The sequence below is a fragment of the Vicia villosa genome, linkage group LG7 (genome assembly GCF_029867415.1).
Source record: "Vicia villosa cultivar HV-30 ecotype Madison, WI linkage group LG7, Vvil1.0, whole genome shotgun sequence".
In the NCBI taxonomy this organism is placed as follows: Eukaryota; Viridiplantae; Streptophyta; class Magnoliopsida; order Fabales; family Fabaceae; genus Vicia; species Vicia villosa.
The window spans coordinates 46,354,733-46,426,821 of NC_081186.1; the positions used below are offsets into that span (position 1 = coordinate 46,354,733).

Sequence of the window (72,089 nt, forward strand, 5' to 3'; positions counted from 1 at the left end):
ATCCTTCCCTAAAGACTACCTGCCCTCTTTATGGTAGGGATAGTCTTATGGCGAACAATAATCCTCGATGACCCTTTTTCAAATCCAATGAAAGGACTACCTACCCTCTTTATGGTATGGATAGCCCTTTCAAATAAAAGTCATAAAGAACAGAAAAATTAAACTTAGGGTAGTTGCTTTTAATTGCTTGCTCTATTCAAAACTTAAATTTCAAAATTACTTTTCACACCTCTTTACAAAAACTTTCAAAAAGGCCACGCTTATTTACAAGCTAAAGTCCTTAACAAATATTTTTCCAAACACACACACGACACTCTTTTCAAACAAACAAACAAGTGAGCTAAGCAATTAAGAGCCCATGAATAATCATGGATATAAAGGGTGCTTACACCTTCCCTTTATATAACCTACCCCCCAAACCCAAAATCTTTCAAAGGTCTTTCCTGTTCTTTTTGCCTTTCCAATTAGATAAAATAAAAGTCGGTGGCGACTCTTGCTATCCGCAACATTTCAAAAAGTCAGTTCTCCCACCGTATTACAAGTAATTATCAAACAAAACCAACATAAACACAAACAATCACGTAGCATTGAAAGAGGAAAATAAGAAATAAGGGTTTGTGCTAGCAGTCTGGAATTTGAAGGCTTGCAGTGTTAGAAGTTGCAGTTTACCGATCGAATTTTTGAGCTCCGTTCAATCCAAAGGTAAGGGGTGGGGTTCGAATTCTATGCTAGGATACATGATGGGTAGTATGTAGGATTTTGAGGTTTATAACTCTGTTTTGTTGTGTTGGAATTGTTCTATGTTGTCTTTGTTATCATGTTATTACAGAATTAATTTTTGTTATTGTCTGAGTTTACTCGAATTGGACCGTATGAAAATTAATAGTGCCAATTTATATAAGAAGTTAAGGTTGAGAAAGATGAAGATATGGGGACGGGGGCCACCAAAAGGTGGTGGGACCCCCTTGGCAAATGGGGACGGGCGTCTCCCATGGGGATTGGAGTTGGGGACGTGGGCCACTCTTTGTGGAGATGGGCTACAACTACATTTTCGTCGCAAACTAAATTCCCTAAGGATCCTTGAAAACATTGCATTTGCATTCATAACATCGCATAACAGGTTTCTTACGATGGGTTTCTCACCTCCTTGCTGTTTATTTCAGCATTATGAATCTCGAGCAGTTAGTCAAAGACCTTCAAGCCCAAAATGCCCAGTTTCAAGATCTGATCCTGAACTTGTCCAAGGGGCATGATGAGCTGAAAGCACTCCTGACCAAGAAAGAGAAAAAGCCCAGAAAATCTGTGGGTGTCCTTAACATGGGGAGAAGATTCAGAGGTCCACTTAAGAAAGTTGAGGAAGTCAAAGTTTCTCAAGAGGACGACAATGATCAAGACGATGATGCTAGTATCAAAATTGATGCGAAGAGTAACCATAATTCTGTCAAGCCCTCTGAAGAAGAAGAGGACTACTACTATGAGGACGAGCATCCTTATGACAAATACAAGTTGCTGGAAGATCGCATGAAAGCCATGGAACTTCATAAAGTACCTGGACTGGATTTTGAAGATTGCTCCCAAATTCAAGACTCCTACCTTTATGAAGTTCCCATGCCTAATCACAACAAGATTAGTAAACCGTCTCAATTCAAGACTCCTACCTTTATAAAGTTCCCATGCTTAATCACAACAAGATTAGTAAACCGTCTCAATTCAAGGGTTTCTAAGATAGAAAAATTTCAAATAAAGTGAGAAAATCGTATAGCCAATTCAAGGGAGTTTTAGTCCAGACCAACCGTCTCAATTCATTCCTGAGGGGTTAATAGGTAAGAATGGACCCAGAGCCAAGCCTCATAACGCCTGAAACATGTTTCACGTGTTCATCATTTTCATTCACGTTATGATTTTTTGTATCTTGCATATTAGCTTGTTTTAATCCAAACTAACCATGTATTTAAGGTCCTGGTATAGATTAAAGAAGCTTTGAATTGTTAGGTTGGAGCTTTAACGCATATATGGTGATTCACCATTATTAGGGCATAGAGCTTGTACATCTTCGTTGTCACCGTTACAGGCACTATTACTGAAAACTAACCATGCCATTGAGATCGCAGCACCCGATTTAGGGGGGTTGGGTTTTATTTTGTTAGTTTGGTGGCTCCGTTTGCAGGTTCAGAAATTCTCCCATCGGAGAAGAAGGGAGAAGCCACTGTCGACGGTGGTTTAAAAAAACCAGGGGGCGGTCAATGCAAGCGTGGAATTTCCAAGGAGATCGATTGGCCAGTCAACGCATAAGTGGGCCTGCTTGTGGAAAATTCTTGTTTAAATATATTATCCATTATGTTTTTTATATAATATTTTGCCCATGTTTCATTGACAACAAAATTGAATGGTGCAGTTGGTGAAGCGATATGCAAGCATGGCCTCAAAGACCTGGGTTCGAACCCAGGCATTTTACAATTTTTCTTTGATTTTCCTAGTTTGTAGATCCAGCGCTTCCTTCCATCCTATGCCCACGATACACCCTCCTTCCAATGCCACAGGATTCACCTGAAGACAGATCCAATGCTCCCAGGCACGCGAGTACACCATACACCCTCAAGGGCGTACCGTATAGAATCCAGCGCCCAGGTTTTTCTAAATTTTTTTATGTTTATTTATATAACTTGTTTTACTCCTTTTTTTTTTTAAAAAAAAACAATTACATATCTTTTTTAACCAAAACCAAAACCCTTTTTTTTAAAAAAATAATTTAGTTTTTAGGTTTTATTAGTAAATTGATATAGTTTTATATTTAGGGTTTAATTAATAATAATATTTAGAATTAGTTTAATTTAATCAAATTAGGATTTTTAGGCTAATAATTTAATATGAGGCAAACTTTTAACCACTGGCTTTAGGCTAATTATTTTTAGGTTTTATTTATAATTTTGACTAGTAGTTTTTATTTTTAGGTTTATTTACTAACCTTTAAGATTTAGGGTTTTTCACCATGAATACCTCAATTGTTGTTAAACGTTTTGGTTCTGTGCCATTTTGTCTTATCTTGGTTAGTAATTAATATTGGCATATTCATTAGTGTAATGCACTAGAAAAATGTTTATACATACAGTTAGGTGCCTTTCCAATTAATCAGTAGAAAAATAATGGAAATTCGTATTAGGAAACTACATTTAATAGATAGCAGTATTTAATATTTGACAGAAGATTATACTAATAACAATTGGGTTCTGATTTGTGTTAGGACACTAATATAAACTAATATAAAATTGTTAAATTAGTTTAAATTAGTAGCACTATAATGATATAGCAGCAGTATATGACAGAAACTGTACCAAATAGGTAGCATTCGTAGTTTAAGCGGTATTCTAGTTGCCCGAAATTGAGTGAAATTTGTCGGAGTGGTTCGTGTATGCGAGTAGATAATTGTTGTTGGTTATTTTTGTTGATTTCCTTGAATTGCAGGTACTGTTGAAATAAGTTGTTTTGTTCCGAATGCGGACAATTATAAGTTGAAGGCTTGTTAGCCAACGTTGAAAGTTGTTATGTTGTTCTAAGTTGATTATGTTGTTCTAAGTTGATTATACTGATGTTATGTTGATGTTCATACTGAGTCGCATACTTGCATTTATTAAGTTGGAGCTGTATGCTCACCGCGTTGGCCTAGATTGAAAAAATTTAAAAGTTGAAGGCTTATGCCTTGTTGATGCCTCGATAACCTGGCATGTTTTAAGTTGGGAGTTCTGCTCCAATGGATCCACATGCATGTGCATTGTCCGAGTTGCATTTGAGTCGTATTTTATAAGTTGTATGCTGTGAATTGAAGTTGTGTAATTGTGTTGCTTTGAAGTAGTATTTATATAGTCCTTAGATCTAATATATTACTTATCATGCATTAGTTTATGTGATTTGATATCCCACCCTTTATTTGTTCGTTGTTGCCTTTATACTGGTAACGTGCAGGTAACGAGGAGTAAAGACTTAGTCGCTTATTGGTGTCTCGCTCTGATACGTAGCACTCGGGGGGATTGAACGCTTATTTGATTTTACGTTGTTTCCAGTTGAACTAAAGTTGTTATTTTGAAAAGTTGTTGTTTGATTAAGTTGTTTAAAGGATGCTATGTTTCTTTGAAGTATTAACGTTGTGAATCCGCTACAGTTATTTTATTAAAGTTGAATTATTTGAAGACTTAATAATTGTTTAAAGTTCTTCTAATTATTATGTGCTATGTATCCGTTATAATTGAGTTATGTTGCCGTTGGTTTTCAAGTTGAAATGTAATACCTCAAGTTTAAGTTGAAATTTTGGCACTCTGATTTTCCTTATAAACATTGGGTAGATTTGGGGTGTTACATTTAGGCTTTGAACTAATACCATTATAGTGGATTTTCTTCTTGGCTTGGTAGCCCCCATATCAGGTGACGTTGCACCAAACTAGGTTAACAATTGATTGTGTTGTTTATCTTTCTGCAATTTATTTTTCTGCACAATTTGTTTTTTGTCAGCACTCAGCAGGTGATGTTATAACATCTGTCCTAACATTGTGTGTGTTGAAACATCTGTCTTAACATTTGTGTTCCAAGTTCCGAAATTTCAGTAATTACTCGTACCCATAGACATTTTGGGTGTTTTTACCCTACCTGTTGTTGGTATTTTTGAGGGTACCTACTGGGTATGTGTACGATTGCCATCCCTAGTTAACAAGCTAATAAATCGTTTATTAGTATTTTCCTTTCTAAGAAGAAGACCAATCATCCTATTTATAAATGTAATTATTGTCATAAGCTTGGTCATTTAGAACCTTTAAATTTTTCTTGAAAGTATTGACCGTTGATCGAGTCAAATTCTTGACCACTAACCAGACAATTCATTGATCGATGATTAGTTAACCCGTTAATAATTCACTTGTCAATCTGTTGAATATTGATAAAGTCAATCTTTGACAAAGCATTGAAATTTTACTAAAGTAAATTGTGCCAAAAAATTTCTCCCCTCATCACTTGAGTGTTTGAGACACACTTCCATAAATCTCCAATTTGACTAAAAACCGATGGTAATCTTGATGCTTTCTCTAAATTTAAATCATTATTCAACAACCTTGATCAAGTCCAAGTCACGCTTAAAACTTGATCTTCGATAACCTTGATCAAGTCTAATTCACGCTTAAAACTTGATCTTACGACTTGCATAAACCCTCACTCGACCACCTTTTCATGTTTAGGCAGTCTAAGAAAACCATAAGTGTGGTTTTTCAATTATCTATGATTCCATTAGCTTTTGAATACCTCCCTAAATATTCATATTTTTTAGTCTTTCAAACTTTCATTCAAATTCAAAAGATAACAACCAAGGCCATCATAACGCTATCCTTGAGATGGTACAATTTCTTTCATTACCTTATCATGAGTTAAATGATAATTAGAGATCACCATAAAATTTCCCTCATTAGAATTAGGATTAGGATCCTTAACTTCCTACTCATTCTTAATCTTATTACTAAAAAACCCGACCCAAAATTATGTCTTATCCACCATATTTTTGAATACCTTCATCTCCATGTTTGTACTCTTCCTCCATTTCCAAACACAATGAAAGTAATACATTTTCTTATGTTGAGCTTTGATCCTCGATATTCAACTTCCCATAGCTCGTAACCAGTTCAATGGTTTTTAAACATGTTTTTGCAGTTGATTTTAGTTGCCTTTGAAGTATTTTAATTAACTTTTTAATTCATTATTCGTCATTTTATGCTTTGGTTGTGTGTTTGAGTGTTTGTAGGCTCAGATGAATAGAATGGGAGAAATCAGTACGAAAAAGCCAAAATTGAAGAAAAGTTCATAAAACTGGCCAAACGCGTCCCTTGACGCGTGTGACAGTTGGAAAAGCATCTCCTGCTGCTGAAACGCGTCTCTAGACGCATGTGGGAGTGAAAAAATGTTGTCTGCTGAGCAAACGCGTCCCATGACATGCAAGAAGCCAGAAAACGTCCCTCTGCCCACACACGTCCCCAGACGCATGTCAGACCCCCACACGCGTCCCAGCACGCGTGCCAGAAGTCAAGAAATACACTGAAATTGCCTCCCTCTGCCAGGACGCGTCCCTGGATGCGTGCCACTGCACCAGACGCATCTCTACACACGTGTACACGTGATTTATTGGGCCTTTTTGCCAGAAAAGCCCAGAAACGCTGAAATAAAAGGAGGCTGGAGAATTCAGATTTTATGCAAGGATTGAAGATTTCCATGAGCCTTGGCCATTGAAGACTTGCTTTCCTTCATTTATCTATAATGTCTACAATTAACAATATGTTTTCTGTTATTATTATGAGTAGCTAAACCCCCCATTGCTAGGGGATGACCCTGATTCGGATTGTAATGAATTTGTTTAATTGATGCATTGACAATTTGGTTTTTATTAGTGTTAATTTATTCTATATTGTTCTTAATGCTTTAAGCATCGAACAAACAGATTCAAAATGATGATAAATAATTTGAGCTGGACAGCAGCTGTTTATTGATCTGTGTAGAAGCATAGGATAATAAATATCACCTAGGACTAGGATACTTTATCTTAACCGGAAATTCTCGATATTGGAATGCTTGATCATAACCAGAATTACCGATGGACATAGTAATTAGGATATGATGTCAAAGATCTCTTCACTAAGGCCTTAGGATTAGATATTCTTTAGAACCGGTAATTAACGAATAAACATTATGTTGTTGCATTGGGAATACAAGTGGTTACAGGAAGAATCATTCGCCGAGCCCTAGCAATCTACTCATATTTGTTCATCGTTTCAATACTTTATTTTTCTTTAATTGAAATTTCACTATAAACCAATCAAAACCCCTTTGAACTTTTGTCTAATTGAAATATTGATAAAACATTTATTCGTCAAGCAGTCCTTGAGATTCGATACCTAGGATTTTCCCATTACTACTACATAGGCAAAATAATACACTTGCTATTTCCTTATCATAACCCTTCTCACCATCTAGATAACCATTGAAGACATATTCCACAACCTTACCATCAAGCTCATCTAGATTGATTTACGCAAACACAAAATATTTGAAGACCTCCAAATTAGAGTAACCTATTGTACATGTCAAAATAAAAGGTGTGCATGTTCCCCCTGTAGAGGCAAGGAGACTCAGCTGCCTTAGTAGGTGTATAACACGTTTTGATGGTGAAAACTTTCTCACAGCAGCGAGAAGCCTTGTATGGTGGTATTTAAGGCTATTTATGGACCAACTCACATGATATGGGAGGTCATGTTGGTGGCTGACGCTACATGGTTGCAGGAAAGCAGTTAGGTTAGTCGTATGTTATGGTTATAATGAGCATGGTGCTCTTTGAGTTAGGGAGAGTGTGTCATTTTTCCCTTTGAGGAGTGAGATATTTATGGAGTTCACCTTTGAACCTATATATTTTACCATTTTTTGTGGTCTTAACCACTTCCCTCTTATTAGGAGGGATTATTGACCACCTATCTTTTAGGAGTCAGAGGAGACTCTCTCTTCCTATACTCCTGCATTTACAGAGGCCCTAGGGCGAGTCCCTTGGATTCAACCTGAGCGACAAAGTTGGGGGCGAGGGCGCCCTAGTCTAAGATTTTTACAAATATAACATTGCACAGTCCCTCAAACACGAGGATTTTTCTTTAAGGGTGAAGTGTTTAAAACTACCCTCCTCTCTTCGAAGTGTGTCCCTCGCCCTATTGACGATTCCCTTGACTTAGAAAAATGTCTCGTTTGGTGGAGGCGTTCCTCTATTAGGGGCGAGTCCTTCAGCGAAGGGTGAGTCCCTCAGTTGAAGGCGTTTGAATTAGAAGGCGAGTCCCTCATTGAAAGGTGTTTGTGTGGCGTGGGTATAAAAAGGCATGGAGAGATGTTTCCGTTTGAGGTGATGTTTCGAGACATCTAAACATCAATCACCTTGATCAGATTGAGTGTTGAAATGGAAGAGGCATGGCTAGTAGTTAATGCACCTTATAATGGCGTTTCTTGGGAAAATAAATCAATTTATTGTTTTCATACCTGGCTTCCAGACGTGAAAACTTTCTCGTTTTGGTGGTCATATTGTTAGAACAAGATTTGTTCTGATCAATATTCTTAGTTTTGATGATAACAAGGATATGAATTTTGGATGACATAATGTGGTACTCTAATACACTGCAATTTCCCTTTCAGGAAATATATAAAGAGTATGCACAAATCAGCGCTCAGAAGCTTTGACTCAGAAGGTTCAGCATGCAACATCAAAACATGGTCTGGCAAGACATCAGAAGATGGTCAAAGCAGAATCAGAACATGGGTCTATGGAAGCATCAGAAGAACTTAAGTTCAGAAGCAGAAGCACTGGAGTTCTCATGGTATCACGCTCAGAAGCTCTTCAAGGTCAGAAGACAAGAAGATGCTCTGCACCAAGCTGTTTGACTCTGATGATATTCAAACATTGTATACACAAACATCAGATCAGAAGCAAGTACAAGATGGCAGGCTACGCTGACTGACAAAAGGAACGTTAGAAGCTATTAAAGGCAACGTCAATAGACACAGTGTAAACAAGGCTCGAGGTAGTTGACAAAAGAGTGAAACATTAAATGCAATGCTGTACGGAATACGCAAAGCATTAAATGCTCCCAACGGTCATCTTCTCAAGTGCCTATAAATATGAAGTTCTGATGAGAAGCAAGGTTACCGATTCTGACGAATTCTGTGAATACAAACTTGCTGAAACGCTGTTCAAATCAAAGCTCACAAACTTCATCTTCATCAAAGCTCACTACATTGTTGTTGTAATATATTAGTGAGATTAAGCTTAAACTTTAAGAGAAATATCACTGTTGTGATTATAGCTTTTCAGAAGCATTGTAATACTCTTAGAATTTATTACATTAATTTGTAAGTAACTAGAGTGATCAAGTGTGATCAGGATACTCTAGGAAGTCTTAGCTTGTGTCTAAGCAGTTGTAACTAGAGTGATCACGTGGTGGTCAGGATACTCTAGAAAGTCTTAGCTTGTGTCTAAGAAATTGTTCCTAGAGTGATCAGGTTGTGATCAGGATTGTCGCACGCTCGCGAAAAAGGAACAGAGTCGCCACCAATATATTTATCCCATAAGGGAAAGGAATATCAAGAAACCTAACAAAGGAAGGAACAGGGTCTTGCGACCAGAGAATCAAGGTACGGGAGTCGGTTACGCAAGGGGAAGGTGTTAGCACCCCTCACGCCCATCGTACTCGATGGTATCCACCTATGTTTGTTTCTATCTAAAGGGCGTGTACTATGTCTATGTCTACATGCGAATGAATGCAAAAAGAAATACGGGGAAAAGAAGGAATATTTACAAATGTGCTCGTTCAAGCCCCGCGACTTGATGCCTACGTATCCTTTTCAGGAATCAGAGCGTCGTAGTTTGGCTCACGATTTTCTGTTTGTTTTTGTGTTTTTTAGTTGGGCGGAGTTAACGCTCGCGCTCTTGCATAAGGGATCGACCTAGGATGCAATAGAGCGGAGATAACAATGCCCTTAAGAAAGGAGAGAAGAGAGAGAGTTTGAGTGTTTCGAGGAAATCCCTAAGGCAAGGGAAACTCGAGTTACTCTTTGGTTTGTGTCTTTTAGAACTTGGGAACTTACGCCCAAATGGTTCCCTAAAGCAAGGGAGATCCAAGCACTCGAATGATTCCCTAAAGCAAGGGAGATTCAAGCTTCCATCCCCTTTTTAATGATTTTCACTTTTTTATTAATGTTTTTTAGTGTTTTCTTTGTATTTTTTCGAGGGATTTTATTTTGATAGTTATTAGATGTTTTAGTGTTGTAAAAGAAAAAAGAAACTAGCCTAAGTATGAAGGGAATTTCTACCTAATGTTGTCATGGTTTCTACCTAAAGGTTAGGAATGAGGGAACATGGAAATTAGAGTCACATCATGAGCAAAATTGAGTAAGGATACAATGGTACAAAATTATACACAAGCATGAAGTAGCAAGTCAAAAACATAGTGCAAAAATGAATTAAAAATAATACTATTTTTATTTATTTTTTATTGTTAACAAATCCTAAAAATCTAACAAGTTTAAAGGTTTTATTGATTTTAGAACTATGTGAAAAATCTAACAAGTTTAATGGGAAAACTATGTGAAAAAGAACCTAAATCTAATGTGAAACTATGTGGATCAGGGGGGTGAATTGTTGAAAGTGGTGGTAAGGTTAGCAATGTGGCGCAGGGCCCATCAGCAAGGGCCCAAGGTTATTTCTTGTTGCTAACAGATAAAAGGAAAAAGAGTGTATGGGCCTACGGGGGGTATGAATAGTGATTCGGCCTGGCCCTAGGTTGATTTGTATTCAGATTTTTTTTATACAATTAAACAATTTGAATTAAAAGAAAATTAACAAAAAAGGGACAAAACGGTGCGTTTTGGTATGGTTATGACTATTGAACTTCAGAATCAGAAACTCTCCCTCACTTCGCTCGTTCTCTTCCCTCTCGTACTCAACTCGCCGGAAATTGCTCCGCCACGCCGGAGGCGGCGGAGCACGGCCACATCCTAAGCTTCTTCTCTCATACTTCTTGCCTTGACCTCACAATCGTGAATCTTCTCTTAGTTTTCTTCAAATCCTCTTCCATCTCCCTAAATCTAACCTACTAGCAAAACCCTAAAAGTTTCCAGAGACGAATCAACTGATGAAGATGAAGACGTAGGCCATAAAACCTTAGGGGAATCGCTCAAGACGCATCAAAGAACACGATAGCACCAGAAGATAGAGATAAAGAGCATTTCGTACTTACCTGAGTGCAGAAGGAGATCAAAGAACGATAACTTGATGCGAAATAAACGAACGGAGGAATCGTTCAGGTAAGATCTCAATTATTCTTCTTTTTTTTAGTTCTGTTTTGATCCTCTTCTCATCGCTCTTCTTTCGATTTCCTTCTTCTTCTTCTACCTTTTGATTCTTCTGCGAATGCGTGTACCGTGGTGATTGCGTCTGAGTACGAGTTAGAGTGGATGAGAGCACGAGAGTGGCATCACTGAGAGCATTATTGTTGCTGTGTGTTGAGAGGATTGAGGGAGGTGTAGCTCTGTTGATTAGAGTTTCAGAGGTTGAAACTCTAACAACAATGGAAGGTGAGCTCTAGTGAGAGGGTGAGGTTGCAGAGAGTGAGAGGAGAATGGAAGTGGTGATGGTGAAGATTATGAAGGTGTGTAAGGTTGAAAATGGTAGTTATGGTGTGTGTTGCAGAGAATGAAGAAGTGAAGATGGAGAGTGGTGTGTAGTGGTGGTGAATGAGCGTGAAGAATGAACAATGGTGGAGATTTGAATTTATAGAAGTGGAGGGAGAGCCAGGTTCGGGAGAGTTTCTGGTTTGGAGTGAGGTTTGGAGTTAGTTGAAGAGGTTTGGATTCAGTTGGAGATTGAGAATGATTGAGGGCCCTTGGATCGAGAGAAGCGGTTATGAGATGGAGGGTAGAGATTGATTCGGTTAACAGGTTAGTTATCTTTGTTTTTCAGTTATGAGTTTGTTGAAGTCAGTTATAGGTTAGTTGACGGTTATGTGTTTGTTAGAAACTCTTATGACAGTTAGTTAGAAATTGGTTTTGTTAGTTGAATGAGAACTGAAGTTGGCTACCAGTTCTGTTTTGACAGGTAGGAATTAGTTAGGGAATGGAGTGAGTTTGGAACTAGGTTTAGAAGTTGGTTATGATTTTTGCAGCGGGGTTACATAAAGTCAGTTATGAATTTCGTGGAAGTTAGTTCAGTTTCTGTTGGTTTCTTTTCTACTACTTTCTGTTCCTCTGCTGAGCTGTGAAATCCTGTTGCCGTTTATTTTCCGAACCGATCTATTCTTCTTTTTTTCTGGTTAATTTGATTGTGTGCAGGCATGGTGATATTGATGCAGTATGTGAAACTGTTTGGTTTAATGAATGTGCAGTAGATTGTTAGAGCAGTTAGTTGTGGACTGTTAGGGAAAGTTAGTAATTGGACTGGTCCTTATTTCGAATGTCGGGCTGCAATACTAATCGAACTGTGTGAATTGATGTGAATATATGCATGATGACCTTGCTTATTGAATGTGTCCTGTGGTTTGAATTCGATTTTTTCCATATTGCACAGGGGAATTCTGGTTTTGATGTGTGGCAGGTTTTTTATTTTGGTAGAAGAAATTTGGCATAGCATGAAGGTGGTATTTTTGCGGTTCATGGTACAAAGCTTGGGGTATTATTGCAAATCTATTTTGGACAGCATGATGAAGATGGATTATGGCATGAAGACTGTTTTTTTTGTGTAATTGTAATGAGTTTTTGTAATAGATGTCTTGGATTTGAATTGTATTTGTGAGATTTTGTAATGGAGTGATGGATTTTTGGATGATAATGTGATGGTTTAATTTTCCTCTTTTGTAATGGATGTTGGATATTTGTGGAGTATGGACAATTGAATATGTATAGTGGATTTGCAATGACATTGTAATTGAACTAGAGAATTGTTCTATTTTTTTTTTTTTTGTGAAATCCAGAATAACTTGTGATCACTTGTGATGGAATTTGAGATGGAATAATATGTACAATGTGATTCAGGAACTTTTGAATGATGTAAGTGTATGGCTTTTTGTAATGGGATTGGACATGTATTTTCCCTCCTTCCCAAAATTCAAACTCTCATGATCAACCTTTTTATTTTATTTTCTAAAACCTTGAATGGATAGAAAACCTCAAGTTTTAAAGATAAGCCATGGTTGAGAAGTCAACCTCCCATGATTGACTTTGATAAAAAGTAACAATTCTGTCAAGTATCTTCTAGCTTGAAATGATTCATAAGTCCCTTCATGTTTCCAATCTTTTCTCTTGAATATGCCTTGTAGTCTTGATGATGAAAACCCTTAATCCATAAGAACAACCATGAACTCTCTAAGTCCCAGTTTCGAATCACATAGGAGAACCAAATGAATCATTCTTTGTTGGATATGTACACCTCAAAATCAATATGAAACCTTAATAATTCAAAATCTTTGATCCCAATGTCAATTGTTGATTAATGATGCATGATGTTAGATGACCTAATGGAAAGTATGTACATGAGATTATGAAGCTAAAGCCAGTTAGAAATTAAGGGGTAGGACAAATTTGGGGTATGACAAGGATACTCTAGAAGACTTAGTCGTGGGCTAAGTGGAAAACCATTGTAATCTGTTGAGATTAGTGGATTAAATCCTCAGGTGAGGTAAATCACTCCAAGGGGGTGGACTGGAGTAGTTTAGTTAACAACGAACCAGGATAAAAATAACTGTGCAATTTGTTTTTATCGTTCAAGTTTTTAGACTACACTTATTCAAACCCCCCCTTTCTAAGTGTTTTTCTATCCTTCAATTGACATCAGAGCGCCGGTTCTAAGGTGCAAGCACTTAACCGTGTTTAGAAAAGATTCAGGAAGAGAAAAACGCTTCAGTAAAAGATGGCTGGTGAAATTCCAACAAACCCACCTGCATCTACATCTGGCTCTGCTGAGCAATATAATGGTAACAATGGTTATACTAGACCACCAGTATTTGATGGTGAAAACTTTGAATACTGGAAAGATAAACTGGAAAGTTACTTTCTTGGTCTAGATGGTGAACTATGGGATCTTCTGATGGATGGTTACAAACATCCAGTGAAAGCCAGTGGCGTAAGGCTTACAAGGCAAGAAATGGATGATGATCAGAAGAAGCTTTTCAAGAATCATCATAAATGTAGGACTGTTTTGCTGAATGCTATCTCTCATGCTGAGTATGAGAAGATATCTAACAGGGAAACGGCCTATGATATATATGAGTCATTGAAAATGACCCATGAGGGAAATGCTCAAGTCAAGGAGACTAAAGCTCTTGCTCTAATCCAAAGATATGAAGCCTTCAAGATGGAGGATGATGAAAACATTGAGAAGATGTTCTCAAGATTTCAAACGCTAACTGCTGGATTAAGAGTTCTGGATAAAGGCTACACCAAGGCTGATCATGTAAAGAAGATTATCAGAAGCTTACCCAGAAGATGGGGTCCAATGGTAACAGCATTCAAGATTGCAAAGAATCTGAATGAAGTTTCTTTGGAAGAGCTTATCAGTGCCTTGAGAAGCCATGAAATAGAGCTGGACGCAAACGAGCCTCAGAAGAAAGGTAAGTTTATTGCATTAAAATCTAATGTTAAAAAATGCACTAACGCTTTTCAGGATAAAGAAGAAGATTCTGAAGAATCAGAATCAGAAGAAGAAGATGAACTGTCCATGATCTCCAGAAGGGTAAACCAACTCTGGAAGAGCAAGCAAAGGAAGTTCAGAGGCTTCAGAAGTTCAAAGAGATTTGACCGAGGAGAATCTTCTGGTGACAGAAGATCTGACAAGAAGAAGGCTGTCTGCTATGAGTGCAATGAGCCTGGACACTTCAAAAATGAATGTCCAAAACTTCAGAAGGAGAATCCCAAGAAGAAGTTTCATAAGAAGAAAGGTCTTATGGCAACATGGGATGATTCTGAATCAGAATCAGAATCAGACTCTGAAGGAGAGCAAGCCAACTTCGCGTTGATGGCTACAGAAGATGATGGATCAGAATCTACATCAGAATCAGATTCTGAAGAGGTATTTTCTGAACTATCTAGAGAAGAGTTAGTTTCCAGTTTAACAGAACTTCTGGAACTCAAGGCTCATCTTAGTATCAAATACAAAAAGCTTAAGAAGCAGTTTGAATTTGAAACTAAGAAGCTGGAAGTGGAAAATTCTGAACTGAAGGAAAAAGTTTTAAATCTATCCAAAGATAATGGATCTCCTTCTGAAACAGAAAAATCCATTCCAAGTCTCAATCTTATTCTGAAAGAATATGACTCGAGATTCAGAAAGTTCTTATCTAGAAGTATTGGCAGAAGTCATCTTGCTTCTATGATATATGGTGTTTCTGGAAACAGAAGGTTTGGCTTTGGCTATGAGGGTGATACCTCACATAAATTTGAACCTATTGATGATCTGAAGATCACATACAAGCCATTGTATGATCAGTTCAAATATGGCCGTGCACATGATATTAGGCTCACTTCACATGCACAGAGCTTTAACACTGTTCACACCAAGAAGCATGTGACACATCCTAAGAAATATCATGCTGACAAACCTAAAGAATATCATGATGTTCCTCCTATTAAATATTATGCTAAACCCAAGTTCAATCAAAACTTGAGGAGAACTAACAAGAAAGGACCCCAGAAATTGTGGGTACCTAAGGAGAAGATAATTTCTGTTGCAGATATCCTTGGCTGCAAAGAGGACAAGAAGCAAAATGTCATGGTACTTGGACTCTGGGTGCTCGCGACACATGACGGGAAGAAGGTCTACATTCCAAGACCTGGTGCTTAAACCAGGTGGAGAAGTCAAGTTTGGAGGAGATCAGAAGGGCAAAATCATTGGCTCTGGAACCATAAGTCTTGGTAACTCTCCTTCCATAACTAATGTACTTCTTGTAGAAGGATTAACGCATAACTTATTGTCCATAAGTCAATTAAGTGACAATGGTTATGATATAATCTTCAATCAAAAGTCTTGCAAGGCTGTAAGTTAGAAGGATGGCTCAATCCTATTTACAGGCAAGAGAAAGAACAACATTTATAAGATTGATCTTTCTGATATTGAGAAGCAGAAGGTGACTTGTCTTATGTCTGTTTCTGAGGAGCAATGGGTCTGGCACAGAAGATTAGGACATGCTAGTTTGAGAAAGATTTCTTAGATTAACAAACTAAATCTGGTCAGAGGACTCCCAAATCTGAAATACAAATCAGATGCTCTTTGTGAAGCATGTCAGAAGGGCAAGTTCTCCAAACCTGCATTCAAGTCTAAGAATGTTGTGTCTACCTCAAGGCCGTTAGAACTCTTGCACATTGATCTGTTTGGCCCAGTCAAAACAGCATCTGTTAGAGGGAAGAAATATGGATTAGTCATCGTAGATGATTATAGCCGCTGGACATGGGTAAAGTTCTTAAAACACAAGGATGAGTCTCATTCAGTGTTCTTTGAATTCTGCACTCAGATCCAATCTGAGAAAGAGTGCAAAATCATAAAGGTTAGAAGTGATCATGGTGGTGAATTTGAGAACAAATTCTTTGAGGAGTTCTTCAAAGAAAATGGCATTGCCCATGATTTCTCTTGTCCTAGAACTCCACAACAAAATGGAGTTGTAGAGCGAAAGAATAGGACTCTACAAGAAATAGCCAGAACCATGATCAATGAAACCAATATGGCTAAGCATTTATGGGCAGAAGCAATAAACACTGCATGTTACATTCAGAATATAATCTCTATCAGACCTATTCTAAATAAGACTCCTTATGAATTGTGGAAGAACAGAAAGCCCAACATTTCATATTTCCATCCTTTTGGATGTGTATGTTTTATTCTGAATACTAAAGATCATCTAGGTAAGTTTGATTCTAAAGCACAAAAGTGTTTCCTTCTTGGATATTCTGAACGCTCAAAAGGCTACAGAGTATACAATACTGAAACATTGGTTGTAGAAGAATCAATCAATATCAGGTTTGATGATAAGCTTGGTCTTGAAAAACCAAAGCAGTTTGAGAATTTTGCAGATATAGATATTGTCATATCAGAAGCAGTAGAACCAAGAAGCAAAGCCCCAGGAGCTGAAAGTATCAGGAGCAATGGATCAGAAGATCAAGTTGTTGCATCTTTAGAGAATCTCAGGATTTCTGAAGAGCCAACAGTCAGAAGATCACCCAGACTTGCATCAGCTCATTCAGAAGATGTGATCCTTGGAAAGAAAGACGATCCCATCAGAACAAGGGCATTCCTTAAGAACAATGCAGACTGTCAATTAGGTCTTGTTTCTTTGATCGAGCCAACTTCTGTTGATCAAGCTCTAGAAGATCCAGACTGGATAATTGCCATGCAAGAAGAACTCAATCAGTTTACAAGGAATGATGTATGGGACTTGGTTCCTAGACCAAAAGGATTTAACATCATCGGCACTAAATGGGTATTCAGAAACAAGCTAAGCGAGAAGGGAGAAGTGGTAAGAAACAAATCCAGACTGGTTGCTCAGGGCTATAGTCAGCAAGAAGGAATTGACTACACAGAAACCTTTGCACCAGTGGCCAGGTTAGAATCTATTCGTCTTTTAATTTCTTTTGCCACTGAACACAACATCACTCTTTATCAGATGGATGTCAAGAGTGCCTTCTTAAATGGTTATATAGATGAAGAAGTTTATGTCCATCAACCTCCTGGTTTTGAAGACTCCAAGTCTCCAAATCATGTTTTTAAATTAAAGAAATCATTATACGGATTGAAGCAAGCTCCTAGAGCTTGGTATGAACGTTTAAGTTCTTTCCTTCTGGAAAATGGTTTCACTAGAGGAAAAGTGGACACTACTCTTTTTTGTAAAACCTTTAAAAAGGATATTTTAATCTGTCAAATATATGTTGATGATATCATCTTTGGAACATCTAATGCTACACTTGGAAAGGAGTTTGCTGAGTCTATGCAGGCTGAATTTGAAATGAGCATGATGGGAGAACTTAAGTATTTCCTTGGGATTCAAATCAACCAAACTTCTGATGGAACCTATGTTCATCAAACGGAGTATGTGAAAGAACTTCTGAAGAAGTCTAATCTTTCTGAAAGCAAAGAAGCCAAAACTCCTATGCATCCAACATGTGTCCTAGGTAAGGATGAGGTAAGTAAGAAGGTAAATCATAAGTTGTACAGAGGTATGATTGGATCTCTTCTATACCTAACTGCTTCTAGACCTGACATTCTCTTCAGTGTTTGTTTGTGTGCTAGATTCCAATCAGATTCGAGAGAATCTCATTTAACTGCTGTTAAGAAAATTCTGAGGGATCTGAAAGGTACTACTAATGTTGGTTTAGTCTACAGAAGATCCAAAGAATACAACTTAGTAGGATTCTCTGATGCTGACTATGCTGGAGATAGAATTGAAAGAAAGAGCACTTTTGGAAGTTGTCAATTTCTTGGAAGTCATTTGATCTCATGGTACAGCAAGAAGCAAGCTACTATTGCCCTCTCAACAACAGAAGCAGAATATGTTGCTGCTGCTGGTTGTAGCACACAAATGCTCTGGATGAGAAGTCAGCTAGAAGATTATCAGATATATGAGAGTAACATTCCTATCTTCTGTGATAATACTTCTGCTACATGTTTATCAAAGAATCCTATCTTACATTCAAAAGCTAAACATATTGAGATTAAACATCATTTCATAAGGGACTATGTTCAGAAGGGTGTTATATCTTTAAACTTTGTGGATACAGACCATCAATGGGCTGATATCTTTACAAAACCCCTTGCTAAAGATAGGTTTAAGTTCATTCTGAAGAATATCAGTATGGACTTGTGCCCAGAATGAGAAGATGAGAAGATCTCTGTTTGAGTATCTTCTGAAATGTGTTAAGACTAGGCAAGCCATAAGAAGTTCTGATACTAATCAATTAGAATCTCTGATTCTGTTATCTCTAACGTATCTTTATTTAAGTTGATTCAGAAGCTCTTTTAAAGCAAAACAGTTGTCACCAGTCTCTCCAGAAAATGAACACTGTCATACCCCAAATTTGTCCTACCCGTTAACTTCTAACTGGCTTAGGCTTTGCATTCATGTACATACGTCACTTAGGTCATAACTCACACCCATGCATTCATATCATTGGTATCAATCAAAGACCAGCAGGAAAGAACTTTTGTGGCAAGGAATCTCCTACCAGATGTGTGGATCTGAGGTAATCAGGTGGATCTACGTTCATGGAAGTCCTCCTGGACTAGGTTTTTCTCAGTCTCAATCCAAGGCATTGGTTGAAGGATACTGGCTTGCAAATCATTCGGTTCTTTAAATCAAGGTTTCCTTGACCAAAGTCAGCCAGTTGACCTTCTGGTCAACATTTAATCAAGAATGGTTTCTATGTGTGAAAAGCTTCTCATACTGACTATGTGGATGTGTTTGTTTGACTGGATTTGATTGGAGGAGATTTAATCGGGAATTTCACCAATAGTCGGAAAAATCAGAACAGTTGACTTTTGGGGTCAAAATCAGAAGAATTATTCAAATATTGACTTTTGGTGGAAAATCAGTCAAGAAAAGTCAAAGAATGGATAAAATCAGGAGGTTTGACAAAAGTTGCCAAAAATAGCAAAAGGGCAAATTTTCAACACTTAGAAAATCTTTGGTGCCTTAAAATCTTGGTGAGCAGTCCACTTCAGCACTAGATTACACGTGGCAAAAGGCATTTTCTGGAAAAATTTCCAACATCAAAGTTGTTCCTCTCATGGAGGAGAGCAACTTTGTAGTTGGACACTTTTTCATATGAAGCTTGTATGAAGAGTTAAAGTGTTGGGAAGTTGCTGAAAACTCATTCTATCCAAGTCACAATCCAGGTCACAAGTCAGGTCATGACCTGACATTTTAACAAACACATGGCATGCCAAATCTCCAGCCATTTTTAGAGCTCTACAGAAGTGCCATGAATGCAAACTTGATATCATTCTCTTCCTTGCCATCTCCTCTATCCATTGAAAGAAGAATTGGAACGATCGAATAAATAATGAGTGAGATACAAGTCCTCAAAGTGATGCCCCAACACTGGCCAAACTTTGCAGGCAGCCGAGGCAGATTCTTAAGGCACACGCATGCATTTCAGCAAACACATGGTGGGCCAAATGTCAATGCCTCTTTCTTCCTCCACAAGTCACTATCTTGAACAAGCTTGATTCTAAGTCACTCTTTGCCATGTCCTCTATCTATTGAGCCCAGTATCACCAATTTTGGACATGCATGGGGGCAAGTTGCAAGGCTACAAAGTCACTCCTCTACCCAACTGCATTTCTGCCAAGGCCTGTGCACAAGTTCAAGCCACACGCCCAGGCACTCAAGTGTTTTGAACCAGCATGTTTGCAAGCCCCTCACTCCATGTACAAACCTCATCTCAATGACTCTCAAACACCAAAGTTCTCTAATCACATGCCCTCTTCATGATGCACTTGAGTTTGGAAGGATTGGTGCTTTATAGCTTGAGATATCAACACTCAAAGTAGGGGCATGAACATGATTTTGTCACTACCATTGTTGCTGCAGCATAGTGTACAAAGCCATTCCACACACCATCACATTGCCACACATAGCCATGCAAATACCCTGCACCTTGAAAGCTTGCCTAAGACTTTGCTCTATAGGGGATACTTGTTCATTAAGCATTGTAAAGCCTTTCACTACAACACATACATCACACCATAGAAGTCCCACATGGAAGAAATGAAAAGAAACTTGCTGCAAACCACTCTAGAGTCCCACATTCAAGGAATGTGAATCACAAACTAATGGTTGGCAATATATAAACAAGCATGCTGTAATCATTACACGGACTCCTCACTACACACACTCTCATTCTTTCTCTACCCTCTCTCATTTTTCTTTCTCTTCACCCTCTCATCAATCTCATCTTCATTCTCTCGGTTCTCTCTCTCTTCTCTCTCCCAAACCACCTTCTCACTAGCCTAACCGCCTCCATAACTAATTTCTCCGGCCACCGTAACCGCCATAAGCCAACTGCACCTTCAACTCATCTCCACTGCAGCGTCGTCATCTTCCTCAAGTAGCAACCACCACTTCCCTCATCTAAGCCTCGAGATTCCCCTCAAGCTCTGGCTAAGCATCGTCACCATTGTTGTTGCGCATCAGCATCATCATCAAGCATAGTTGGAGCTCGTGGAGTTGTCCTCATCATCCTGCGTAAGACTTCATCAAGTAAGCTCTTACAAACTCCTCATGCATCCATACGCGTGCTCTATGATCTTGCTAATGTGTTTATTATGATGATGCTTGGAGTGAATGCTTGCTATCCATTGTATGAAGTTTGTTCTATCTTTTGGACTCTGTTAAGGTGACTATGTAGTTTCTCGGAATTAATCCATGAGTGTGCACGTTAGAGTGTATAGGGGAGCCATTGATACGTTTTTCTGAGTTTTAGCATAGGTCTTGTACGTTATGGTTTTAGATCCGGGCTCGGTCTTAAAGATTGAGCAAGAACCGATGGGAACTGAGGCCAGATCCGTGACCTACGCAAAATTCCGAGTCAGTTGATGCTAGCCTCGTCGATTTCTACAAACAACCGTATAGCGCCGCCGTGAGAGCCACCGGAGAAGATGATCGGGGAACGGCTCCGGCGGCTGGGCATGTTTGGATTGTTTTTCCCTCAGGTGCAGACGTGGCAAGGTTTCGTTGGCTCCCCCTCCCATTCAATTGTTATTTTTGGTTGTATTCCAATGATTAGATCTCGTGATGGCGAATGCTGATTGGTCTTTTGCTATTTTTGTCCTTTAGTCACTTAGAGTATAGTGCACCAATTGATTTTGTTACTAACATCCTCATGTCACACTGCAGATTTTATTTTCACATGTTATATAATAGAAATAAAAGAATAGAGATGAGAAGATGGTTTAATGCGTTGGGCCTCGCGTACTATGGGCCTATAACATTTCCGGATTGCACCCCTGTGTTGCTAGTGCACACATTCTCTTCATGGACCGGGCCTGAGCGCCCCTGCTACTTCCACCCCCTGCTTTAAGCCCATGTTTTTACTATGATCAATTCCTAGTTCATTTTAAAATTACCTGTGCGCCCCCTTTTTTGCACTAATAAAAACCATAAATAGTTGATTTCTTTTAATTCTTTTTGCACATTAATTCACTTTTTTCCTTAAATAAAAATAACAAAATACTTTTTCATCCAATTAGATTTTTGGAATATTATTTTCTTTTAATTTTTTTTAATTGATGTTTCTCTTAGTTTTGATTGTTTGGAAACTCATAAAGACAAAAATAGATAGTTTCCTTTGTTAATTCAAAATAGTTCTTAAACATGAATAAGCTTTGTTTGTGTAAGTACTTTCATAAATTGTTTAGATTTTAGTTCTTTTCCTTTTGTGATTGTTTTTTTTCTTTTCTATTAGAATAATCAACAACAATTAGGATTAAAGTTAAGATAGTCCCCCACTTTCATTCTTTTTCTTTTACAACATTAAAACATCTAAAAATACTTGAATAAAAATCCCCTTTAAAAAAATACAAAGAAAATACTTAAAACACTAATAACCAAAGTGAAAATTCTTAAAAAGGGAATGGAAGCTTGAACGTCCCTTGCTTAAGGGAATGTTCGAGTGCTTGGATCTCCCTTGCTTAAGGGTCCCATTCAGGCGTAAGTTCCCAACTTCTAAAAAACACCAACCAAAGAGTAACTCGAGTTTCCCTTGCTTAAGGGATTTCCTCGAAACACTCAAAATCACTCTCTCACCTCCTTTCTTAAGGGCATTGTTATCTCCGCTCTATTGCATCCTAGGCTGTCCCTTATGCAAGAGCGCGAGCGTTAACTCCGCCCAACTAAAAAACACAAAAAAAAACAAAAAATCTTTAGCCGAACTACGGCGCTCTGATTCCTGAAAAGGATACGTAGGCATCAAGTCGCGGGGCTTGAACGAGCACATTTGTAAATATTCCTTCTTTTCTCCGTATTTCTTTTGCATTCATTCGCATGTAGACATAAACATAGATCACACCCTTTAGATAGAAACAAACATAGATGGATACCATCGAGTACGATGGGCGTGAGGGGTGCTAATACCTTCCCCTCGCGTAACCGACTCCCATACCTAGATTCTCTGGTCGCAAGACCCTGTTCTTTCCTTTGTTAGGTTTCCTGGTATTCCTTTCCCTTATGGGATAAATATATTAGTGGCGACTCTGTTCCTTTTTCGCGAGCGTGCGACAGCTGGCGACTCTGTTGGGGATGTTGCTAGACCTATTGCGGGTCCATGCCTAGCGAGTCGATCCTAGCCTTTGTTTGTTTCTTTTATTGGGTGTTTCTTTGTTTTGTTTTTTATGTCTATATCTTGTATATATGTTTGCATGTTTATTTTCTGCTTGCATATCATGTTTATTTCTGCTTGCACATCATGCATCTGGACTATATTATGGGTCCCCGTGGGGGCCACATATTTTTCTGCTTTGTTTTGCAGGTGGGGGTTTTTGAGGTAAAAGGCCCACTACCCAGGCCAGTGACACATAGGATTAGCGTGGATGCTCATGTTGACTCCCGTAGCGCTTGCTATGGCTGAGTTTGACATGGGGTACCACAACTGGGCGAGGTTCTTTCATGGAACACTGTGTCTAGCACGCGTGTTGCCTCAAACACTTTGTACCCCATGGGAACTGTAGACCCTGGTGACCATTAGGGACCACCTGTCCGTGTCTAGAATTCATACCTATGAGTTGGGGAGGGACAGGATACTAGCCTTCATCACACCCGGATTTCCATTTCGCAATCTGAAGCCGGAATTTTGAACCTGTTACATTCAGTGTTACCCAGATGTCCAAAGTTGCGAGGGACATTCAGTCTCTCACCACGTTGCACACATGACACATCATGCTATTGCATCCACCTCACTTCATTTGTGGAGAATCCTAAAATCTATTTCCAAAAAAAAAAGAGCATAATGTATATACCTTTTTGCAAAAAAAAAAAAGAAAGAAAAGAATAGAAGAAAAGAAAAGAAATAATGAAAAGGCTTTAGGATTCTCCCAATGAAATGCATTCCGCCATATCATTTAACATGCATGTTCATTTATTTTCAGGAACTTTTGGCTTTGTCTCCGACCAACACATGGCTCCACCATTGAAGACTGGTAGTCGCAACATCTCCTATACATTCCCGAATCCGAATCTGGATTCTCTTGGGTGTTTAGCAAAGAAGATCACGCCAGATGAGTCGACCAAGTTCCGAGAGAAATATGGGTATATTCTGAGCCTTCTCAAAATGCCATTCACCAAGTATGAGCAAGAGGGAGTTCATACCCTACTTCAGTTCTACAATCCTTCTCTGCGCTGTTTCACGTTCCCCGACTATCTCTTGGTTCCCACATTGGAGGAGTATTCTCTTTTCCTCGGTGTTCCGGTCAAAAAGGAAGAAGTCCCGTACTATGGCACCATGGAGGCCCCTACGTCCATTGAAATTTCTAAGGCTCTTTATTTGAGCAAGTCGGTCGTGGAAGCAAATCTCACCAAGAAAGGAGGATGCTTTGGTTTTCGTATGGAGTTTTTGGTTAAAAGGGGTTGCGATGCTGCTGAAGCAAAAGAATGGGACACATTTAGGGCTATCCTGGCCCTAAGTATCTATGGTATCATGATGTTCTCAAACGTGCCTGACTTTGTTGATATGAATGCCATTCATGTATTCATTCTGCAGAATCCGGTTCCTACACTTTTGGGAGACGTTTATCACTCCATCCATCACAAGAATAGTCAAAAGGGAGGTTTGGTTAGATTCTGTGCCCCGTTGTTATATCGTTGGTTCAGGTCGCATTTGCCTGAGCGTGGTGCCTTCATTGATAATAGACACACATCTAAGTGGGCCGAGAGGATTATGGGGCTGAGGGCTAAAGATATTGTCTGGTACAATAGCGCTTTAGATGACATGGAAGTTATTATGAGTTGCGGAAAGTTCAAAAACGTACCTCTCATGGGTCTTAGGGGCGGAATCAACTATAACCCCGTCCTAGCTAGAAGAACATTTGGATATGCTTTTATCAGTCCACCTGAGCAAACAGAGATAGCTGAGAACATTTTCTATCATGTGGCCACCAACATTGGACAGATGGCAGAAGCTGTGCAAGCCTGGAAAAGTATTTGTTGGAGAGATAAGAAGCATTTTGGTCAGAGAGACTGTGCAACTTATAAAGACTATACTGAATGGGTCAAGACTGTTGCTAACACCCAAGGGATGCCTTTCCCTCCTAAGGATCCCTTATATCTTCCTGCTGGTGAACAACCCAACATTGTCTCCATGCCTCGTTATAATCGAACTGTTGAGCAGAATCGGAAGTTGACTGAACAAGTGGAAACAATGCAAGTCAAGATGAATACTGCTAGGCAAGAGAAGCTTTCTGCTCTTCATAAGTTGAAAATGAGAGAGATAGAGCTTGAAGAATTGTATGCTAGTGGAAGTACCTCTCAGAAAAGGCCAAGAGTGACTATAGACCCTAAATCTACTGAATCTCAAGAGAAGAAGCTGAAAGAACATTACGAGGCTCAGTTGGCAGATTTGACTGAAAGACTCCAGATTCAGACTAAAGAAGCCAATTCAGAAAGGGCTCGTCGAAAGAAAGCAGACAAACTCTTGTTGGAACGCCAAGGAACCTTAGAAAAGTGCTATGAAGAAATCCGAAAGCTGAAGGGTCAAGTAGAAGAAAAAAGTCAAGGTAATACCCAAGCTCAAGAGGAAGCCAGATGTTGGGAGTTGAAGAACCGCTACATGGAAACCATGCATTTCAGAAAGGACCTACTGATTCAAGAAAACATTAAGAGGCCAACCCGTGCTGAGACCAAAAAGCTTTTTGAAGAAATGAAGACCTGGAGCTATAAAAACATTGGAGATAGCCCTCTTCGTCATTTGGACATGGGAGATCCTGCTTAGTCTTGACTTTTGTTGTAGAATCACCACCAGTTTTGTTGGATGGGGTTCTTATTTCTATTACTGTATTTGTTGGCTCATGGGAGCAGAATATTTTGTACTTCAAGAACTTGGTTGCAGAATTAATCAATTATGTTTGCTTATCTTGGTTGTGCTTATCTTGGTTATGCTCCACTATCTTCTCCGTTATCTTGTGTTGTTGGTTTGAGACAAAGCTAAAAAGTCTTGAAAATAATAAAACATGCGCACATGCACCCATGCACTCATATCATATTGCATGTACAGGTTTTTATCAGATTCTAATTGGGGTCCCTTCCAACACAAATTTCTTTCCCGACGACGAAGCTGACTTTCTTACATCCTTACCGCACCAGAAACAACGAGAAGAGAATCATGGACCAATTTGAACAGAATCAAGCTGCCCTCCGTAGGGATATGGATGTTATGGGAGAAAGAATGACTCAACTTATGGAGACTCTCCATGTCGTTGTCCAAGGACAAGATGAGCTCAGAAGGAGCGTCGCTGGGATGGTCAAGGATACTCCTACCAACTCTGCTGATGGGGGAGTAAAGACTAAAGAGATTCTTGTTGAGGGGATACCAAAAGTAGTGGATGACCACCATGAGGTTATTGATCTTGAACATGATCTTACTGCTGAGTTGACCGAGACTGCTAAGATGTACCAAGCTCTTGAAGAACGCCTTAAGGCCGTTGAGGTTGCTAAAACTTCGAGTTTCAACACCGCTGCTCTATGCCTGGTACCTGGGATTGTGATTCCCCCGAAGTTCAAGGTGCCAGACTTTGATAAGTACAAGGGAGTCACCTGCCCAAAGACTCACATTCGTTCCTACTGCCGTAAGATGGCCGCTCACGCTGAGAACGAACCTCTGCTTATGCATTTTTTCCAGGACAGTCTCACTGGAGCCCCGTTGGAGTGGTATATGAAACTTGAGAGGTCTAATGTCAGTACTTGGGGAGAACTTGTTGATGCCTTCTTAAAACAATACCACTACAATACTGCTATGGCTCCTAGCCGTGCACAGCTGCAAAATATGTCACAGAAATCTGAAGAGTCCTTTAAGGAATACGCCCAGAGGTGGCGTGAGCTTGCTACTCGTGTCCAACCTCCTCTCTTGGACCGTGAGTTGATTGATCTGTTTATGGGAACTCTGAAGGGGCCGTATCTTCAGCACATGGTTAGTAATACTTCTCCTTCCTTTTCGGATGTGGTCATCATTGGTGAGAGGGTTGAGAACTGTGTCAAAGCTGGCACCATTCAAGGTGTTACTAGTCCTAGCAACTCAGGTGGTAATGGTAAGAAGCCGTATTCTGGGTTTGTGAAGAAGAAGGAAGGTGAGACTAGCACCGCTTCTGTTGACCAAGGCCGAGCTCCCGCATATTCTGCTGTTCCACCTCCTTATTATCCGATGCCTTATGCTGTTCCTGGTCCGTATATCCCTCAGGCATATGTTGTTGCTCTTCCACAACCTTGGGTGGCACCTCAACAGCCTTTCGTGCCACAACAACAAGCTGCCGCTCCTTAGAATCGCCAACAGAATCCTAGGCCTCAAGGTCAGAGAGGTCCACAAAGGCAAAGATACCCTGACAGGCGTATAGATCCGGTTCCAATGCCGTATGCTCAGCTTCTCCCCCAATTGCTTGCTGGTCAATTAGTGCAACTCCGCGAAATGGGTCCTCCACCTAACCCTCTTCCTCCCGGATATGATGCTAATGCTCAATGTGAATTTCATTCAGGTGCTCCAGGCCATACGATCGAAAGGTGTAGAGCATTGAAGTACAAAGTTCAGGATCTCCTTGATGACAAGCTTATCTCGTTCGCTCCTACTGGTCCTAATGTGCAGAATAATCCTATGCCTCCTCATGCTAGCACGACCAATGCCATTGAGTTATGTGACGACCAGATCATGGTAACTAATGTTAATGAGGTTAAGATGCCGCTTGCAACAATCAAAGCACATCTCATGCAACAAAAGGTTTTGTGTGAATTACACGACTTCTGTTTGGAATGTTCTTCTAATCCGGAAGAATGTGCTAAATTGAAAGAAGAGATTCAAAAGCTGATGGATGAAGGCGTTCTTAGAGTGGAAAGGGTTGTTTCTGACGAAGAGGTGGCTACTCTAGAGATACCTTACTATCCTGCTGAGGTGTCAAAGAATTAAAGCACCCCTTTGGTCATTCGTGCTCCGAGTACTCCTTTGGTCATTCGTGCTCCGAGTACTCCCTTGGTCATTCAGGCTCCGAGAACTCCGTTGGTTATTCAGGTTCCAGATGCCCCTCTGACCTCTTCAACCTCATCTCTCGTTCCCTCTCCTGTGAGTAATTCCAAGGCTGTTCCTTAGAGTTATAATGCTGTGTATATTCGAGGGAAGAAGTATGACTGTCCTCCAGTGGGTAATTCGAGCATCACAAATATTGCTGGCACTAGTGGCATTACCCGTAGTGGTCGGATCTTTGCTGCCCCTCCTCCGCTTCCTAAAGAGACCAATAAGGACGCTAATGCACAAGCAAAAGGAAAGCAAGTTGCTGTCGACCCTTCCGTAACACGTAATGCGCAAGATGATGATCGGTCACCATTTCTACCTAATTTCTATCATGGATTCGGTCTAAATTTGTTGATTCAGTAACACTTTGATCAATGTTTTATTGTTTTTGTTTAAGTATTTCATGTTTGATTGTTTTTATGTTTACTTTGCATTATGTTTTAATTTAAGTTATTTAGATGCTTTTTATGCCGTTTGGTTAGTTGTGTACGAATTTCAGGTTTGAACAAGTCATCTTAAGTGTCAAAGCAACTATGAAGGAAGGAGAGGCAAGAGAAAGATGAAAATTCAAGGTTCTGGGGTCTAACACGGCCGCCCGTGCTTCCACGCACGGCCCGTGTCAGGAGAATGGCACTCTCCATACAAAATCCAGGGACCACGCACGGCCGCCTGTGCTTCCACGCACGGCCCGTGACAGGATGGCTGGGAGCAAAAATAAAAATAAAGAGCAGCACGGGCGCCCGTGCGTCCAAGCACGGCCAGTGCTGCTGTGAGCGTGAAAACTTCCAATTTTAGGGCTTTTTCACTAAATCTCCACCTTGAGGGTACTTTAGACATTTCATTTGCCTGAGATTTGTACCTAGACTATTTAGTTGAGTTTGAGAGAATTATTTTGGACTTTTGAATCATACGATAGAAAATCACAGAAGAGAGAAGATAGCTTCATCAAGGGTTTCGGAGACGGAGAGATTCAACGGTGGACACCATTGAAGATCAAAGTTCCCAATTATCTTTGTAATGTCTAAATTCTTTACTATGTCTTTCTTGAATATTATGAGAGGCTAAACCCCCCAATGCTAGGGGGTGGTCCTGATTTGGTTTTGTAATAACGATGAATTTGTGATTTCGTCAATACATTGGTTTATATTATTCAGTTAAATTATGCAATGTTCTTCTTGTTTTCTTTATCGGTCAAATAAGGATTAATCTATGGCTAACAAAGACAGGACTGTAGTTGTTAGGGTTTGTGCATAATTTGATTATAGTAGATATCACCTAGGACTAGGGATACCCTATAATTACCACATAATCCTGATTATATAAAAGCTTGGTTTCAATTTAGGTTCCTAAGGACTTAGGATTTAGGTTGGAAGACCAAAGGTTTTCTCACTAAGGACTTAGGAGGAAACACCCTAAGGATGTGGTAACTGAATGTTATGAACTTGTTGAAGAGATCTTAATTCTGAAGTGTTACATGCCAAATCAACCACTCACCCTAGCATCTCATATATTTGATAACAAAAATCAATTTATTTTTCTCATTATTTTTCTTTGCAAGGATTAAATCCCCCAAAACCAAAACATTAGTTTTTGTTCAATTGAATCATATTTTACGAATCTGTATTTCCTACGCAGTCCTTGAGATCGACATTCGGGGAATTTTCCCTATTATTACTACAGAGGCAAAAATAGTACACTTGCTATTTTTCCGATCAGATGCCGAGCAACTCTTGAGGATCATTAAGAAAAGTGATTACAAAGTGATTGATCAACTTGACCAAACTCAAGCTAAGATTTCTATCTTGTCCCTTTTGGTGCACTCAGAAGCTCACCGTGAGGCTCTAATGAAAGTTCTAGCTTCCGTTCACGTGACTCAAGACATTACTGTGCCTCAGTTTGAAGGGGTTGTGACCAATATTGCTGCTGGTAATTGTTTGGGTTTTTCTGATGATGAACTCCCACCTGAGGGTAGAGCACACAACAAAGCGTTGCATATCTCCGTCAAGTGTCTGGATGCTGTGCTGTCTCGAGTTCTAATTGATACGGGCTCTTCTCTTAACGTGATGCCAAAGACTACTTTATTCAAGCTGAGTATGGATGGGGTTATGATGAGGCCTTGTACCATGAGTGTTAGAGCGTTTGATGGTTCTAGAAGGTTCGTAGAAGGGGAAATTGATCTACCTGTCTTGATTGGCCCTCACATGTTTTATATTGCCTTCTATGTTATGGATATACGTCCTTCATACACTTGCCTCTTGGGTCGTCCTTGGATCCATGCTGCTGGGGCTGTGACATCTACCCTCCATCAGTGTTTGAAATTTGTTGTGAATGACGAGATTGTTGTGATCACTGGTGAAGAGGATTTGATAGTCAATAATCTGGCATCATACCGTTATGTTGAAGTGGAGGGAGAGATACAAGAGACACCTTTTCAGGCCTTAGAGATTGTGTCGGTTGATAAACTCCCCGTGATTGAGGATAAGAAGGAACTCGGAGCACCCCTCTCGTCTTTAAATGATGCTAAGGCCTTCTTAGAAGCTGGTACTCCCCATAGTGCCTGGGGCAAGCTGATTGATGTTCATGAGAAGCGAGACAAGTATGGCCTTGGGTATCAACCATCTTCTTCTACTCAGCTCAGTATAATTCTTGGAAGAAAGGTGATTCCCCCCATTTCTCAAGTGTTCGTCAGTGCAAGCACCAGTTCTGGAAGTCAAGTTCTCGCCGTGGATGATGATGATGAAGAAGATCTCTCCAGATTCATTTGCCATGCGGCACCTGACCAGGAACTCAACAACTGGACCATCTTGGACATCCCCAAAGTCACTTTTATGGAGATGTAATTTTCTTGTTTCGATAAATCATATGCTTCGCCCTAAGCATTTTGATCTCATGTATAAAGAAGGGCCCCCCATGTGTTTCAAATTGTTTAATGTTGAATGAAAATCATATTTTTGCATGCAATTATTGTTCCATTTCTTTCATTTTTGCTTTAAAAACTTTTTTCAAAAATGGCAAAGCTTTTTCTTTTTCTTTTCCTTTACGTGTTGCATTCTAAGGCATAAATCATCCATCGTGCAGATCCGGCTCGAATTCCATCAAAAATGATAATGTTACAGTTCCACGTCCTAATATCCTTGAGAATCCGATTGACCAAGCTGATGAGGATAGTGGGGAAGATTGTGAAGTCCCTGAGGAATTGGCAAGACTTTTGAGACAAGAAGAGAAATCTATTCAGCCACATCAAGAAGCCATAGAAATCATCAACCTCGGTACAGAAGAAGCAAAGAGAGAAGTCAAGATAGGGGCCGCTTTGCAAAGTGATATAAAAAGAAGGTTGATTGAGATGCTCCAAGAGTATGTTGACATCTTCGCCTGGTCATATGAAGACATGCCTGGTTTAGACACGGATATAGTTATGCACAGGCTACCGCTCAAACCAGAATGTCCACCTGTAAAGCAAAAACCACGAAGAACTCGACCTGATATGGCTTTGAAAATCAAGGAGGAAGTTTAAAAACAGTTGAAGGCTGGTTTCTTATCTGTATGTGAATATCCTCCTTAGATTGCAAACATCGTACCTGTTCCTAAGAAGGACGGAAAGGTACGCATGTGTGTCGACTACCGAGATCTGAATAGGGAAAGTCCGAAGGATGATTTTCCTCTCCCTCATATTGATGTGCTAGTCGACAACACTGCTCAGTATTCGGTGTTCTCCTTCATGGATGGTTTTTCTGGCTATAATCAAATAAAGATGGCTCCTGAAGATATGACCAAGACTACTTTTACCATTCCGTGGGGTACGTATTGTTATAAGGTGATGCCTTTTGGTCTTAAGAATGCTGGTGCAACATATCAACGAGCAATGGTGACTCTCTTCCATGACATGATCCATAAAGAGATTGAGGTGTACGTCGATGATATGATTGCAAAATCCCAAACTGAGGAGGAACATTTGGTATATCTTGAGAAATTGTTTGCTCGTTTGCGAAAATTCAAGTTGAGGCTTAATCCAAACAAGTGCACTTTTGGAGTGCGATCGGGAAAGCTACTTGGATTCATTGTGAGTCAACGAGGGATTGAGGTCGACCCTGATAAAGTAAGAGCGATACAGAATATGCCAGCACCGAAGAATGAAAAAGAAGTTCGAGGGTTCCTTGGGAGATTGAATTATATAGCCAGGTTCATTTCTCATCTCACTGACACTTGTGAACCCATCTTTAAGTTGTTGCGCAAGAATCAAGATATCCGTTGGGATGATCATTGTCAAAAAGCCTTCGAAAAGATCAAACAGTATCTCCAAGAGCCACCAATCCTCATGCCTCCGGTTCCTGGAAGACCGCTTCTTATGTACTTAACTGTGCTTGAAGGATCTATGGGGTGTGTGCTGGGCCAGCATGACTAGTCTGGTCGAAAAGAGTGCGCCATTTATTACCTGAGCAAAAAGTTTACCGATTGTGAATCCCGTTACTCACTACTCGAGAAAACTTGCTGTGCTTTGGTATGGGTTGCTCGCCGACTAAGGCAGTACATGTTGACTCACACCACCCTATTGATCTCCAAAACGGACCCGATAAAGTACATCTTTGAAAAACCAGCTCTTACAGGAAGACTAGCCCGGTGGCAAATGCTTTTATCAGAATATGATATCCAATATGTCACACAGAAGGCCATCAAAGGGAGTGTCCTTGCAGATCATCTTGCTCATCAGCCATTAGAAGAGTATCAGTCAATGAAGTTTGACTTCCCTGATGAAGATATCATGAAACTAGATGATAATGAAGGACCCGAACCAGGAGAGCGATGGACTCTCACGTTCGATGGTGCATCAAATGCTATGGGCCATGGTATTGGGGCAGTTTTGACTTCTCCTCGTCAAACTCACATCCCTTTGACAGCTAGAATATGCTTTGATTGCACAAACAATGTCGCAGAGTACGAAGCTTGCATAATGGGCCTCGAAGCAGCCATTGATATGAGGATCAAGATCCTTGAGGTTTATGGGGATTCTGCCTTGGTCATACATCAAGTAAGAGGTGATTGGGAGACACGACACCCCAATTTAGTTCCTTATAGGGACTATATCTTGGAGTTGTTGCCCGCTTTTGAGGAAATCACTTTTGATCACATCCCACGAGAGGAGAATCAATTGGCAGATGCTTTGGCTACTTTGGCAGCTATGTTCAGAGTTAGCTCCCCTAAAGAAGTACCAGGCATAAGGATCCTCCGTTACAAAGAACCTGCACATGTATTTCCTGCTCATTGTCTCACTACTGAAGGGGTGTATGACGAAAAGCCATGGTATTATGACATCAAAAGGTATGTTGAGAAACAAGAGTATCCCGAAGATGCTACAATTGGGGATAAGCGAACGCTTCGAAGGTTAGCATCCAAATTCTTCTTGTCAGGAGACGTCCTGTACAAAAGAAACTATGATTCAGTTTTGCTCAGATGCGTGGATAGACACGAAGCAGAATTGATCATGCGGGAAATTCATGAAGGATCTTTTGGAACCCATTCCAGTGGGCACTCTATGGCCAAAAATATCTTGCGAGCAGGATATTACTGGATGACAATTGAAAGTGATTGTTATGTGTATGTGAAGAAATGTCACAAATGCCAAGTGTATGCTGACAGAATTCATGTTCCTCCAACTCCTCTGAATGTCCTGACGTCGCCTTGGCCCTTTGCTATGTGGGGTATAGACATGATTGGACGAATTGAGCCACAAGCTTCAAATGGACACAAATTTATTCTTGTTGCTATCGACTACTTCACCAAATGGGTTGAAGCTGCTTCTTACAAGAACGTAACCAAGCAAGTCGTTACTCGCTTCATCAAGAAAGAAATCATATGCCGATATGGGGTTCCGAACAAGATCATCACTGATAACGGGTCTAATCTTAATAACAAGATGATGGCAGAGTTGTGCGAAGAGTTCAAGATTGAACATCACAATTCATCACCCTATCGGCCAAAGATGAATGGCGCAGTCGAAGCTGCTAACAAGAATATAAAGAAGATCGTCCAGAAGATGGTTAGAACGTATAAAGACTGGCATGAAATGTTACCGTATGCTTTGCATGGCTATAGAACCTCGGTTCGTACTTCAACTGGGGCAACTCCCTTCTCTCTTGTCTACGGTATGGAGGCCGTACTTCCTGTCGAAGTGGAGATTCCTTCGTTGAGGGTCTTGATGGATGCCAAACTCGATGAAACAGAATGGGTTCAAACGAGGCTTGACCATCTCAATCTAATTGAGGAGAAACGCTTATCCGCCATCTGCCATGGCCAGTTGTACCAAAAGAGGATCAAGAAAGCGTATGACAAGAAAATTCGGCCTCGAGAGTTCCATACATGCGACCTGGTTGTAAGGAAGATTTTGCCAATTCACACCGATCCAAGGGGTAAATGGACTCCCAACTATGAGGGACCATACATTGTGAAGAAAGCATTTTCAGGTGGTGCTTTAATCTTGACAAAGATGGATGGGGAAGACGTTCCGCTTCTAGTCAATTCAGACTCAGTCAAAAAATACTACACATAAGAGACCCGCTAGGTCGACGTACCTAGGCAAAAATAAGGGCATCCCGGCAAACCAAAAGGGTTTGGGAAAAAATTAGGGATAAAACAAAAGAGTATAACCCGCTAAGTTGAAAACCTGAAAGGGCGACTTAGGCAAAAAGGGGTATCCCGCTGGATTGAAAACCCGAAAGGGCGGTCCAGGCAAAAGTTAGGGATCTAAAGCGAGAGGCTGCAGTCTGAATTTCCTTCACGAAGATCTCTATGCACCCTTGGCAAAGCGGACAGATCGATCCAACCATTACGCTTCTGAAGCAAAGCATTGAGAAGATCGAGGATATGGGAACTGTAGCAATACCAGTTTTAATGGAAAGTCGAGCATTTCTCTTTGCTATTTTGCTCTTTGCATTTTATTTTCTTTTTCGCAACTACCTCATTTAGGAGTTGCTTCCTTGTACAGAAGCCTATTCATAGGCATTCCATCAATAAAGTGATCTTTTGATAAAAAGCTTTCCTTCCTACTTTTCATTTTTCGCATGTGAGGTGTGATTTAATTCGTTATTAAACATTGCATTGAAAGCATGGGGGATAATAATCTTGAATAAAAACGAAACATGATGTTACATAAGCATAAAAGTGCTCTAAGGGGCACCATTTGCATCCAAACGCTGTTTTTCTGTGCAGGTTGCAGATTCTAGCCGTCATCTTGGCTTATGCTATGTCACAAAGATCATCATCATCCGCCCGCGTGAAAGTTCAAACGTGTAATTCACCAACACTGGTAAACATGGGGCACCTGAGAAGATCCATGTCCCTCTTCCATATGGCTGACAAAGAAGAGTCTCTCAAAACTCACCATCCCCAAGCAATTCAGGAAGTAAGGAAAGTCGAGCGAAGTTGCCTCCTCCTTAATAAAGCCATACTCTAACCCTCAGCACAGTTTCCAATAATCTTTGGTACTATAGGGTTCTAATGTTAACTCATATCGGCATTTCAAGACAACAAGCAACAGACCCCAATGATCTTGCTCCCCTGTCACACCGATGCCTTTATTTGGCACTCTGCATATAGTTTCCATTGCATATAACATTGCATCCTCAAAAGCGTAGCATATCCGTCAAAAGCGGAACATTACGCCATAGAAAAAGTCAAATATGCATACAAAGCATAAGCCAGATAATACAAATCATCCCTCAATCAAGACGATGTTACTTCCCCACTGGAGAAATGTCCTTACAAATTTCGATTGATATCTGCTACTCCATTACAAATCTCCTCCATCCACGGTGCCGATACTTGGTTTTCTCAATCCCCAAAAAGAAATCTTACCTTCTCTCCCCAATTTGGATCGGATGCAATGTCTTTCTTCGTCATAATCGTTGTCTCCGAGGTTATTTCCCGTGTGCCGCGCGAAGATTAGAGTGCGAATGAGGGTGGGCATTCAACCCATTTCATTTTTCAATCGTTTGAATAATCATACTATGTGTGTGGCGATTCGAACGATTGCCACTCTTGAAGAGTTACACTCCGCTTTTTGGCCTGAGGGATTAATGTAATTCTTATGCTTCGTAAGCATCCATATTCTCGTAATCCCCAGTGGTTACTATCATCTTCTCGTCGAGTCTAGTCGTCTCTAGTCTTGTGATGGTTATTTCCCGTGTGCTGCGTGCAAATTAGAGTGCGAATGAGGGTGGGCATTCAACCCATCTCATTTTTCAATCATTTGAATAACCATACTTGGTGTGCGGCAATTCGAACGATTGCCACTCTTGAAGAGTTACACCCCGCCTTTGGCCTGAGGGATCAATGTAACTCTTGTGCTTCGTCAGCATCAATATCCCCGTAATCCCCCGTGGTTACTGTCATCTTATTGCCGAGCTGTGGTTGTCGTTTTTTTTACCTCCCCGTTTCACTTGGGAGGACGGCACGCTAGACCCTTCACGCGAAATTTGGAAGGAGAATGCGCCCGTGGTGGGAGGAGTTTTATTTCAGTTCTTCCTACGATATCACACAAACTTTCTTATTGTCCTACGAGTAGGAAAGGGAAAAAAAGATCTCAACTAAACCCTAAGAGTTTGCTAAGTGTGGGGATTTCACCTAGACTAGAAATTCTGGAGTCCGGGAGGTCGGTTATACATAGGGAAGTGTTTAAACACCCTACATATCTGTAGTACTCTACAGGAACCTTCTCTGTGTCTAAATGTGTTTGAGCTGCTAATGATTATTGGGAAAGTTTCTCCTTTGTATTAGGAGAAGGAATTGAATTGAATAAAAGAAAGACAGACAGACTGACTGACTATTTTTGGTATTTTATTAGCTCGCTGAGATTCCCTGTGAACCTCATGCCTACATATCCCTAATGGAAGTCAGAGCTTAATGTAGTTCGGGGAACTAATTAATTATTAATTATTTTTGGGTGCCTTGCTTGAAGCTCAAGGTTGAAGCTTGAATTAAATCTCTGTTTACGGTAAAGAGACATGAAGTCATCTTTATAGAGAGGTATTTCTACTATTCCACCACAAACATTAAAAGAGTGACAGAATAACTGAATTCATTTCATTCAAGAGGGGGACCTTACTTGTGTATGTGCAAGTATACCAGTCAAATGCCTCTTAAATGAAAGAAAGATGCTCATCCAAATTAGGGAAAGTTACCACATGTCTGGGTTTTACTGCCAGCTCATGCCTTTCAAAATCCTAAATGGGAGACTTGATTAAAATGAAATGTAATGTTTGTTTGTTTGAATATGGTGAGATAGAGGAAAGATCTCTCTATAGAGATAAGCTATGTCTATCTACTGTATAAAAGATTTGATTTTTAACTGGCTTGTATGAGGCCCAAGCTTGAGGCTTTTTAATTGATTGATTATTATTATGACTCTGGGAGAAAACTCCACTGGGGATTAATTTACAAGGATTTTTATGTTCTGTACAAAGCCCAGAATTGAGGCTGACTCTACTTGGGGAGTGTTTATTTGGATGGATTTTATTTGGTGTTCTGTACAAAGCCCAGAATTGAGGCTGACTCTAGCTAGGGAAAACATTATTTTCTGCCTTGTACAAAGCCAAAGGTTGTGGCGGACTCTTAAATAAACTGAGTATGGATGACTCTAATAGGGAAAAGATCCTAGATGTTAGGAATCTTTGACACATGAAGTATGGTTTATCTGCCTTGTACAAAGCCCAAGGTTGTGGCTACCTGAATGATGAAGGACTCACTGGGGAGACTCTATTATCTGCCTTGCACAATGCCCAAGGTTGAGGCTGACTATTAACAGGGGAGTTTTATTGTTTTGGTGCCTTGTATGAAGCCCAAGGTTGAGGCTAACTGTTTTTGTTGGATTTTGACTCTATTGAAGGATTTATTTACTAAAAGACTGATTTTTTGGAAGCTAACCCTTTCCAGGGGTTTTGACTCAGCTGGTAGAAATTGTCTGTTAAAAGACTGATTTTTGTCATGTTTTTGGAGGCTGACCCTTTCCAGGGGTTTTGACTCTTTTGGGGAAATTATCTCCTAAGAGAAATGAATCTTTGTTTTTTAAAGAAGTGATTTTGGAGGCTAACCCTTTCCAGGGGTTTTGTTGAAAATGAAAGAATGTGTGGAGGCTAACCCTTTCCAGGGGTTTTTATTAAGATGAACGAATGAATGGCAGAAAGATTATCTAATGGAGACTTCTTGTTTAAAGCCCAAGATGAAGGCTGACACTGACTGAGGATAAGCAAACATGGATCCTAGACTCTACTAAGGAAGATTGATGAGGATAAGGGTGACAGAGACTGTCCATGTCTCTCATTCCAAAAGGTGTACTCAATGTAAAATTGAGACAAACTTAACTTGTTTAAGGTCTGGTTTAAATTGGAAGAAACTCACCAGGGTATGTTAAAAGGTGACTAAAGACCTGTTCCTATGTTTATAAGAAACCAGATGGGTCCTTGTATACAAGCTCAAGAGGAAGCTGGAAATGCTTTTAAGAAGCATGTGGGTCCTTGTACAAAGCCCAAGAGGAGGCTAATCGAGGGTCATCGAGGGTCCTTGTTATAGCACAAGAGAAAGCTATGTGGTTTTGAACTTATTTTGGCTTTAAGCAAATGGGTAAGAGGTTTCACCGGGAATAATTCCTCTTTGGGTGGATGTGTCCTATTTTTTTGGATTCTAAGGTTTTTGCCAAGATGTTTCACCGGGAATAATTCATCTTGGGGGTTTGAACTACAGATCTCTAATTAGGAAAGAGCTTTCACCGGGAAGACATTCTCAATCCTAGGTCATATTCCTATAATATATATATAGTTTAACTGTCCTAGGGTTTACACTCAAACGTAGTTCTAAACTAATATATGCACAGTTCTATATTTGACAGTAATTTAAATAAAGACTGTAAATTGAAAGCTTGTAAAGCCTAACCTGGATGGAGTGGAGGCCTTTGAAGAAGTATGTACAGAGCCTCAACAGTATTTGGTGGATAACAGTTGAATATATATATGATAAACAGTTAATGGTTTTTGAAAACAGAAGAAGTGAAGATGGACATAGGTCACATAGGTATCTGAAGAGTTTCACCGGGAATAATGCCCTTCAAATACCAGAAGAATGTTTTGAAAACAGAAAGAAGATTTTGAAAATACAGTTTTGAAAACAAGCTAAGAAGAGAAGAAGGTGTTGGGACTTACACTCTATTAGAGGCCCATTTAAAAATATTTACTGTTTATGAGAAACAGTTGGAATTGATTTCAAATGATATAAGGTTTGGTTGTTTGAAAACCTTAATCGTCCGTTTGATCGGAGATTGAAAACAGTTTTTAAATATTGACAAAAGTCAACTTAATTAAGGCAAAGATAAAATCTATACCTAATTAAGACCTAAACAAATAGGGTTTTATCATAAAATTATTCACAAAGTAATTAGGTTAAAATAAAATGAAAATATATATTTTAAAGTATTTAAGAAAACATTTAAAACATACTATTTTAAGCCTAATTAAAATACATGAAATAAATAATATTTTTATGATTTTTTTGATTATTCATAAAATAGGTATATTAAATAACAAGTGTGTGAAAAATGAAGTGAAAATGAATTAATTTGATAGGTGAATTAATTGTGTGAAGTTGTGAGAAAAATGAAGGAAATTAGTGGTAAAAATAATGTTTTGGTCTCACCATGGTTTGAACCCACGCCCTATATGTTACCAGTCCCAAAACAACACCACTGAGCCAACGCGCGCTTGGTGACAATGACACACACCCATTTGGTTATGTTTCAAAACAAGTGGTAAATCATTGAAAAATAAAAGAATCAAAAAGTCTGGGGCGAGGGGGATTCGAACCCCAGACTTGAGGCATGAGGAGACTAAGGGCGTATGTGAGGCCACTAGGGCAAACGATGAATTCGTTTGTAAAACGCATACCATTCAAAATAAAATAAAATTAGCCCATGGATTTGAATTTCGCGCGCCACCATAGTCATCTTCTTCCTCGAGCTCAAAGATTTTCAAATTTCTAACTCTCTGGTTTCTCAACTAAATGGCATGATGTAAACATCAATTTTGCTCTAAATTTCCTCACGACCCAGATATGTAACTAACATTTATTTATATTAACTATAGCTACCTAATTTCTCAGAAACTCTAAGAACACATGAACCCTAAATTTGAAATTACATGACAAACAAGATGAATAAATGAATGATGATAGAGGGTTTTCAATCCTCTGATGATGCTGAACAAGATAGAATCGAGCTTTATCACAAAGAGCACTTAAATTAAAGAGATGGAGTTCAGAAACTTACCTCTGAAAATGGAGGTCGTGAGGATGATAGAGAGCACCTGGGCTTGTATGAATGATCCCAAAAGCTTCCTTGGGACTCAGTGATGCTAACTGAATGCTTATTGTAACTTCAATTCTCCTGAATTGCTCTATGGACCTCCTTCGATTTGAGCTTCAAGTGAACATGGAGAGTGATGATTCTTGAGTTACAGACGAGCTGCAGCCATCTGGATAGCTCCACTACCTCCTATGGAACGTGCCTGGATGCTTGGCTTTGTTGGAAACCTTCTGAATTGCTCTATGGACCTCCAACTGCAACAGCTCCAAAGTGAGAGCAACAATGGCATTCCTCCACTTACAGAAGTGATCCAGGTGCTTGGATCACCTCAAATGAACCTCCTTGAGATGTTAGAATGCTTACTTTCCAAAGATAAGCTCTGGTTTGAAGAAAACGATTCTTCTTGCCAAAGAACTTTGAAAAACAATAAGCATGAGAAAAGAAAGAGAAAGCAAGGAATATGGTTGCTTTGATGTGTTTTTCTACTGAGGTATGCTCTCCTATTTATAGGCAAATGATTCAATACTGATTGAGAGAGTGAGCTTGCTTAGTGAAGTGAATTTGGTTTCTTAGCCATGAAGAAATTTCAAAGAATATCCAAGTGTGATCATTGCATTTTCGAGCCAGCTCCCTATCCATTGATTCTATCTGATCTTAGGGAACATTTCAGATACAAAGTGAGCTCTAATTGGTTGGTGAGAAGATTCCTTGGGTGATTCATCAATTTGCCATAAATTCTCAAATGTAATCATTACATAATCACATGTTCTTGTTTTAGGAATCTTCCTCAATTATCATGGCATGGTGAAAATGAATGGATGGCATGTTTTCAGATGTGTTATGGGTCGTGTAGCATCCATAATTGAGGTTATATGCACAAAATTGCAAAGTTCCAAAATGATGCATGACCTTTAATTTCACTTCATGAGGCCAACTTTGAACAAGCATAACTCCTAGCTCAAAATGAATTTGGAGAAGGTTGAACACAATTTGGAAAGCCCTAAACATCTACTTCAAATCATTAGTTTGGAGTTTCTTCAGAATCCTTTGGCAAATTTGTGAAAAATGAGGCCAAAGTTGGAAGAAAACTAGGTTAAAACACTTAGAAAATTTTCTAAGTGTTTATGACCTAAAACTTCAAAATTTCCAAAACTCTTAAATGATTGATCTTTTGAAAAAAGTTCCATTGTAAGATGTTGTTTTATTTTGCAAGATCTACAACTTTCATGTTGGAAGTTTTTTGAGTTGTGTAGGTGAAATTTTGAGTTCCCATAATGCCCTCAAAAACCCTAATTCCCGACTTTTTGCTCCTTGAAGATTCTTCTTGAATTTCTTTGGTCAAATGACTTTAATATCCATATATTGATGATATTGATCCTTGAAAGTCATGGTTTGACCAAAAATCTTAAAAGTCAAAGGTGATCCCATACAGTTGACTTTTTCCAGATAAGGTGAGATTTGGACTTTTGTGTAGAATCAAGATCTTCTCCTCAAATGAGTGATGTAAATGGGTTATATTAAGGTAGTAGAGGTTCTTGAATCATGTCTTGAGTTTTGGATCCATGCCCTGATTAAAAGTCAACTATCCAGATGAATTAGGTTAAAAACCCTAATTGTCGACCAGATGAAATTGGTGACTGTGGATCTTGAATTGAGGTGTGATGTCCAGTGGATCTTATTGTATGGATCATTTGAAGATGATTGAAGTCTTTAATAGATGTCCTGGAGCTTTTTAGGGTTTCCCAAAGGTGATCCCTGATTTCAGTCCTTGATAGGCTAAAAAACTCTAGTCTGGTGACCTGAGTAAACCTGTACTCAGAGGACTGGGTGTCTAATCAATCATAGGTGAACATAAAAGTGAATCTTTTGAGTCCTATGATTGTGTTAGAGACTAATACTTTTACTAATTGATCCTTTGCCTGAGTTTTCTTGTCTTTGAACATCCTTGATTAAATGTCAGATGAGGAAGTGACTGCTCTGGGTACTTGCTTTGACTTGATGAAAATCCTGAAGATATGTCATCTCAGGGGGGTCAAAATTAGGGTATGACAGATGCCCCTATTTAAGTTTCTTTTATCCGGAGGGAGAGATATTGATATCTCGATCTCTCCTGCGTGAAAGAGACTTAAATATTAAAGAATACCCAAATTTTGGGCGCTCCTGAGATGTTGTAATTGATAAAATCTTTACATGAACTGATCCCGTTATCGTACTTAGCGGGGAATGAGGAGACAAATTCCTGTAGAAATACTTGATGTGGACTCTGGTGAATGGATGGCAGTGTAGGATGCGCAATCCATCTTCTTTGACTAAGCGTTGACACTTAGAAAAAGGTAAACAACCTCCCCTCGTTTCGGATGTCCATATCTCGAAACTGGTCTCAGTCGTGTTTTTGGACAATATCTCAGATAAAGAGAAATTCTCCAAAGATTTGTTTCCTCATCAAACTTCTCATCAGCACTTGGAGATGAGATACCATTTGACGGTAATAAAGAAACTTCAAAGGTTTATTTCCTCATCAAACTTCTTACCAGCACTTGGAGGTAAGATACCATTTGACGGTAAATAAAGAAACTTCAAAGGTTTGTTTCCTCATCAAACTTCTTACCAGCACTTGGAGGTAAGATACCATTTGACGGTAAATAAAGAAACTTCAAAGGTTTGTTTCCTCATCAAACTTCTTACCAGCACTTGGAGGTAAGATACCATTTGACGGTAAATAAAGAAACTTCAAAGGTTTGTTTCCTCATCAAACTTCTTACCAGCACTTGGAGGTAAGATACCATTTGACGGTAAATAAAGAAACTTCACCATCCCTCCTTTTAACTTGACATTTTTGAAGGATCGTCATATGGTCCCGCGCTCTTTTGAGGGGCTAATGACTTTGCTTGAAAGTGGACGAACTGTCTTCGGGAAGAAAACTACCATTCACCTACTTATGCTGAGGAATCTGAACTATCTTCTGGACGAAGACTACCATTCACTGACTCCGTTGGGGATCTTTTGTCGATCCGCTGGGTAAATACCAGACTTCTGAGGAATTCAAAATGCGAAACAACCTATCTCATTTGAAGAAGATTGTCGAGCGTCGCTCTGCAGGAGAATCTTAGTTGGGAATTCCAAAAGTGAACAAACTATCTCTTTGAGGGAGATTACCATTTGTTGACTTTCTTGGGGAATTTTGGGTGTATGAACCTTCTTCATGAAGAAGAAAACCCTTTCACAACTTTGTAGGGGAATCTTGAGTATATGCTTTAATGACTCGGGCACTCACATGATCAAAGCCTGACTCGACTATGCAGTTATGTATGCATGAATATTATGACAAATATAAAATGTAAAGTGAAAGTGAATAGAATTGTCGCGGATGTAAAATCCTATGATACGACTTGAATCTTGTTGATCAGAAGATGTCCTCTTCTTGTAGTTCGAACTCTGTTGGGAATACCTGGTTATCAGTTGTCCGCTGTCCGAAGTGAGTAATATGAATTGAAGTGAAGATCCGTCATCGGGAGATGTTCGCAAAGCGACCTCATGGGTAAATCTCGGTTCCCGGAGTCTCAACCGTTCTCGGAGTAGCTGTTTGCATTCTTCCTATTGTTTGTAAACCTTAGAAAGAAATTTCACCTTTATTTTTTGCAAGTAAATTCATTTTATTTTATGAAAACATTTGTTTCAAGAAAATGACTGTTTAAACTTAAAATGTATTTCAAGAAACTGAATAAGACTCGATTTGCAAAGAAAGGCACAAGGCTCAAATTATTATATATGGAATGGTAATCAGCCAAATGCTTGACTCCATGGAGTATTTACAAAGTTGGAAATTGGTAATTTTTTCGGGAAAAGGGCTACGATGAAACGTGACGACCGTTATCTTTCCCTTCCACTCCGAGTTGCGCTGTATTCGTGCTTCGTAGAAGATGACCTACTGCTGATGAATACTCCGCTATGGATTTTTGAATGATCAAGTTTGTCTTGAACACAGTTACTTGCCATATATCCCTAACTTTTGCGTAAACTACCCCTCTCGGGTTTTAAGTCTACCGGGATTGATTATTTATTTTTTTTATGTCTCTAACTTTTGCCTGAATCGCCCTTTCGGGTTTTCGATTCACCGAGACGCTCTTTTTTGCCTAAGTCGCTCTTTGCGAGTTTTCAACTTAGCGAGCTGTTCTTTTAATTATTTAGGCAAAGTATTTCTTGACTGCGTCGACGTTCACAAGACGGGTGAATTCTTCTCCATCCATAGTCGTGAGTATTAAGGCTCCTCCTGAGAAAGCTCTCTTGACCACGTAGGGGCCGTCATAATTGGGAGTCCATTTCCCTCTCGAATCTGTGAGAAAAGATTGAATCTTTTTGAGTACAAGGTCGCCTTCTTTGATTGTGCGAGGTCGAACCTTTTTGTCGAAAGCTTTCTTCATTCTTTGTTGATATAGCTGACCGTGGCATAAAGCTGTCATGCGCTTTTCTTCGATTAAGTTCAATTCATCGAATCTGCTTTGACACCACTCGGCTTCTGTTAATTTTGCCTCCATCAAGACTCTCATTGATGGAATCTCAACCTCTATAGGTAGGACTGCCTCCATGCCATATACAAGGGAGAAAGGAGTTGCTCCAGTCGAAGTACGTACTGATGTACGGTAACCATGAAGAGCATACGGGAGCATTTCATGCCAATCTTTGTAAGTGATGACCATCTTCTAAACGATTTTCTTGATGTTTTTGTTAGCTGCTTCTACAGCTCCATTCATCTTTGGTCTGTAAGGAGATGAGTTGTGATGTTCAATCTTGAATTCTTCACAAAGCTCCTTCATCATTTTGTTATTCAAATTTGACCCATTGTCAGTGATTGTCTTGCTAGGAATGCCATAGCGACAGATGATATGATTCTTGATAAACCTGACGACAACTTGTCTTGTAACGTTTGCATATGAAGCTGCTTCAACCCATTTGGTGAAATAGTCTATAGCTACCAAGATGAAGCGATGTCCGTTGGACGCTTTTGGCTCAATCATTCCAATCATGTCGATTCCCCACATGGAGAAAGACCAAGGGGAAGAGAGTATGTTGAGAAGAGATGGTGGCACATGAATTCTATCGGCGTAGATCTGACATTTGTGACACCTCTTTGCGTACTGGTAGCAATCTGACTCCATCGTCAGCCAATAATATCCTGCTCTCAGTATTTTCCTTGTCATGGTATGTCCATTGGTGTGAGTATCAAAGGAACCTTCATGTATTTCTCTCATGAGTACTTCTGCTTCTTTTCTGTCAACGCATCTGAGCAGAACCATGTCGAAGTTTCTCTTGTACAGAACATCTTCATTCAGGAAGAATCTACAAGCTAACCTTCTCAAAGTCTTTCTATCTTTCTTTGACGCCCCAAGAGGGTACTCTTGCTTTTGAAGAAAGTTCTTGATGTCGTGATACCACGGTTTGTCGTCGATGATTGCTTCTACTGCGAAAACATGAGCGGGCCTATCCAGGCGCATAACATCGATCCGAGGAATGTCATTCCAATGATTTATCCTAATCATGGAAGAGAGTGTGGCTAATGCATCAGCCAAGTTATTTTCTTCACGAGGAATGTGATGAAAATCTACCCTGTCGAAGAATGGTAACAATCTTCTCGCGTAGTCTTTGTAAGGAATTAGCCCTGGTTGGCGTGTTTCCCATTCTCCTTTGATTTGATTAATGACCAAAGCAGAATCTCCGTTTACATCCAAGTGTTTGATTCTTTGATCCACGGCTTCTTCGAGACCCATGATGCAAGCTTCATATTCGGCCTCATTGTTTATGCACTTGAAAGTTAATCTGGCGGTAAATGGAATATGGGTTCCTCGAGGTGTAACAATGATTGCCCCAATTCCTCGTCCATAAGCATTGACAGCTCCGTCAAAGATTAAGCCCCACTGGGATCCTATCTCAGGTCCTTCGTCGCAATCTTTCATCTTGAGGTACATGACGTCCTCGTCCAGAAAGTCGAAACTGGTTGATTCATGACCATTGAGTGGGTGGTGAGCCAGGTGCTCAGCTAGAATGCTTCCTTTCACGGCTTTCTGTGTGTGATACTCAATGTCATATTCTGATAACAACATCTGCCAACGGGCAATTCTCCCAGTTAAGGCAGGCTTCTCAAAGATGTACTTGATTGGATCCATATGAGAGATCAAACAAGTAGTATGTCGAATCATGTACTGGCGGAGACGCTTGGCAGCCCAGGCCAAAGCACAACACGTCTTCTCGAGCATGGAGTAGTGGGATTCACAGTCAGTGAATTTCTTGCTTAGGTAGTAAATGGCATGCTCTTTTCTTCTCATCTCGTCTTGCTGTCCAAGGACACAACCCATGGAGTCTTCTAAGACGGTTAAGTACATTATCAAAGGTCTTCCTTCCACTGGAGGAGACAAGATGGGTGGTTCGAGCAGATATTCCTTAATGCTGTCGAACGCTTTCTGACAATCGTCTGTCCAGACGCAACTTTGATTTTTCCGTAGAAGTTTGAAAATAGGAGCACAAGTTGCAGTCATGACATATATGAATCTCGAGATGTAATTCAGACGTCCAAAAAATCCTCTAACTTGTTTCTCGGTTCTGGGTGAAGGCATTTCTTGAATTGCCTTGACTTTGTCTGGATCTACTTCAATTCCTCGTTTGCTGACAATGAAACCAAGGAGTTTTCCTGAGTAGACACCAAAGGTACACTTGTTGGGATTCAGGCGAAGCTGAAACTTTCGTAAGCGTTGAAATAACTTTGTCAGATTTTGTATGTGATCTTCTTCATTTTCTGATTTGGCAATCATGTCGTCCACATAGACTTCCACTTCTTTATGCATCATGTCGTGGAAAAGCGTAGTCATGGCTCTTTGATAAGTTGCCCCTGCGTTCTTTAGTCCAAAAGGCATAACACGGTAGCAGAACGTGCCCCAGGGGGTGATGAAAGCTGTTTTCTCCATGTCTTCAGGTGCCATTTTAATTTGGTTATATCCCGAAAATCCGTCCATGAATGAGAAAACTTTGGATTTTGCTGTACTGTCTACCAACATATCAATATGTGGTAAAGGAAAATCATCCTTAGGGCTAGCTTTGTTCAAATCTATGTAGTCGATGCACATGCGGACTTTTCCGTCTTTCTTAGGAACGGGAACAATGTTAGCTAACCACTGAGGGTACTCTGAAGTGACGAAGAAACCTGCGTTGATCTGCTTTTGAACTTCCTCTTTGATTTTCATGGCCATCTCCGGATGAGTTCTTCTCAACTTTTGCTTGACCGGAGGGCATTCTGCTTTTAATGGCAAGTGATGCTCCACTATACTGGTATCCAACCCTGGCATATCTTGATAAGACCAAGCGAAGATATCTGAGAAATCTTTGAGCAGTTGTATCAAACTCTCTCTGATCTCTGAACTGAGCGAAGCTCCAATCTTAACCTCTCTTCTGTTTCCATCGGAACCAAGGTTAATGATCTCTAGAGGCTCATTGTATGGCTGAATGGCCTCTTCCTTTTGTTGAAGTAATCGTGAAATTTCTTTTGATATTTCTTCGTCTTCTTCTTCCTCTGCCTCGAACACAGGAAACCCAAAGCTTGGAGAAGTCATAAGATCGCACGTTTCAATGGGGTATTTTATGATTAATCTGCATATGTGTGATAAGTTTTATTTAGACAACGAGGGAAGACTCGGTGTATGCAGTTAATGGAATATTTGATGTTTTTTAAGGGTGTTTTTTAGGATTACCAATTTCCGAAAAAAGAAAAGGAAAAACTAAACGAAGGAACAGAATGACATTTTTATTTATTGACAGTCATTTCTTGAAACAAAGACCCTATAAAACAAAACTCTATTGCTTTGGGCGAAGAAAAGAGGGACATTTTTCTAAGAAATAGTAAAATGCAAAGCCCTATGAAACATCTCTTCACCCTGGGCTATGGTGAGAGGATAAAATAACGGTGAAAGTTCCTACTTAGGAGTGCGAACAACAGTTGTAACTTCAACAGCTGTCCAATAGTGGCGAACCCCATTGTGCACTAGGTAATCTGGAACCTTAGGCTTAAGCTGGCTTGTGGTAGGTCTTGATTTACCAACCACTGTCTTTGCAACACTCAGACGATCTTCTTCTACTTCAGCAAACTGAGCGGTGTGAGCATACCCATTTCCAAGTGGAGTATGTCGGTTTTTCTTTTGAGGAAACTTCCAATCTTCTGAATGGAGAGACTCGTTGTCGGAGACACTTTCGAGATCATCCTCTTCTGTATTTTGGTCTTGCTCTTCTCCCAAGATGGCATTGACTAGATATGTAAACTCTAGATCCGTAGCCTCGGAAGGTGACTTGGGGATATAATCTTCAATGATGATTTCACCAGTCGATGATGATGAATAGCAAGGGTTATACATCTCTTTTGGCTGAGAGAGGTACTCAAAATCACTGTTCCATCCAGTTGGAACAATATCTTCAAGAGAGATTCTTGAACTTTCAGGAGCGGAGTATTTCACCATGTAGTCGAATTTTCCGCTTGGTTCTCCTAATGTATCCCATGTTTCTTTGGGGATAGGAGGAACTTCTTCTGATGAACCATGACTTCTGGTGGTGAAGCTGTTAGTAACTTCATCACTGCTTGGTTGAGTCTTACTTTCAGATCCCTTAGTCGGATACCAGCAAAGTGGTTCAGACTCTGATAAGGATATGTATCCTGCTTTGTTAAGATAGGATAGCCATTCCTCTTCATCGGTGTTTTCCGTACCGATGATATTGACTGCTTGTTGAACAGGTTGAAGAAAACCTCCGCTGCGGAAAGTTTCTTGAATTGGAAGGACTACCTCAATTCCTGGAATAGTCTTTGATGATGTTGGAAAGAATCCAACTCCTATTCTGTTCTTGTTGTTGGTAGGAATATTAATGTGCCCCCAACCACTGGTAGTGCCATCTGTGGACCTCCGATTTTTTTAATCCCGGGCCATACCTCTGTTCTGTAGAGATACGTGAACTGACTCTTTTTTATCGCTTAATGCTTTCGCATTTTGAAAATTCACAGAGTCGCCACCGACCTTTTATTTTATCCAATTAAGGAAAGGTTTATAAAAGAAACAGAAAAAAGACCTTTAAGAAATTCTGGGTAAGGGGGTAGGTTATACAAAGGGAAGGTGTTAGCACCCTTTGTATCCATGGTTATCCATGGGCTCTTAAGTTTGCTTAGCTCACTTGTTTTTCGATGACTTTTCAATTGCTCTGAAATTGCTCATATGTGGTTTCAAATGCTTTTGTAAATTGAATTTCGTAATGATCCGTGTGTGGATGTATACAAAATGCTTGTTTATCTTTCGAAAGATGTTTTGAAAAGAACGTTAACTTTGTAATAATCCGTGTTTGGATGTATACAAAGTATTGTCTTTTTTGAAAGTTTTGTTTTGAAAAACAACAGTGTATGAGAATTTTGTTTGTTTTGATTTGAGCAAGCAAACTAGGAGGTCTACCCTGAGTTGTAAGGTCTTTATCCTATTTCCTTTAAAAATCTATCCTTTCACCGGATATAAACGCAAGGTTCGATTTTGTACTCAAAATAGTAGAATTTTGACTTTGATTTTGAAAAGAATGAGAAGGAATTACCTTAAGAGGTGCAAGTGTGATTGTGTTTGTATTCAGATATTTATCTTTGAAGTTAGTGATCTAACGGTTCAATTTTATCTTTGACATACACGCAGTTTATATTTGCTGGAAATTAAAATGCGGAAATGTAAAGTGCGGAAAGTAAATCTACGCTATTACATCGATTGTGCAGGAAATGTAAACTAGCCTATTTACATGAATTTGACATCCTATACATTTATCTAGGAATTTAAATTGCAAGGAAAATAAAAGGCATGTTTTTGGATTTTTATGATTGATTTTAATTATAATTAATGCATGATTAATTAAATTAAAATGAAGAAAAAGATGAAAATAGATTTAAACCTAGAAATTAAGTTTAAAATATGTACAAAATATTTGTTAATTAATTTTAAACAAAACTAATTTTTTTTGGAATTTTTGGAATTGATTTAAGTTAATTAAAACATAATTATGTAAATAATTATACAAATAATTAAAACTTAAAAAGAAAATTATTCAAAATATGTACAAAATTAGTTTATAATACATAAACAATATTTTATATAAAGAACAAATTTTTTATGATTTTTTGATTGGTTAGAATAATTAAAAAGCAAATATATAAATATATACTAATTAATTATGCAAAATATTGAAATTTTAAAGAAAAATAAAATACTTTTATTTCAGAAAATAATATATTATTTTAGAAGTCTAAAAATATTTTTTGTGTATTTTTTGGATTTTTAAAACTATTTTTAATTAATTTAACAAAGAAATTAAAATAAAATAGAAAATAAAATAGAAAATAAAAGGATACTGATCCTGTGTGGTTTGATTGAGGGAGTATGATGTGCACGCGCGTTCTGAAGCGTTGGATGAGCTGTTAAGCAAGATCAGGTGGTCCAGAAATTGAGGCACGTGGTATACGTTACACCTGCAAAACACTGGATTAGTGGAAAGTTTAAAAAAGTACGCGCGCTGCTGAACCAATAGGAGGAAGACACGTCTTCGTCTTCAACCTTCAGACAAGGCCTTTAACAGCGCTTTTGTAAAAAAGCGCTATAGTAAGTGAGCCCTAATTCTGCAAAATAACGAATAGGGGTAAACAAGCACATAAATTTGGCGCGATGGTACCATTCAACTCGTTTTGTCCATACGAATCTAATGGTACTATTTAGAACCTCTAATTTTGCCTAATTTGGAAAGCCCTAATTTTGAAGCTATGAACCCTAAAATGGTAGTTTCATTTATACGTGTTCAAACTTCAATTAAGTTTCCAGAAATGATCTACACCTCAAACCAAACTTAATAGTATGTCTACATCTTGTTAAGCATGTGTGAATAACCAGATACGAATTGATTTTAGTTTGAACAAATTTGGACCTGTATAGCTCGATTCAGTGAGCTTCAAGGCTTGTAACTGATTGGGATAGTTTCAGTGATGTTCAAGGAAGGTGTCTGAATGCTTAGTTTGTATTGAAATGGACTGAAATTACAAATTCGAATTTGAATTTTCTTTGAAACTTTTCAAGTGATTACAAGTGTGTATGAGCTAAGCTTTGCTTCTGAACTTGCCCCCTTTTCGTTACTGAACTATGATAGCTTATTTATAAGCATTGAGTGCTTAGAATTGAAGCTAATATGCAACTAGTTGCCTTTGTTGAAATCTTGCATTTTTAATATTAAAAAAGATTTGAATTCTTGACCAAGTCCCCTTGCCTTCAATGCACCTGCCTTTCTCTTCAATTCTCTGCAGAAAGGTAGAGATTCCTTGGGTGAGTCATGCTTGGAAGTTAAGCTACCATTTATCCATCCATTTTTCTTTTAATTTAATCTTAAAATAAGATAAAATCAAGCAAAAAATGGATAAAAAATGTGTGGGCTTAGTCTTGGTCGTGGGAGGCCCATATCATCATGGAAATGATGTTTGAATGCTGAAAACTTGGCCCCATTTGGAAAAAATACATTTTTGAGCAATGTTGATTTCATGTATTTTCCCAAAATTTAGCCAACTTCAACAAGGTGTAAATCCTTCAATTTTTGTCATATGAAGGAGATCTTGCACTTTTTGGAAAACTCAAAGAGTCCTCTAACCAATGTCTTTGGTCTCATGTCAAAATGATTTGTGATGCTCCTTGTGTGTCCTTTTGAAAAAAGTGTCTTTTTGTTGACTTTGAAAATGACCTGTAATGTCTTTGATCATATTTTTCAAATGGTGAATCCAATGACCATGGGATCAATGGCATTTGAAAGATAATTGAATTTCCTTCAAGATGAGCTTTGGTTTGAATTTTTTGGATGAAGGATGAGAGAGTTATGATCAGTCAAAGTTGAGTTGACTTTTCAGGCAAAAACCCTAATTTTGAATCTTAGGGTTTTGTTGATTTTTGATCTTTCCTTGATGAATTATGATCATCCAATGATCAAATGATGAATCCTTTGACAAAATATGGACTTTGACAAAAAATTTCATTTTTGACTGTCTGTTGACTTTTTTGGTCAAACGGGTCGTCTGTTGACTGTTTGAGCTGCTGACGGTGCGTCTGAGTGAATTGAAGTTTGAAAATTTGTATGATGGTACTTTGAGATATATGGATGTGCATGAAATCCATTTGAGCTCTCAAAAACTTGTTTCTCCTGTAAAAACAAGAAAACCCTAGTCAGGGACTGTTTATGTAGGAGACAGTTAAGCGTACCTGATTTTTGTGCAGTGTTGAGTTTCTGCTAATCGCGTGATATTCAGAAGACTTCTAGAACAAAAATCTTGGAATTTTGAATTGTAAAAGATTGATTTGATTGATGGTACAAAACACTGAGAATTGTACTGCCAGCAGTTTGGCTGTCAACTGACTGTTCAGGTATTGACGTAGCAGTTAGAGTGAAAAATCAACAGTCAAAGTTAATTTTCTTTTTTTGTTGTTTTTGTTTTTTTGTTTTATGTGAAAAATGAAAGTTTATTTACATGACTTGTTAAAAACATAGACATAATAAATAACTAATATACTGTTACCAGTACAGTCTGAGTTTCCTGATTCTGCGCCTGCAAAAAAGATTTAACTCTGTACCAATTGTGTCAGTACTATTTATCTGTAAATAAATAAATAGCATGTGTGAAGTAATAAACAGTATTTGGCGTTTGCGTAAGAATAAATTCAACTGCAAGCCAAATTACCCTATAAGAAAAATTCTAAAAACTAAGTATTTCATATGTCAGGATATTTGTTGAAATAAAAATCCATGATTATATGAGACTTTTAATTTTCAGATTGGAGTTTTCTTGAAAAAAGATGCGGGCAAATTTTGGGGTATAACAGTTGCCCCTATTCAATCTTCTTAAACCTGAAGAGATTGTCTGAAATCTGAAGGTAGAAGATGATTGAATATTTAGATGCCCTGAAAATTTGCACTTACCTTGATCAGAAGAGATGTTGGAAGTTGCATTTGAATGTCGTCTGCGAAATGTTGTTGGCAGATTGGAACATTACCTGAGATGGGCTTTCAGATGCCACCTGGTAAATGTGTTGATGGTTTGTTCATCAGAATGAATCCATTGATTATATCTTGATGAAGGATTTGAAAGTCTTTGTGTTGACTGTTTCGGAACCGTCCAAGGTTACCGCTTTAAGTCTTGGAAGATAATCGTTACGGAACTTGTCCAAAGTTTTTCCGATTTAGATTTTGGAAGTTGATCATTGTGGAACCGTCTGAGGTATCGCTTTAGATCTGCAATGTTAAATCGTTCTGGAACCGTCTGAGGTATCGCTTTAGATCTGCAATGTTAGATCGTTTTGGAACCGTCTGAGGTATCGCTTTAGATCTGCAATGTTAGATCGTTCTGGAACCGTCTGAGGTATCGCTTTAGATCTGCAATGTTAGATCGTTTTGGAACCGTCTGAGGTATCGCTTTAGATCTGTGATGCTAGATCGTTTTGGAACCGTCTGAGGTATCGCTTTAGATCTGCAATGTTAGATCGTTCTGGAACCGTCTGAGGTATCGCTTTAGATCTGCAATGCTAGATCGTTCTGGAACCGTCTGAGGTATCGCTTTAGATCTGCAATGTTAGATCGTTCTGGAACCGTCTGAGGTATCGCTTTAGATCTGTGATGCTAGATCGTTCTGGAACCGTCTGAGGTATCGCTTTAGATCTGTGATGTCTGTTTTTGAGTTGGTAAGTGATCAGAATGAATCTTCGGCTTGATTATATCTGAGAGAACTGTTCATGGAATTCAGGTGAACACTGCATGTGATTGAGAACATCTTTGTTGAAGATATCCGTCTACCTGAAAAATCAAGTTAGTGATATGCAATGTTTATGATGCATGTAAATGTGAGATATTCCCGGAGAAATATGCATGTGATGTTGTGTATGAATATGCGTATGATGCATGATGTATGAATATGATGTATGAATATGATGTATGAATGTGAGATGTCAAGCTTCTATTTGGGAAAATAAATTTCCGCCAGTCATCTGGATATGACTATATTGTGATCGTTGATGATCTTTTGTCTTGTTTGAGTACCCTCGGCTGGGGAAATTCTTTGAGAACCCTGGTATTCTGTTGAAGGATCTTTGAATATCTCTTGAGAATGAAAGGTAGCTGGAAGTTCTGATGCCCTTTCAAATGGGAATGAGGAAGATGCATAATCCTCCGATGCACTATCTGACCAAGTCCGGGTGCGGGGATCACACCTTCTGAAGATAGTAATCTGGAACAACCCTGCTGGGGGATAAGACTTCTTTTGAAGAGAAAATCTTTTTGAGGAATTTGCTGAGAAATGCGTTTCTCTTGGGGATTTTCTTCTGATGGGATGATGTCCAGATAATTGGGACATTTCCTGAATGCTATTCCTGTTTTTCCTGGTAAACATCAATCATATTCAAATGCACATGTTCATTCAAAATTATCATTGGGACGCTTACGTATTTAAAACAGAAAAAGTGAAAATAGTGATTTTTGAGCCTAAGCTGCATTGATTTTTGAAAAAGAGCCATGATAGGCTGGTTAGCACAGGGAGACAACAATCCTAGAAGTAGGAAACTGTCAGAAAGTTTTGGAAAATATTTATGAAGATAAATAGCTATGTGAAAACGATCCAGTCAAGTTTCAACTCTGCTATTGCCAATCTGTCTTCGAGCATCTCATCCCTCACTTGTTGGAAGAAAGTGATTGGACTGATCGGTGTCTTTGAGGTGTTGAATCTTGATGGTGAGTAGGCAGCTGAACGGAACACAGTTGTATGCTTCATTCCCTAACTTTTGCCTAGGCTGCCCTTTCAGGTTTTCAGCCTACCGGGATAGTATTTGTTTAGTCTCTAATTTTTGCCTGGACCGCCCTTTCGGGTTTTCAATCCACCGAGACGCTCATTTTTTTGCCTAAGTTGCCCTTTCAGGTTTTCAACTTAGCGAGCTGTTTTTTTTTCTTTTTAAGAGAAGTATTTTTTGACTATGTCAGCATTCACAGGGTGTGGGAAATCCTCGCCATCCATGGTGGTAAGCAACATGGCGCCGCCGGAGAATATTTTCTTGATTATGAATGGTCCCTCGTAGGTGGGAGTCCATTTGCCTCTGGGATCACCTTGTGGTAAGATGATGCGTTTGACAACCAAGCCACCAGTTTGGTATGCTTGACTTTTGACTTTTTTGTTGAAGGCTTTGATCATACGCTTTTGGTATAGCTGACCATGACAAATAGCTGCGAGCCTTTTCTCATCAATCAAGTTTATCTGGTCCAACCGTGTTTGAATCCAATCGTCTTCGTCTAGATTGGCTTCTTTCATAATCCTTAGGGAAGGAATCTGAATTTCAATTGGAAGAACTGCCTCCATACCATAGACTAAGGAGAATGGAGTTGCCCCTGTTGAAGTACGCGCAGATGTGCGATAACCATGAAGAGCAAAAGGCAACATCTCATGCCAGTCTTTGTAGGTTACTGTCATTTTTTGTATGATTTTCTTGATGTTCTTGTTGGCAGCTTCCACCGCGCCGTTCATCTTTGGTCGATATGGAGAAGAATTATGATGTTTGATCTTGAACTGTGTGCAAAGTTCAGTAATCATTCTGTTGTTTAGATTTGTGCCATTGTCCGTGATAATCCGTTCAGGGATGCCGTACCGACAAATGAGATTGTATTTGATGAACCGGGCCACCACATTCTTGGTAACAGAAGCAAATGAAGCTGCTTCTACCCACTTTGTGAAGTAGTCAATAGCGACCAGGATAAAGCGATGTCCGTTGGAGGCAGTAGGTTTGATTTCTCCAATCATATCAATACCCCACATTGCAAAAGGCCAAGGAGCCGTCAGGACGCTTAATGGAACTGGAGGTACATGTACTTTGTCAGCGTATATCTGGCATTTGTGACATGTTCGGGAGTGATGATGGCAGTCTGTTTCCATGGTAGACCAGTAATAACCTGCTCTCAGGATCTTTTTAGCCATTGTATGTCCACTGGAATGAGTACCGAAGGCACCATTGTGTATTTCTTCCATGATCTGTTCTGCTTCCTTCTTGTTTACACAGCGAAGTAAAGTCGAGTCATGGTTGCGTTTGTATAGGGTTCCATTGCTTAGAAAGAATTTGGCAGCAAATCTCCTTAGAAACTTTCTGTCATTAATGGATGCCCCTTCAGGGTACTCCTGAGCTTCGAGATATCTTTTTACTTCATGGAACCATGGTTTTTCCTCGGTTCCTTCGGTATTGATCTCATTGCAATAGGATGGTTCATCTTGCCTGTAAATGGTGATCATAGGCGCCTCGTTGTCCCACCTGACTTTGAACATGGATGACATGGTAGCTAAAGCATCAGCTAGTTGATTTTCCTCGCGTGGGATGTGTTCGAAAGTGATTTCTTCGAAGTAAAGAATCAAACTCAGCACATATTCTTTGTAAGGAATTAGATTTGGGTGCTTTGTGTCCCATTCCCCTTTGACTTGGTAGATTACCAAGGCCGAGTCTCCGTAGACTTCCAGGAATTTGATTCTTAGATCGATTGCAGCTTTAAGACCCAGAATACATGCTTCGTATTCGGCTATATTGTTAGTGCAATTGAAGCATAATCTGGCAGTGAATGGTGTATAACCTCCTGCGGGGGAAATGATCACAGCTCCGATGCCATTGCCAAGTGCATTAGAAGCTCCGTCAAAAACCATAGTCCACCGGGATCCTGGCTCGGGTCCTTCTTCTGGTCCTGGTTGTTTGTAGTCATTGACTAGCATAATGTCTTCGTCTGGGAAGTCAAAGTTCAATGCTTGATAATCATCCACTGCTTGATGAGCCAGATGATCAGCTACCACACTTCCTTTGATTGCTTTTTGTGAAGTGTATTGAATGTCATATTCTGTTAAGATCATTTGCCATCTCGCTATTCTTCCAGAGAGAGCAGGTTTTTCGAACACGTATTTGATGGGATCCATCTTGGAGATTAGGAAAGTGGTGTGATTTAGCATGTACTGTCTTAGTCGGCGAGCTGCCCAAGCTAAGGCACAACAAGTTTTTTCGAGTAGTGAGTATCTTGTTTCACAATCGGTAAACTTTTTGCTAAGATAGTAGATTGCGTGCTCCTTTCGGCCGGATTCGTCATGTTGTCCTAGTACACACCCCATTGAGTCTTCTAACACAGTTAGGTACATTATCAGAGGTCTGCCTTCCACAGGTGGCAACAAGATTGGAGGTTTTTGGAGATATTCTTTGATTTTGTCAAAGGCTAACTGGCATTTGTCATTCCACCTTTCCACTTGATCTTTCTTCAACAGTTTGAAGATCGGCACACAAGTAGTAGTCATGTGGGCAATAAATCGGGCGATGTAATTTAGACGTCCCAAGAATCCTCTGACTTGTTTCTCGGTACGAGGTATAGGCATTTCTTGAATGGCTTTAACCTTGGCGGGATCAACCTCAATACCTTTGCTGCTGACGATGAAACCTAAGAGTTTGCCGGATCTTACTCCAAAGGTACACTTATTTGGGTTCAGTCGCAACTTGTATTTCTTGAGTCTGTCAAACAACTTGTGTAAATGACCCAAATGTTCTTCCTCGGTGTTGGATTTTGCAATCATGTCATCGACATACACCTCTATTTCTTGATGAATCATATCATGAAATAGCGCTACCATTGCACGTTGATAGGTTGCTCCTGCGTTTTTCAGACCAAAGGGCATTACTTTGTAACAAAAGGTTCCCCAGGGTGTTGTGAAGGTTGTTTTTTCCATGTCTTCGGGTGCCATCTTGATTTGATTGTACCCTGAGAATCCGTCCATAAAGGAGAATACCTTGCATTGTGCGGTATTGTCAACCAGTACATCGATGTGTGGTAAAGGGAAATCATCTTTGGGGCTTGCCCGGTTCAGATCTCTGTAGTCCACGCACATTCTGACTTTCCCGTCTTTTTTAGGTACAGGGACGATGTTAGCTATCCAAGGAGGATAACTTACAACTTTTAGGAATCCGGCATTGAACTGTTTTTCAACCTCGTCTTTGATCTTTTTTGACATATCAGGCCTACTCCTTCGTAGTTTCTGTTTGACTGGAGTGCTACCTTCTTTGATTGGTAGGCGATGAACTACGATGTCCGTGTCAAGGCCTGGCATATCCTCATAGGACCAGGCGAATATCTCGACGTAGTCTCGCAGCATTTGAATCAGTCTTTGCTTGACGCTGTGTTCTAAATCAGCCCCTATTTTGACTTCTTTCTTTTCTTCGTTGCTGCCCAAGTTGATGACCTCAATTGGCTCCTCGTGAGGCTGTATGGCCTTGTCTTCTTGTTCTAGCAGCCTTGCAAGTTCTCTTGGCACTTCACAATCTTCCTCACTTTCGTCCTCAGTTTGGTAGATCGGATTTTCAAAGTCATGACGGGCAATAGCAGAATCGTTGTTGACTGGATCCAGAGTGTATGTGAATCTGCATGTTAATTATGTGAGTATGTGTGAAGAAAAAACATAGCTATTTGAAAGCGAAGAAAGAAGGAAAAAGGATCACAAAATTTAAATATGCAAGCGTCCCATGATTTTATTGAATGCACATGATCATGATATGATAAGCCCTTATAGAAGGACCGGTGTGCTAAGGCACACGGCTTTCAAGCTCATGGTTCGATTGTTCAGGAACCACTTTTATCTTTGCACAATATACACAAAGAAAACAGGAAATGGCATTTACTCCTGGTCAAAGGAGATCACATCCTCAGCTTTCCAGTTGTTCAATCCACTGTTGTGAGCAGGGGGTACCCAGCTGTTCCAGTTGCAGTTGTCTTTTTCATCTTCCACAGCATTGATTTCATTAGTGGGAAAATGAGCCGGTGATCCTTCGGGATAAGGGATATACTCTGCTGGATACGAGAGCCCAGGCTGAGATATCTCTGTTGGCTGAGCGAGATGCTCGATAAGGCCGTCCCATGAAGTCGGGATGATGTTTTGAATAGAGACTTGTGCATCTTGGTGAGGAGTGTATGCTGACAGAAAGCAACCCTCGTTATTTGGTATTTCCCTGGCTTTTTCAAGAGCGAAATTGTCATCGTAATGTTCATCCCATCCAGTTGGGACAATGTCCTCCATAGCAATTTGTGAGCTCGGAGGAGCGGAATATTTCACCATATAGTCATATTTGCCGCTGGGTTCTCCTAGCGTGTCCCATACTTCTTTGGGTGGATTTTGATATTGCTCAGTGACGGGACTTGTGAAACTTTGATCATTTCCAATTTGATCACCCCATCCAGTCGGGGTAAGGTCCTCCATAGCAATATAAGAATTCTGAGGTGCGGCATACTGATAATTATACCCGCCGTTTGGTTCTCCCACAGCATCCCACATTCCCATGGAAATGGGTGGAATTTCATCTGGATATGGCTGAATGATATGGTTCATGAACACTCCTTCATCTTCAATAGCGTTTACTTCTTGGCTGACGAAGTGTGACATCAATCCTTCAGAACGAGGACTTTGATCATTCTTTTGATTTTCACTATCATAGCCCAGACCTAGCTTGTCAGACTTGTAGGGTATATCGGGAAGCTGTCCCCATACTGTGCAATCACCCTGTTCAATCATGGCTTTGGCATCTTTGAGAGAAGCCATAGTTGTAGTTGGAGTAGCAGGAATATGCTTGGTGGTAGAGACATCTGGAGAGACCACCTCAAATGATTGGCATGGAGTTTCGATGAATTCGTCCTCCAACTCGACATATTTGGAATTGCTTAGGTGACTAACCACATATTCCTCTTCGCCATAGACTGTGACAATCTTTCCTTTTACTGGATATTTTAACTTCTGATGCAGGGTAGAAGTTACAGCGTTTGCCCCATGTATCCAAGGGCGTCCAAGTAAACAGGAGTAGGCTGGGTGAATTTCCATTACGTAAAAGATAGAATCAAAGATTTGAGAACCCACTCTGATTGGGAGATTCACTTTTCCGTATACCGTTCTGGTTGACCCGTCAAAGGCTCTTACCACAACATCACTTGGTTGTAACACAATTCCTTCGAAGTCAAGCTTTTCTAGTACTGTTTTCGGTAACACGTTCAGAGAAGAACCGTTATCTACTAGCACATGAGATAGAGTGGTGCCATTACATTCAATGGAGATATGTAAGGCTTTGTTGTGATTTTTTCCAGCAGGGGTTAGATCCACATCGGAGAAACCGAGACCATTGCTCACGGTTAGATTGGCAACACAATTCTCAAATTGGTCGACTGAGATCTCTTGAGGCACATGCGCAGCTTTCAGGAACTTCATCAGAGCTTTGGCATGAGCTTCTGAATATTTTAGCAGAGATAGCATTGAGATTTTTGAAGCGGTGTGCCCCAGTTGCTCAACAATATTGTAATCACTCTTGCAGATGATTTTCAATATTTCCTCCATTTCTTGCTTTGATGGATCCTCAGCAGTGATCTCCACCGGGGTTTGAATTTGTTCAACTTGTGGCTCTTTGCCTCGAGCGTTGACATTTTGATTAGGAACTGGGACTCGGACTGGACCAGCAGCAACATTTGGAGAAATTTCTGGTGAAAAGATTCTTCCACTTCTCGTGATCTTGCTGGTACCCACAATATTACCCACAGTTGGAGTAGTTAACTTTGCGGTCTCTTCAGTCGAGGTACTCTGCTTAACTCCATGAACGTAAACATTAGTGTCATATCCCCATGGGACAGCTTTGTCTGAGGAGTATGGAAATGGAGTTGGACTAGCAATGACTACTGATGCCACTTTGAGTGTAGCAGAAATTTTGAATGGAGCCTTGGCAGAGATTTTGAATGGTAAGCTGGAGATCACTGAGGCATCCTCTATTCTCATCCCGTTTGCAAAGACTTCGCACAGCACGTCCATAGAAGGGAGCCTCTCAAACATAATGATACGGCGATCCATCCATTTTTGAATTCCCATCCTCAGATTTTCACAACCATTGGGCAGGCAGGAGCAGTAAAAGCAGTCGGGGTCACATCCTGGAAAGTAACCAGCTCGGATTAGCTTTCCTTTGACTTCGCAGAGTGGAGTTGATAATTCGTTCACATCATAGATGTAAACAGTGTCCAGGATAGCGTTGACAGTTTTGTCATGCTTTGGCATAGGTGCAGTGATGACATTTGGAGTTTCTGGAGGATCGAACTCAATTTCACCAGCATCTATCATATCTTGTATTTTATTTTTCAGGGCCCAGCAGTGATCTGCGTCATGTCCTGGACAGTTTGAGTGATAGGCACATGTCGCATCAGGGCGATAATTCGGAGAGGAAGTGTTGACATTCTTTGGAGGACCTCTTAAGGTGATCAGATCTGCTTTTAGCAAGTGCTGCAATGCCTGAGAGATTGGCATGTTGATTTTGGTGAAATTTCTTCTTGGTGCATCTGGTCGATGCGTATATTTTGGCTGTTGATCTTTTTGAGGTGCAGATGCGGAGATCAGAACTGCCCCTACAGATTGATGCTGCTCACTTTTGCGACTTTTCTGAATTTGTGTTGCATTGACCTCATTTCTCCCGCTGATGGGCCTTTTTGTAGTACCAGAGGAGGAACCTATTTGAATTTTTCCATTTTGAATGCCACTTTCGACACGTTCTCCGGTCAGTATCAGGTCAGTGAAACCTGATGATGAGCTTCCCAGCAAATGGCTATAGAAAGGGCCAGTTAAAGTGCCCATGAACATGTCAACTAGTTCGCGATCAGATAAGGGTGGTTGAACCCTTCCAGCCATATCTCTCCACTTTTGTGCATATCCTTTGAAACTTTCTTTTGGTCCCATAGACATGCCCCTTAGTTGAGTACGGGTTGGCGCAAGATCAGCATTGTATTGGTACTGTTTGTAAAAAGCAGCAGCTAATTCTTCCCAAGTATGAACCTTGGTATTTTCCAGCTGGTAGTACCACTCGAGTTGTGTACCCGACAGACTTTCTTGGAAGAAGTGAATCCACAATTTGTTATCTGTTGTATGAGGTTGTATCTTCCTCACATAGGATCTCAGATGTAGTTTCGGGCAAGAAACTCCATCATATTTTGCAAAGACAGGAACTTTGAATTTTGGAGGGATAACAACATCCGAGATGAGCCCTAGATCATTGAAATCTAAGCCAGGTATTTTTTGTATCTCCATAGCTTTCATACGGTCTTCCAGCTGTTGGTATTTTTCATCATCCGGTTCGTCCCCAGAATGATCATTTTCTTCATTTGAAGAGAGAGAGGGTTTAGCAGAACCCTGGTTGCTTTGATTGTCTTCTTGTTCATCATCACCGACTGTTTCAGGGATCGGTGGCTTTTTGAACTTTTTGACTGGGATTTTGATCTTCCTTTTCAGGTGACTCACAGCCTACAGATCCTTTGGGCTTCTTTTTCTTCTTGATTATCAGGGCTTTCAGTTCTTGTTGCCCCTTTGCCAGTTCCAGAATTGCCACTTGAACTTGGGCATTCTGTGCTTCGAGATTCTTGATACTTGCCTCGGATTCCATCTCTTCTGACTGAAATAAACAGCGAGGAGATGAGAAATCCGTCATGTGAACCTGTTATGAAATGTGTATGACTGGATGCCATGTGTATGCAATGTATGAAATGTATGTGCAATGTATATGAATGCAATGTATGAAATGTATATGCAATGCATGAAGTGAAATGTGTGTGCAATGTTTCAAGGATCTTAGAGTTTAGATTTGTTAAAGAAGAAACAAACGTTAGTTAATCAATTTATTTCTTTTTTTTTTTGCTTCTTTTTTCTTTGCCTCATTTGGGCTTACAAGACAGAAATAAAATAAATGATCCTTCAGGTCTCCCGTGGACGCTTTCTCTTTGCCCCCAGGAATGTGTTGATCTGCTGTTCTTCTTGAAGCTGTCCGGTGAGCTCCAATATCCTTCTCTCATAGTCTTGACAGTATGATTTGAAGGTGTCTCTTTCCTCTTTGAGTTGAACCCAAGATTTTTGCAACTCTTCTAGGTCAGTTGGCATGTCCGGGTGTAGAATAACTTGAGGTTCATATCCTTCGACCTCTGGTTCAATAGTCACAGGTAGAACAGCAGGATATGGCATAAGGAGTTTCTGAGCATGAGTGCGGACCCATCTGAGGTAGGGTTCCATAGGAATAGAATTCCATTGCCCCAGAGTTTTGCTTTCTATTCTATAGACACTGCCCCATGCATGTATGAACCTTCGTCGGTGTCTATGAGAATCATTCTCGTAATCAAACACAATGCCATGGATAATCATGTCATGAGGACCGTTGCTCCTTGCATATCCGAATTGGCGTAGAGCTAAAGAGGGATTGTAAGTGATGCCTCCTTTGATGCCAAGGAGTGGCACATTAGGGTATTCTCCACAATGATCAATGATAGTAATGTCTCTTTGAAAGAAGTTGTTCCACCGGATATCTGAATGAGACAAAGACATAATCCTGCGAGACCATTGCATTCTTTGTTCATTTCTCAACACTGATCGGGGAAGATGAAATGTAAACCACCTAGCCAGTAGTGGTATACAGCACATGAGAGTTCCTCGTTTCTTCATGGTACGAGTGTGTAGAGAATGTAGAATGTCTCCCAGCAATGTTGGTACCGGGTTACGGATTAGGAAAAGGTTGATGATGTGTACACTTATGAACTGGTCGGGATTTGGGAATAAAACCAACCCATAGATCAAAAGTGCCATAACTTCCTCAAAAGCTGGATAACTTTTGTTTTCTAGCAGTAGTCGAGCCTTTTCCAACAAGAACTTGGCAAGCAAACCCTTAACTCCACTCTTTGTTTCCCAATTGGACTCGATTTCTGATTTCCGCAGATGTAAAGCAGCAGCAATGACTTCAGGTTTTGGAATCCTTTCTAAACCAGTGAAAGGTAATTGATTTCGAACAGGCAATCCCATTAGTTCAGAGAATTCTTCCAAAGTGGGTACCAACTGGTAATCAGGAAAGGTAAAGCAATGATGTTCAGGGTCAAAGAACTGGAACAGGACCCGTATCATGTCTTCTTCAAATTTTGAGGTAACCAAATGGAGTAGGTGACCATGCCTTTCAGTGAATTGAACATTCCTGGGGAATTCTGACACTAAGTCTTTTAGTTCAGATGGTACCGTTGAGATGTTGATTCGGATGTAATCTTTGGTGGCGGGAGCCATTACCTGCAAAAACAAAGGTAAACTCTTTGATCCTTGAAGTGTTTGGTGCAAAAAATGATATGCTTATGATGCAAACATGTGGCACACAAAAACAAATCAAACAATAGCCTTAGGTTTAAAGGCTTGCATGGAGCTGATAGGTGATACCCTCCCCACTGAAGTTGAGTTGGTTAAAACCTGTCCTAGAATAGCATTTGGGTTCTATGATCCTTGGAAGTAACATCTCAATACGGCGCTCGAGCGGCCGATCAAAATATTCCTCGAGGATAACTAACTTCGATCAATTTCAAAGCTAGCCACTTAATAGGTCACAAGTCAAGTTCAACTAAAAAGGTTCTAAGACAAATTAGTGTTTAATGACACTTCGGAAGCCTAATATACTCCTTGATCGTTTTCAAGGGACATCAGTATAAACCAAAGTATCGCACTAACGATGCTACCAGATCAACCGTATCGGTACATGCCGTACAGTTCTGTGGACCTCCGATTTTTTTAATCCCGGGCCATACCTCTGTTCTGTAGAGATACGTGAACTGACTCTTTTTTATCGCTTAATGCTTTCGCATTTTGAAAATTCACAGAGTCGCCACCGACCTTTTATTTTATCCAATTAAGGAAAGGTTTATAAAAGAAACAGAAAAAAGACCTTTAAGAAATTCTGGGTAAGGGGGTAGGTTATACAAAGGGAAGGTGTTAGCACCCTTTGTATCCATGGTTATCCATGGGCTCTTAAGTTTGCTTAGCTCACTTGTTTTTCGATGACTTTTCAATTGCTCTGAAATTGCTCATATGTGGTTTCAAATGCTTTTGTAAATTGAATTTCGTAATGATCCGTGTGTGGATGTATACAAAATGCTTGTTTATCTTTCGAAAGATGTTTTGAAAAGAACGTTAACTTTGTAATAATCCGTGTTTGGATGTATACAAAGTATTGTCTTTTTTGAAAGTTTTGTTTTGAAAAACAACAGTGTATGAGAATTTTGTTTGTTTTGATTTGAGCAAGCAAACTAGGAGGTCTACCCTGAGTTGTAAGGTATTTATCCTATTTCCTTTAAAAATCTATCCTTTCACCGGATATAAATGCAAGGTTCGATTTTGTACTCAAAATAGTAGAATTTTGACTTTGATTTTGAAAAGAATGAGAAGGAATTACCTTAAGAGGTGCAAGTGTGATTGTGTTTGTATTCAGATATTTATCTTTGAAGTTAGTGATCTAACGGTTCAATTTTATCTTTGACATACACGCAGTTTATATTTGCTGGAAATTAAAATGCGGAAATGTAAAGTGCGGAAAGTAAATCTACGCTATTACATCGATTGTGCAGGAAATGTAAACTAGCCTATTTACATGAATTTGACATCCTATACATTTATCTAGGAATTTAAATTGCAAGGAAAATAAAAGGCATGTTTTTGGATTTTTATGATTGATTTTAATTATAATTAATGCATGATTAATTAAATTAAAATGAAGAAAAAATGAAAATAGATTTAAACCTAGAAATTAAGTTTAAAATATGTACAAAATATTTGTTAATTAATTTTAAACAAAACTAATTTTTTTTGGAATTTTTGGAATTGATTTAAGTTAATTAAAACATAATTATGTAAATAATTATACAAATAATTAAAACTTAAAAAGAAAATTATTCAAAATATGTACAAAATTAGTTTATAATATATAAACAATATTTTATATAAAGAACAAATTTTTTATGATTTTTTGATTGGTTAGAATAATTAAAAAGCAAATATATAAATATATACTAATTAATTATGCAAAATATTGAAATTTTAAAGAAAAATAAAATACTTTTATTTCAGAAAATAATATATTATTTTAGAAGTCTAAAAATATTTTTTGTGTATTTTTTGGATTTTTAAAACTATTTTTAATTAATTTAACAAAGAAATTAAAATAAAATAGAAAATAAAATAGAAAATAAAAGGATACTGATCCTGTGTGGTTTGATTGAGGGAGTATGATGTGCACGCGCGTTCTGAAGCGTTGGATGAGCTGTTAAGCAAGATCAGGTGGTCCAGAAATTGAGGCACGTGGTATACGTTACACCTGCAAAACACTGGATTAGTGGAAAGTTTAAAAAAGTACGCGCGCTGCTGAACCAATAGGAGGAAGACACGTCTTCGTCTTCAACCTTCAGACAAGGCCTTTAACAGCGCTTTTGTAAAAAAGCGCTATAGTAAGTGAGCCCTAATTCTGCAAAATAACGAATAGGGGTAAACAAGCACATAAATTTGGCGCGATGGTACCATTCAACTCGTTTTGTCCATACGAATATAATGGTACTATTTAGAACCTCTAATTTTGCCTAATTTGGAAAGCCCTAATTTTGAAGCTATGAACCCTAAAATGGTAGTTTCATTTATACGTGTTCAAACTTCAATTAAGTTTCCAGAAATGATCTACACCTCAAACCAAACTTAATAGTATGTCTACATCTTGTTAAGCATGTGTGAATAACCAGATACGAATTGATTTTAGTTTGAACAAATTTGGACCTGTATAGCTCGATTCAGTGAGCTTCAAGGCTTGTAACTGATTGGGATAGTTTCAGTGATGTTCAAGGAAGGTGTCTGAATGCTTAGTTTGTATTGAAATGGACTGAAATTACAAATTCGAATTTGAATTTTCTTTGAAACTTTTCAAGTGATTACAAGTGTGTATGAGCTAAGCTTTGCTTCTGAACTTGCCCCCTTTTCGTTACTGAACTATGATAGCTTATTTATAAGCATTGAGTGCTTAGAATTGAAGCTAATATGCAACTAGTTGCCTTTGTTGAAATCTTGCATTTTTAATATTAAAAAAGCTTTGAATTCTTGACCAAGTCCCCTTGCCTTCAATGCACCTGCCTTGCTCTTCAATTCTCTGCAGAAAGGTAGAGATTCCTTGGGTGAGTCATGCTTGGAAGTTAAGCTACCATTTATCCATCCATTTTTCTTTTAATTTAATCTTAAAATAAGATAAAATCAAGCAAAAAATGGATAAAAAATGTGTGGGCTTAGTCTTGGTCGTGGGAGGCCCATATCATCATGGAAATGATGTTTGAATGCTGAAAACTTGGCCCCATTTGGAAAAAATACATTTTTGAGCAATGTTGATTTCATGTATTTTCCCAAAATTTAGCCAACTTCAACAAGGTGTAAATCCTTCAATTTTTGTCATATGAAGGAGATCTTGCACTTTTTGGAAACCTCAAAGAGTCCTCTAACCAATGTCTTTGGTCTCATGTCAAAATGATTTTTGATGCTCCTTGTGTGTCCTTTTGAAAAAAGTGTCTTTTTGTTGACTTTGAAAATGACCTGTAATGTCTTTGATCATATTTTTCAAATGGTGAATCCAATGACCATGGGATCAATGGCATTTGAAAGATAATTGAATTTCCTTCAAGATGAGCTTTGGTTTGAATTTTTTGGATGAAGGATGAGAGAGTTATGATCAGTCAAAGTTGAGTTGACTTTTCAGGCAAAAACCCTAATTTTGAATCTTAGGGTTTTGTTGATTTTTGATCTTTCCTTGATGAATTATGATCATCCAATGATCAAATGATGAATCCTTTGACAAAATATGGACTTTGACAAAAAAATTCATTTTTGACTGTCTGTTGACTTTTTTGGTCAAACGGGTCGTCTGTTGACTGTTTGAGCTGCTCTGTGCGTCTGAGTGAATTGAAGTTTGAAAATTTGTATGATGGTACTTTGAGATATATGGATGTGCATGAAATCCATTTGAGCTCTCAAAAACTTGTTTCTCCTGTAAAAACAAGAAAACCCTAGTCAGGGACTGTTTATGTAGGAGACAGTTAAGCGTACCTGATTTTTGTGCAGTGTTGAGTTTCTGCTAATCGCGTGATATTCAGAAGACTTCTAGAACAAAAATCTTGGAATTTTGAATTGTAAAAGATTGATTTGATTGATGGTACAAAACACTGAGAATTGTACTGCCAGCAGTTTGGCTGTCAACTGACTGTTCAGGTATTGACGTAGCAGTTAGAGTGAAAAATCAACAGTCCAAGTTAATTTTCTTTTTTTGTTGTTTTTGTTTTTTTGTTTTATGTGAAAAATGAAAGTTTATTTACATGACTTGTTAAAAACATAGACATAATAAATAACTAATATACTGTTACCAGTACAGTCTGAGTTTCCTGATTCTGTGCCTGCAAAAAAGATTTAACTCTGTACCAATTGTGTCAGTACTATTTATCTGTAAATAAATAAATAGCATGTGTGAAGTAATAAACAGTATTTGGCGTTTGCGTAAGAATAAATTCAACTGCAAGCCAAATTACCGTATAAGAAAAATTCTAAAAACTAAGTATTTCATATATCAGGATCTTTGTTGGAATAAAAATCCATGATTATATGAGACTTTTAATTTTCAGATTGGAGTTTTCTTGAAAAAAGATGCGGACAAATTTTGGGGTATAACACCATCCTTTACAACTTGGATTGCATCTCTGTAGGAAGAAATAGACGCTGCTTTCTCCTTTCCTTTTTCCTTATCCAAGGAAAGTGCTTGGAACTTAGTTCCAACAACTTCTTTTGGTTCTATGTCGGAGAATGATGACAGGTTGCTGACGATCAGAGCTTGTTCTCCACATACGGTTACCAATTTGTCATTTCTTATGAACTTCAGTTTCTGATGAAGCGTTGAAGTAATTGCCCCAGCCTCATGAATCCATGGGCGACCTAGCAAACAACTGTATTGTGCTGGAATATCCATAACTTGGAAAGTGATTTTGAACGTCTGAGGTCCAATAGTTATGGGAAGATCTACTTCTCCAAAAACTGACTTTCTTGATCCATCAAATGCTTTGACGATGACATGACTTTTCCTTAGAGGGTAATTTTCGAAAGATAATATTGACAATGTTGATTTCGGCATAACGTTGAGAGAGGATCCGTTGTCTATTAGGACTCCTGTGAGTGTATCACCCATGCAGCCAACTGAGATGTGAAGTGGAAGATTATGGTCCACTCCTTCTTCAGGAAGATCTTCATCACAGAAACTAAGGCTAGTTCCCGCGGAGATGTTGGCAACGATGTTGTTGAATTGGCTTATTGTAACGCCAGGTTCTACAAAAGCTTGTTCCAAAACTTTTTGTAGAGCTTCCCTATGAGCTTCAGAACTCAATAGCAGGGAAAGGACAGAAATCTTAGACGGAGTATGTAGTAATTGATCTACAATGTTGTATTCACTCCTCTGGATTAACTTCAAGATCTCATCATTTTCTCTCGCTTGAACAGCATTGGTCGGATGATTGTCTTGCCTATGTGGTACTTCCTCCGAAGGTTTCTCCACATTTTCTGTTGTTCTGTTGAAGACTCGTCCACTTCTGGTGACTCGACTAACATCAGCAATGTTGACAACAGACGGTAATGGTATTTCCTTACCATTTTCAATGAATGTAGCATTGTACTTGTATGGTATAGCCTTGCTGGACTCATACGGTACAGGACCTGGTAAGTAGATGACTAGCGGAGCAACTGCCGTCTTCCTGCTATCATACTTAACTTGCATTGGTTCAACTTGATGAATTTGAGGAGATACAGTAAAGACTTCGTCATCTTCTCTGTTGGAAAGAACAGTAATGGTATTATCATCCATCAGCTTTTGAATGTCGTTGCGAACACGCAAACATCCTTGTGAATTTCTTCGACAAATTCTGCATCTACTGTAAGGATGGAAATCCGTTCCAAAGTAGGCAAGTCCATTTAAAGTTTTATGGAACCTGACTACCGATCCTTCAAGATCTTCAACTTTGTAGATTTTGTATTCTCCTGGACATCCTTGAACCATGTTGATGTCATGTTCAGTCCTGGCTCGGATATGTTGAATCCATCCTAAGTCCATTTGTTCTTGTAATGCAGCTTGAACTTCGGCACATCCTTGATTATTCTTTGGACAAATATCGCATGTGAAGTAGTTGTGAGGTGGTACATGGCCGTACCCAGCTCGTTTAGCATGCATCTTGACAAGATTTTCCCCTATCTGACGAATGTCGTAGATTTGAATGACGTTAGGGTGTTGATCTATCAGATTTACTGAAGCTTCTTTATGCTGCGGCAAAGGATTTGCTTGGACGTTTGGACTAGTATCTTTGAAGGATAGCATTCCGCTCTTCACTAATCGTTGGACGTCAATCTTGAAAGGGAAACAGTTCTCAATATTGTGACCTGGTGCCCCCTGATGATAGGGACAGGATTGGTCAGCCTTATACCATGGTGAGGAACTGTTTGTAGGATTTGGAGGACTCCTTGTCTGAATGAGTCCTTTTGCCAGTAATGTTGGAAACAATTCTGCATACGGCATTGGTACGGGGTCAAAGGCAGGATACCTTGGAGCCCGATTGTTGTAATTTGGAGGTCGAACCTGCTGCTGAGGTTGCTGCGACCTTTGTTGAATTTGTTGTTGCGAGACCTGAGGTTGATAAGCTGGAGCTGAGTTAACAACCAGAGTTATTGCTGCAACTTGAGGTTGAAATTTCTTCGTGATTTTGTGCAAGACATTGCTGACATCTTGATCCTTTTTCTTCTGGAAAGAACTTCCATACTTCCTTGGACCAATAGAAGATTCTGGTTCTTTGTTCAAGCGTCCTTCCCGAACTGCTTCTTCTAAACGTACACCCATGTTTACCATCTCGGTAAAGTCACTCGGTGCACTTGCAACCATTCGTCCGTAGTAAAATGGACTCAAAGTTTTGAGATAGATTTTTGTCATTTCTTTCTCTTCAAGTGGTGGACAGATTTGAGCAGCAACTTCACGCCATCTTTGAGCGTATTCCTTGAAGCTTTCTCTATCCTTTTGAGTCATGGCCCGGAGTTGATCTCTGTCGGGAGCCATGTCCAGATTTTACTTATACTGTTTGACGAAGGCCTCTCCGAGGTCTCGAAAAGTACGAATCTCTGAACTGTCCAAGTTCATGTACCATTTGAGTGCAGTACCAGTCAGGCTGTCTTGAAAATAATGAATGAGTAATTGTTGATTATCAGTCTGAGTTGACATTCTTCGAGCGTACATTACGAGGTGACTTTGTGGGCATGAATTCCCTTTGTACTTCTCGAAATCTGGTACTTTGAATTTGTGAGGAATCTTAACATTTGGAACCAGACAGAGGTCTGCAGGATTCTTTCCAAATAGATCTTGTCCTCGAAGAGTCTTGAGTTCCTTCTGCATTTGCAGAAACTGTTCCTGGAACTCGTCCAATCTTTCATTCACGCCAGCATCCTCACTTGGAGCGTGATGATATACTTGTCCGCCCTGTGGAGGAAAAGTATGCATAATGGGCTGTGGAGAAGCCATGACAGCAGATCTTGGAATCTCAGCATTCTGTTGTGCGAAACCCATTGCCGTTGCTCTTGGAACTTCAGAAACTGGGGGTATGTACCCTTCTGGAATAAAGTTATACGGCATGCCCCAAGGTCGGTTGGGTGGCATGGTATATTGAGGAATAGGAGTGGAAACAATCTCGGAAACCACAGTCCGTTGTGGTTCTTCTGGCGTTGGTCGATTCTGTGCAACTACCAGGGCTTCTACCATGCTATTGAGCCTTTCAATAGCATCTTTGAGAGTATTAACCTCTTCCCTGAGTTCTCCACTCTCTTGCTCAAAGTCTTCCATTATTTTCTTGCGACTTGAACGAGTGTTGTATGGATGAGACAGCTTGAAAGTCTTGGTTCACCTCCTTTTCCTCCTCTCTTTCTGGAGAAAGGAAAGTGACTATTAGATCCGCGACAATTCTCGTGTCAGTGCGTACGACTAAAGCGATGTAT

At 39.4% G+C, this 72,089-nt stretch overlaps 1 protein-coding gene across 1 annotated transcript; it reads left to right on the forward strand.

Moving 5' to 3' along the window:
* Positions 1-23,697: 23,697 nt before the first annotated feature.
* Positions 23,698-25,506, forward strand: LOC131618976 (uncharacterized). The gene is made up of 2 exons (XM_058890122.1): positions 23,698-24,942; positions 25,048-25,506. Exons 1-2 carry the CDS (start codon positions 23,698-23,700, stop codon positions 25,504-25,506), a joined length of 1,704 nt encoding a protein of 567 aa, XP_058746105.1.
* Positions 25,507-72,089: the final 46,583 nt, after the last annotated feature.

What these genes read in the sequence shown, in the direction of transcription:
- LOC131618976 (XM_058890122.1), top strand. Translation starts at nt 23,698, where the DNA reads ATGGCTCCACCATTGAAGACTGGTAGTCGCAACATCTCCTATACATTC. An exon ending in AACAAGTGGAAACAATGCAA is followed by an intron (nt 24,943 to 25,047) that starts GTCAAGATGAAT and finishes AGTACCTCTCAG; the next exon opens with AAAAGGCCAAGAGTGACTAT.